Below are 72,089 nucleotides of genomic sequence, written 5' to 3'. Positions count from 1 at the left end.
ATGGCAGATTGGCTTAGTTCTCAAATGAAGACAATGTGTAGATCTCAGAACTTACTATGGAGGCTGGAAGACTCGGAGGAAGAATTGAGTCTGGTATTCAGCAATTGGGAGAAGAGATACATGGAACCTCAACTGTTGTTTCTTCAGGATAATGTCTCCTCTTCAGGCCATAGGGAGCTTAATTGGGCAACTTGAAAATACCTCCATTATTTCTAGAGCCTCTACCTTTGCCAGACCCCGCACAACCTAATCAGGCTTCCTCTTCATCTAGACCTTCTCATTTCTTTACCATTGCTGGACCTTCTACCAGAACTAGGAGTCACCGAGCAAGTGCATCTTCAAGCATGCCAACTCATCGTGATGTCTCTTCTATTTCATGATGAAGACTAGACATCATTTCATAGTTATCTTTAATCAATGTTTAACCCTTCTTATTATGTACTTTCTTGTTACGTCCCTACCTTGTCTTGTATTTAAATCTGTTACTTAATAAAAATTTACAGTTTAAGTTCAAGTGACATGTGTTTATTAGTGGCAATTTTCTTTAACGAATATCTACAACCTAAGTTTAAGTGATGTGTGCTTATCTATCTATTTTTATGATATGCTTCAATATCGCAATTCTGTTTAATGAATGGATATTTCAGTTTGGATGTTTAAGTGTTTCTCCTTATTTATCTTGTGAAATGTTTTTCTCTTAAGTACGCTCCTTATTGATAATGACAAAAAGGGAAGAGATGGTAAAAATTTAAACAAATAGAAGAGTAAAAAGGGGAAGAAAAGTTCAAGCAAAAGGAGAATAGATGAATACAAGAGTAAATAAATAACATCAATGGAAAACAAGAACAAAGTTATAAGAATAAGACATAGCATATGAAATTTCATGGGAAGTAAGAAAGCAAGCAAGTTTGTGAGTGATTGATGAAAACCCCGTTTGATTTTGATGAGCTCAAAGCATTGGAGTATATCTGTGATTACTAATGAATTCAATTGAGTGTTTCAGTGAAAATCCTGTCCAAGTGTCTCTAGACTTGGTTCATAGCATGTTGGATAAGTTAAGAAGTCTGCATGAACCAATGTCTGAGATACGAGTCGACTCCCGAGTTTCACGAGTCGACTCAAGCGTATCAAGGTCACTGGCACGAGCTCGAGTCGACTCCTGATCAGTACGAGTCGACTCCGACTGAAAACAGACAGAAGGACAGAAGAGCAGTTTTTCAGGTCTGAGATTCGAGTCGACTCCAGTGGAACGCGAGTCGACTCCCAGCGGTACACACAGAAAAGTCAGAGAGCGTTTTATGGACTCTGAGATTCGAGTCGACTCCAGTGGAACGCGAGTCGACTCCCAGCGGTACACAAAGAAAAAGTCAGAGAGCGTTTTTATGGACTCTGAGATTCGAGTCGACTCCCGCAGTACGCGAGTCGACTCCGAGACTGTGCGACCATCGACAGACAGAAGACCATGTTACTGCCTCTGAGATTCGAGTTCGACTCACAGACAGCTCGAGTCGACTCCAAGACAAGCTTCACGTCAAAAGGCAGAAGACCAACTTTCGGAAACTGAGAGCCGAGTCGACTCCAAGGAAGTTCGAGTCGACTCCAAGACTGGATGAGCCAAAAGACAGAGAATCGGGAGTTCGGGCTCTGAGATTCGAGTCGACTCCCAGGACAGTCGAGTCGACTCGAGTGGACAAAATTCAAATTTGGATCACGGACTACAGAGGATGAGCCGACTCCAAAATTGCCAGGTCAGCGCCAGAAGTGGCGAGTCGACTCCGGGTCAAGACGAGTCGACTCCCAGTCAAGACGGCTACTTAATTCAAACTGGGAACAGTTGCCGAGTCGACTCCGGAAAGCTCGAGTCGACTCCTGCTACAGCCGAGTCGACTCCTGATTGCGCGAGTCGACTCCAACCCACCAACGGTCACATTGTCAGCTGCGCAGAGTGTGCAGAACGGCCAGAAAAAGCAGAGTAACGGCTAGTTTCCGTGGGGGTTGGCTTAAATAGCCACAGAAGACTGTAGCAAGGCAGAGAACACACATTCCACTCCTAGCATTCAAGTCTTCAAAGCTCTCTAAGTGCTCTTCAACAGAGAAAAAGGAAAGATCTGCATTTACTGCTCCACCAACATCTTCCCAGCATTCAAAGCTTCCTCCTCCTGCTTTCAAGTCGATCACTCTTTCAAGGGAGACCGGAAGTTCCAGGAAAGCCACACCTCTTCACCATCTTAAAAGCGTTTGAGGGCTTCTAACTCCCTTTACGATTATATTGTGTTTAAATCTGTTTTTTGAGAAGCTATCTTCTGTTTTCTTCTATCTCGTGTATTTACTTGATTCAATCGGGGGATTGAATCAAGGGGATTAAGGTTGGTTGGTGAGCCGGTTTAAAACCAACGAGTGTAAGGGTTTGATTGTGAGCCCGGGAAAACAATCGGGGTTGGTTCTAGTCGGTGAGCCTGGGAAAACCGACCGAGTTCGTTGTGAGCTCGTAAAACAACAAGTTCGGTTGTGAGCTTGCAAAACAACCGGCTGTAATCCAAGGGGGTTATAGTGAAATTCCCAAGTGAGACTTGGGGAGTGGACGTAGGAGCAAGGGTTAGCTCCGAACCACTATAAAACTTTGTGTTTGTAGTGCATTGTCTCTCATCTTCTTCCCCACACATTACTCACAGCACTTAGCTTTAATTAAATAACTGGCTATAGTATTTAGTTAATCATCCACAAAGTTTTAATTAGCTAAGTTAATTTAAAAACCCAATTCACCCCCCCCCCTCTTGGGTTGTCTATCTGGGCAACAAGTGGTATCAGAGCCAAAAACTCTTCCACTCAAGAGTTAAAAGATCAAAATGACAACCCCATTTGGATCTTCTCACATTGAGGGTCAGTCCACCCAAAGACCCCCTTTCTTCAATGGATCTGACTACTCATACTGGAAGGCTAGGATGAGAATATTCATCCAAGCCCAAGACTATGAGATGTGGTCCATTGTAGTAAATGGGCCATACATCCCATCCATATACGTAGATGGTGTTAAGGTACCTAAACTTGAAATGGACTGGGATGAACATGACATGAGGAAGGCACAATTAAACTCTAAAGCAATGAATGTCTTCTATTGTGCCTTAGACCGTAATGAATTCAATAGGGTCTCTACTTGCAATTCTGCAAAAGAGATTTGGGACAGACTTGAAGTGACCCATGAGGGCACGAATCAAGTGAAAGAGTCCAAAATAAATATTTTGGTTCATAAATATGAACTATTTAAAATGGACTCTAACGAAACAATTACATGCATGTTCACTAGGTTTACTGATATTGTCAATGGCCTAAAAAGCCTTGGCAAGAACTATACTAACAGTGAACTTGTCAGGAAAATCCTTCGGTGTCTACCAAGGTCGTGGGAAGCTAAAGTGACGGCAATCCAAGAAGCTAAAGACTTGAACAAGCTTCCACTTGAAGAGCTCCTTGGATCCCTTATGACGCATGTGCTTACCATGAAACAACACAACGAGGAAGAGTCCTCCCATAAGAAAAAGGTAATAGCTTTAAAATCTACTTCTTCTAACAAGGACTTGTCTTGCAGCAGCAGCAGTGAAGAAGAAGAAGATGAGGAAGATGGTGGTGAGGCTCTTTTTGTGCGCAAGTTCAAGAAATTCATCAACCACAAGATGAAGAAGATGAGGAAGATGGTGGTGAGGCTCTTTTTAAGTTCAAGAAGTCCTATCATCAAAGGAGAGGCCCCTCAAATTCCTACCGCAAGGACAAAGGTAAGGAAAGGAAAAGTGAGGGGACCGGCTGCTATGAGTGCAAAAAGCCGGGACACATCCGAGCTGAGTGTCCCTTACTAAAGAAGAGCAGCAAGTACAAGAAGAAGAAGAAAGCCCTTGTCACCACCCTATCGGACTCCGACGCATCATCTTCATCATCGGATGAAGAACAAGAAGAGAAGGCCAATTTTTGTTTCATGGCCAACGAAAATGAGGTAACTTCCGATACGCACTATGATTTTTCATTTGATGAACTTTATGATGCATTTAATGAATTAATGGTAGAATATAAGGCTATAAATCTTAAGAATAAAGAACTGAAAATAACTAATCAATCATACCTACATAAATACGATAAATTAGTTAAGGATAAGGATTTAATCACCAAAGAAAATATAGAACTTAAAACAAGCAACCAACTTTTAACTCAAAAGACCAACACCTTAACTAAAGAAAATGAAAAACTAACTAAGGAATTTTCAGAACTTAAAAAATATAAACAAACCTTAGATAAGGATCTTACTAAAGAACTTAATGATCTAAAAGCCGAAAATCAGACACTAACTAAAGAACTTAACAAATACAAACCCTTAGTTGAAAGATTTACCTATAGTTCTGAAAAATTAAACATGATACTAAATAGTCAACGTGCAGTGTTTAATAAAGCCGGTTTAGGATATAAACCAAGGAATAAGCAAAAACTTCTTAGTAACTTCTTTGTTAAAGCTGGGGAAACAAAAACTAAGAAAATAACCTGCTTTTGTTGTGGTACAGTAGGCCATAAAGCAAATGTATGTAATTTTAGAAAAAGTAAAACTAAAAAAAAAATTAAAAGGGTATGGGTTCCAAAAGGAACAAACTTGACTAACCATGAAGGACCCAAGAAAACTTGGGTACCTAAGATGACATGATTTGCTTGTGTAGGAGTGTCTTGCAGCCAAGGTCAACAAAAATTGCTGGTATTTGGATAGTGGCTGCTCAAGGCACATGACGGGTGATAAAGACCAATTTTTCACCCTTGAAGCTAAGAAGGGAGGTGCTGTGACGTTTGGAGACAACAACCAAGGTCACATCATTGGTATTGGTAAAGTTCAAATCACCCCTTCTACTTTTATAGATAATGTTAGATATGTTGATGGTCTTAAGCATAACTTGTTAAGCATTAGTCAATTATGTGACAAAGGATATGATGTTATGTTTAAACCATCACTGTGCATTATAACAAATACTAATGATAATAGTTTAGTTTTAAAGGGATGAGACGTGGAAATGTATATGTGGTAGATCTAGAAGACCTTACAAAACATAACCAATGTCTAGTTGTTAATGAAACTAAAGAAAATGATGCTAGTTGGTTATGGCACCGTAAGTTAGGTCATGCAAGCATGGACACAATAACTAAACTAGTTAAAAGAGACTCCGTGATAGGTTTGCCAAAATTAAAATTTGAAAAAGAACAAAATATGTGAAGCATGTCAATTTGGCAAACAATCTAGAAACTCTTTTAAATCCATAAAATGTGTCTCTACTTCTAGGCCTCTAGAATTACTACACATGGACCTATTTGGTCCAACTAGAACAACAAGCCTAGGTGGAAATAATATGGTCTAGTTATAGTAGATGATTACTCTAGGTACACATGGGTCATGTTTCTAGCGCATAAGGATCAAGCATTTTCTATGTTTAAGAAGTTCCATAAGGAAGTAACAAATGCTAGAGAGTCCTCAGTTATAGCTATTAGAAGTGACCATGGTACCGAATTCGAAAATCAATTATTTGATGAATTTTGTAGTAAAAAGGGATAACCCATAATTTCTCAGCACCTAGGACACCACAACAAAATGGAGTTGTGGAAAGGAAAAATAGAACCCTAGAGAAAAATGGCTAGAACGATGTTATGTGAAAGTAACCTCCCTAAGTACTTTTGGGGAGAAGCCATAATACTTCTTGCCATGTATTAAATAGAGTTCTATTAAGACCCATCATAAAAAAAACACCATATGAACTGTGGAAAAACAGAAAACCAAAGGTTAACTATTTTCATGTTTTCGGATGTAGGTGTTTTGTACATAATAATGGAAAGATAATCTAGGAAAATTTGATCCAAAATCTGATGAAGGAATATTCCTAGGTTATTCTACAACTAGTAAAGCCTATAGAATCTTTAATAAAAGAACCCTAGTTATAGAAGAATCTATACATGTTGTTTTTGATGACTCTAGTGACAATCTCATCTAGTAAGAAGGTTAATTTTGATGATGATATTGAAATACTTGAAGAAAAGATAGATGAGATGGGATTACAAGATGATAATCAAAAGTTGATTGAAGGAGAATCATCAAACCAAGAGCCTATAGTGGATCATGGGCTAACTAAAGCTTGGAAGTATGCTCATGGGCATCCTAAGGAACTAATTCTAGATGATCCATCCCAACCCGTTAGGACTAGAGCATCCCTTAGAAATTTGAATAACCATCTAGCTTTTGTTTCACACTTTGAGCCCAAACATATAGAAGAAGCCGAAAATGATGTAAATTGGATAAATGCAATGCAAGAAGAACTAAACCAATTTACTAGAAATAAAGTGTGGGATCTAGTAGAGAGACCTTCTGAATATCCAATTATAGGTACAAAATGGATATATAAAAATAAGCTAGATGAAAATGGAATTGTTATAAGGAATAAGGCTAGACTAGTAGCAAAGGGTTATAATCAAGAAGAAGGTATAGACTTTGATGAAACCTTTGCTCCCGTAGCTAGACTTGAGGCTATTAGACTATTATTAGCATATGCATGCTCTAAGGACTTCAAGCTATATCAAATGGATGTAAAAAGTGCTTTTCTAAATGGGTTTATTAATGAGGAGGTATATGTGGAACAACCTCCTGGTTTTGAAAATCATCAATACCCCAATCATGTGTATAAACTGAACAGAGCACTTTATGGTCTAAAACAAGCACCTAGAGCATGGTATGAGAGACTTAGTAAATTTCTATTAGAATATGGATTCTCTAGGGGAAATGTAGATACAACATTATTTCTGAAAAAGAAAAATAAGGATATGTTATTAGTACAGATTTATGTTGATGATATCATTTTCGGTGCTACTAACAATCGCCTCTGCGAGGAATTTGCTGATTTGATGCAGAGTGAGTTTGAGATGAGCATGATGGGAGAGCTGAACTACTTCCTCGGGCTTCAAATCAAAACAATCTGAAGGAGGCATCTTCATCAATCAAGCCAAATATATCAAGGAGATGCTCAAGAAGTTCGATATGGAGGGAAACAAGTCAATCAGCACCCCCATGAGCTCATCATGTAAGTTAGACCAAGATGAATCAGGTAAATCTGTAGATCAAAAACTTTATAGAGGTATGATAGGTTCTTTACTGTATCTTACTGCAAGTAGGCCTGATATTATGTTTAGTGTGTGCATGTGTGCTAGATATCAGGCTAATCCTAAAGAATCACACCTAGCTGCAGTTAAGAGAATCTTTAAATACTTAATAGGAACTAAGAACATAGGGCTGTGGTACTCTAAAGAATCTAGCCTAAACTTAATAGGGTACACAGATTCAGACTTCGCTGGATGTAAGCTTGATAGAAAAAGTACCAGCGGGTCTTGTCAATTTCTAGGAGAAAATCTAATCTCATGATTTAGCAAGAAACAAAACTCGGTTGCATTATCCACTGCAGAAGCTGAATATGTTGCAGCCGGGAGTTGTTGTGCTCAAATCTTGTGGATTAAACAACAATTAGAAGATTATGGCATTAAACAAGATAAAATCCCCATTAATTGTGATAATACAAGTGCCATAAACCTAACTAAAAAATCCAATTCAACACTCAAGAACTAAACACATTGAGATAAGACATCACTTCATAAGAGATCATGTATTGAATGGTGATGTGACTCTCCAATTTGTTTGTACTGATGATCAATTAGCAGATATTTTCACAAAACCCCTAAGTGAAGAGAGGTTCAGTGTACTTAGGAGGGGATTAGGAGTGATTGACCCATCCTAGTGGGAGTTTCCACTAGATTAATTGATTTTGATGGTTAAAATGAGGTTAAAATAGAGTTTCTATTCAATGATCATCAAATCAGATCCCAACTAGGTGATTTTCCCTCATTTGGCACGGTTATAGCATGATTTTTAAGTGCGTGCCAAGGTTAGAGACGACTCGAGTAAGTTTCAGAGCCGGCTCCTAAGGGGAGTCGACTCGCGCATTTGGGGGAGTCGACTCGCAAAGTTGGCAGCTGAGGGGGAGTCGACTCGCACATTGTCGGGAGTCGACTCGAAGTCTACAGGCGCATAAGGAGAGTCGACTCGCGCATTTTCTGGAGTCGACTCGAGGTCGAGTCGACTCGCGACTCAGGGGAGTCGACTCGCAGTCGGGATCCGACTTTTTAACCCTAGGTTTGTCGTTTCGCAAACACTTTTTTCTCAAGCCGCCACTGTTCACAAAGCCCTAGAGCCGACTCCTAGGTCATCCTCGATCGTCTCCAAGCCCTTTTTCCCGTCGATTCTTCGCCGGACATTGAGTTTCCGTCCGTTCCTAGGTCTTTTCAGGTCAGTCCCGAGCTTCCTCTATCGATCCTTCTTCGTTCTCTAGGTTTTCATCTCGTTTAGGTCAAGATGCCTCGCAAGGGAGTTGTTAGAAAGAGGTCCCGTCCCGTGGCCGGTCCCGAGCGGCGCTCCAAGGCGCGGAACGATCCCGCGAGGCAACCTCCTCCGGATCGTTCCCCGCCTAGGGTGGTTCATGTTAGGCCGTTGGCCGGGAAGGCCGTCACCTCCGGGAGGTATGTCACTTTCGACTATCTCTCCCGGGAAGGATTCACCATAGGCGATAGGCTTAGAGCCCAGGGTCTAGAGTACTTCCTCACCTTGGACCTTCCCACCTATCCTGGCCTAGTTCAAGAGTTCTACAGTACCGTCCATCGGAGAGATGGAGGTATTGAGGGCACGGTATTAGGTGTCCCATTGCGTGTCACAGAGGACCTCATTGCCCATATCCTCCACCTTCCATTAGTAGGGGTGGCTCCTGCACATCCTGAGGATAGATTTTGAGGCCCTTACGATCGTCTTAGGGCATCCACCTCAGTCTCCCCTAGATGAGGTATCTGCTAGCTCACTTCCTATTGAAGTGAGAATCCTTTTTGAGCATTTTGTCCAGGTCCATCTTCCCTAAGACAGGGAGATTTGATTTTGTGAATGAGAGGGACCTAGCTATTATGTCTTACATTCTTCAGGACACCCCGGTCAACTTCCCCAAGCTCATTTATAGGTATATGTGTGAGCCCCTGGATAGACCTAGGCTCTCCCTCCCATACGGAATGATATTCACTCTTCTCTTTAGGCAGTACGAAATTTCCATTCCTGAGAAGGAACCCTCTCGTGCCTTGCGATGGACGGATCGCTTGGGTACGGGGACCATGCACAGGATGGAATTTCGGAAGAAAGAAGGGATCTGGGTTAGGAAGTCCACTCTCACCGCTCAGACCACCAGACCATCACCCAGTCCAGAGCCAGATTCTGACTACCCAGAGTCCCCAGACCATCCAGACCTTCCATCCACTCCTCCTGCTCCTACCACCTCTGCCGGACCTTCCTCCTCAGCTCCACCATCTATGGAGGTCCGTATTGATCCAGAGCAGCTCCAGGAGCTGCGGCAGGAGATCGTCCGAGATTTGAGAGACGAGCTGCTCCGGGAGCTCCGAGGTTCCGTGCCAGCTCCCACTCCTGCACCCACTCCATCCTCAGCATTGGTCCCATCTTTGACAGCCGTGACAGACATGACGGCTGAGGTGCGGCAGGAGATCTACAACATTAGGACCCTGGTGCAGGCCCAGTTCCACAGCATGAGCGAGGTCACGAGCACCACGAGGAGGATGCGGGATGACATCCGCCGTGACATGCACACCACCACCGAGGGGCCGAGCGCTTGTCGAATGTGCTCATCGACAAGCTGGACGCACTTCAGACCTCGGTGACTGGGCTTCAGACGTCGGTGACTGAGCTCTCCACTACACATAGCAGAGCCACCACGTCTATTATCACGCAGCTGGGCCATGTTACAGAGGCAGTCGCCCTCCTCATGGAGCAGAGCCGATTGAGAGGAGGAGTCACATCCTCGAGAGGAGGAGCTACATCCTCCAGAGGAGGAGATGTATCCTCGAGAGGGGGAGCTACATCCTCTAGAGGAGGAGATGTATCCTCGAGAGGGGGAGCTACATCCTCCAGAGGAGGAGATGTATCCTCGAGAGGGGGAGCCACATCCTCGAGGAGGTCATAGATGATTTTGAGTTGTGTTTTTTGTCTTCTTTTGTATTGTTCTTGCTTTACCTATTGTATGCTCAAATGTATTCACCTTCATATCAATACAATGAGTAGACATCTTATCTTCATTTCTGTGCCATTTGATGATTGACTGTGCCATTTGTGTCATTGATTGTGTGTGATTACCTCCTTTTTGGTATGATGACAAAAAGGGGGAGAAATGTGTAAGTATAAAATATGTAAAAGGGGAGAATATTAAAAATATGTAAAAGAAATCAATGGAAATAAATAAAACGATAAACTCTTAAAAACACACATAAATTTGTTCTAAGTGGATTTGGTACCTCGAGGCTCATTATCTCTCTTTTGGGGCTCCTAATGGAGTAATCTCCAGAATCTATTCAAGGGATATTCGGAGATTAGCTGAATCCTACTCAAGAACAAATTGACAGATTTTCCCTCTAAAAACAAAAATTTTAGTTCAAAAATTTCAAAGCATTAAAAGGAAATTCAGAAAATCAAAACATAGTTGAATGCATATGTTGAGGGGAAGAATCTGAATTTTAATCAAGCTAAAACATTAATATCATATAAGCCAAACAATTGATTGCAGAATATGAAGGCTTATATAATTCCAAATGAAAGGGGGAACTTTAACTCCCAAATTTAATGTTTCACTCCTTTCAAACTTGGAATAAATTAAATTATCAGACATTTGAATTCATTTATGGAGTTTATTTCATTATTTACTGAGCAACTCATTTTACATATACTCAAAGTTTTGTCATCATCAAAAAGGGGGGAGATTGTGGAGTGATTGATGAAAACCCCGTTTGATTTTGATGAGCTCAAAGCATTGGAGTATATCTTGTGATTACTAATGAATTCAATTGAGTGTTTCAGTGAAAATCCTGTCCAAGTGTCTCTAGACTTGGTTCATAGCATTTTGGATAAGTTAAGAAGTCTGCATGAACCAATGTCTGAGATACGAGTCGACTCCCGAGTTTCACGAGTCGACTCCAAGCATATCAAGGTCACTGGCACGAGCTCGAGTCGACTCCTGATCAGTACGAGTCGACTCCGACTGAAAACAGACAGAAGGACAGCAGAGCAGTTTTTCAGGTCTGAGATTCGAGTCGACTCCAGTGGAACGCGAGTCGACTCCCAGCGGTACACACAGAAAAAGTCAGAGAGCGTTTTATGGACTCTGAGATTCGAGTCGACTCCAGTGGAACGCGAGTCGACTCCCAGCGGTACACAAAGAAAAAGTCAGAGAGCGTTTTATGGACTCTGAGATTCGAGTCGACTCCCGCAGTACGCGAGTCGACTCCGAGACTGTGCGACCATCGACAGACAGAAGACCATGTTACTGCCTCTGAGATTCGAGTCGACTCACAGACAGCTCGAGTCGACTCCAAGACAAGCTTCACGTCAAAAGGCAGAAGACCAACTTTCGGAAACTGAGAGCCGAGTCGACTCCAAGGAAGTTCGAGTCGACTCCAAGACTGGATGAGCCAAAAGACAGAGAATCGGGGAGTTCGGGCTCTGAGATTCGAGTCGACTCCCAGGACAGTCGAGTCGACTCGAGTGGACAAAATTCAAATTTGGATCCACGGACTACAGAGGATGAGCCGACTCCAAAATTGCCAGGTCAGCGCCAGAAGTTGGCGAGTCGACTCCGGGTCAAGACGAGTCGACTCCCAGTCAAGACGGCTACTTTAATTCAAACTGGGAACAGTTGCCGAGTCGACTCCGGAAAAGCTCGAGTCGACTCCTGCTACAGCCGAGTCGACTCCTGATTGCGCGAGTCGACTCCAACCCACCAACGGTCACATTGTCAGGCTGCGCAGAGTGTGCAGAACGGCCAGAAAAAGCAGAGTAACGGCTAGTTTCCGTGGGGGTTGGCTTAAATAGCCACAGAAGACTGTAGCAAGGCAGAGAACACACATTCCACTCCTAGCATTCAAGTCTTCAAGCTCTCTAAGTGCTCTTCAACGAGAAAAAGGGAAGATCTGCATTTACTGCTCCACCAACATCTTCCCAGCATTCAAAGCTTCCTCCTCCTGCTTTCAAGTCGATCACTCTTTCAAGAGGAGACCGGAGTTCCAGAAGCCACACCTCTTCACCATCTTAAAAGCGTTTGAGGGCTTCTAACTCCTTTACGATTATATTGTTTTAAATCTGCTTTTTGAGAAGCTATCTTCTGTTTTCTTCTATCTCGTGTATTTACTTGATTCAATCGGGGGATTGAATCAAGGGGATTAAGGTTGGTTGGTGAGCCGGTTTAAAACCAACGAGTGTAAGGGTTTGATTGTGAGCCCGGGAAAACAATCGGGGTTGGTTCTAGTCGGTGAGCCTGGGAAAACCGACCGAGTTCGTTGTGAGCTCGTAAAACAACAAGTTCGGTTGTGAGCTTGCAAAACAACCGGCTGTAATCCAAGGGGGTTATAGTGAAATTCCCAAGTGAGACTTGGGGAGTGGACGTAGGAGCAAGGGTTAGCTCCGAACCACTATAAAACTTTGTGTTTGTAGTGCATTGTCTCTCATCTTCTTCCCCACACATTACTCACAGCACTTAGCTTTAATTAAATAACTGGCTATAGTATTTAGTTAATCATCCACAAAGTTTTAATTAGCTAAGTTAATTTAAAAACCCAATTCACCCCCCCTCTTGGGTTGTCTATCTGGGCAACAAAGTTAATATAAAATCACTAAAAATGATAATATTTGAAATCCTTTTTAAAAAGTTCTATTTGTTCATCAAAAAGGGGGAGAATTACTTATAAAGACAATCTTGTGATAAAAGTAAATTCAGTCAATCAAGTAATAATATCAAGTAAATATAAACTCAGATTAAAAAGATATCATCGCTCTCTGAATTTTACAAATATAAACTCAGATGCTCTCTTTCCTATACTACTATCCGAATTTTGCAAATTTACACTCAGTTCTAAAAGATGTTTTCACTAATTTATATTACTCCTTTTAGAACTCAAATATTTTATTATCATCAAAAAGAGAGAGAATGTTGACCCTAAAGGGTTGATTTTGATGATACAAAATAATTGAGTAAAAAATGACTAATCTATTGCTTTAAATTTTGATTGATTGATTTCAGAAAGCCTTCAGTAACTTTCTAATGAAGATCATCTATATAAAGCTCTAAATCAAGAAGCATAACTCTAAAAAAGCCTTGAAGCAATTCTTAGAAGCTCACATGCAAGCATAGAGAATTTTATTATGAGTTACCTCAAAAGTGGACCCTAAGTTTACAATGAGTTGATCTCGGCACACTGTCACTATCTAATACGCTTTTGTGGAGTGATTGATTAAAACCCCATTTGATTTTGATGAGCTCAAAGCATTTGAGTATATCTTGTGATTACTAATGAATTCAATTGAGTGTTTCAGTGAAAATCCTGTCCAAGTGTCTCTAGACTTGGTTCATAGTATTTTGGATAAGTTAAGAAGTCTGCTGAACCAAAGTCTGAGACTCGAGTCGACTCCCGAGTATCACGAGTCGACTCCAAGCGTATCAAGTTCACTGGCACGAGCTCGAGTCGACTCCAGACTAGTACGAGTCGACTCCGACTGAGAACAGAAAGAAGAACAGAAAGCCTCATCTCAGAACCTGTCAACGAGTCGACTCCTGAAGTGCGCGAGTCGACTCCAATGTTCAACGAGTCGACTCCAGGGTAGTAAGAGTCGACTCCAAGAGGTACACAAAGAAAAGTCAGAGAGCAGTTTTTCGGGTCTGAGATTCGAGTCGACTCCAGTGGAACGCGAGTCGACTCCAGTGGTTGGCAGGTCGACTCCAAAGGAAGCATGAGTCGACTCTCAGCGGAACACAAGGAAAAAGTCAGAGAGCATTTTTGGGACTCTGAGATTCGAGTCGCCTCCCGCATTGCACGAGTCGACTCCGAGACTCCGCGACCATCGACAGACAGAAAACCATGTTACTGCCTCTGAGATTCGAGTCGACTCCCAGACAGCTCGAGTCGACTCCAAGACAAGCTTCACGTCAAAAGGCAGAAGACCAACTTTCGGAAACTGAGAGCCGAGTCGACTCCAAGGAAGTTCGAGTCGACTCTAAGACTGGATGAGCCAAAAGACAGAGGATCGGAAGTTCGGGCTCTGAGATTCGAGTCGACTCCAAGGACAGTCGAGTCGACTCGAGTGGACAAAATTCAAAATTGGATCCACGGACTTCTGTGGATGAGCCGACTCCAAAATTGCCAGGTCAGCTCCAGAAGTTGGCGAGTCGACTCCGGGTCAAGACGAGTCGACTCCCAGTCGTGACGGCAACTTTAATTCAAATTTGGAACAGTTGCCGAGTCGACTCCGGAAAAGCTTGAGTCGACTTCCGCTACAGCCGAGTCGACTCCTGATCGCGCGAGTCGACTCCAACCCACCAACGGTCATATTGTCAGGCTGCGCAGAGTGTGAAGAACGGACAGAAAAAGCAGTGTAACGGCTAGTTTCCGTGGGGGTTGGCTTAAATAGCCACAGAAGACTGTAGCAAGGCAGAGAACAACCATTCCACTCCAAGCATTCAAGCTTTCAAGCTCTGCAACGTGCTCTTCAACGAAAAAGGGGAAGATCAGCATTTACTGCAACCAACTACATCTTCCCAGCAATTAAAGCCTCCTCCTCCTGCATTCAAGTCGACTACTCATTCGAGAGGAGATCGGAGTTCAAGAAGCCATTCCTCTACTTCAGCTTAAAAGCGTTTGAGGGCTTCTAAACTCCTCTTTTGATTATATTGTTTTACATCTGCTTTTGAGAAGCTTATTTTCCTTTCTTTCTATAACTTGTATTTACTTGGTTCAATCGGGGGATTGAATCAAGGGGACTAAGGTTGGTTGGTGAGCCAAGTTAAAAACCAACGTGTGTAAGGGTTTGATTATGAGCCCGAGAAAACAATCGGGGTTGGTTCTAGTCGGTGAGCCTGGAAAAACCGACCGAGTTCGTTGTGAGCTCGTAAAACAACAAGTTTGGTTGTGAGCTTGCAAAACAACCGGCTGTAATCCAAGGGGGTTATAGTGAAATTTCCAAGTGAGACTTGGGGAGTGGACGTAAGAGCAAGGGTTAGCTCCGAACCACTATAAAACCTTGTGTTTGTGATTGATTGGCTCTTTTCTTCTTACTCTCACATCACTCACAGCACTTAGGATTAATTAAATAACTTGCAATAGTTTTTAATTAATCATCCATAACGTTTTAAATATCTAAATTAATTTTAAAACCCAATTCACCCCCCCTCTTGGGTTGTCTATCTGGGCAACAAGTGGTATCAGAGCCAAAAACTCTTCCACTCAAGAGTTAAAAGATCAAAATGACAATCCTATTTGGATCTTCTCACATTGAGGGTCAGTCCACCCAAAGACCCCCTTTCTTCAATGGATCCGACTACTCATACTGGAAGGCTAGGATGAGAATATTCATCCAAGCCCAAGACTATGAGATGTGGACCATTGTAGTGAATGGCCCATACATCCCATCCACATATGTAGAGGGTGTTAAGGTACCCAAATTAGAAAAGGATTGGGATGAACATGACATGAGGAAGGCACAATTAAACTCTAAAGCTATGAATGTATTTTATTGTGCCTTAGACCGTAATGAATTCAATAGGGTTTCAACTTGTAATTCTGCAAAAGAAATTTGGGACAGACTTGAAGTGACCCATGAGGGCACGAATCAAGTCAAGGAATCCAAAATAAACATCTTGGTTCATAAATATGAACTATTTAAAATGGATTCAAATGAAACAATCACATGCATGTTCACTAGGTTTACTGATATTGTCAATGGCCTAAAAAGCCTTGGCAAGAACTATACTAACAGTGAGCTTGTCAGGAAAATCCTTCGGTGTCTACCAAGGTCGTGGGAAGCTAAAGTGACGGCAATCCAAGAAGCCAAGGACTTGAACAAGCTACCACTTGAGGAGCTTCTTGGATCCCTTATGACGCACGAGCTCACCATGAAACAACACAACGAGGAAGAGTCCTCCCATAAGAAAAAGGTAATAGCTTTAAAATCTACTTCATCTAACAAAGACTTATCTTGCAGTAGCAGTAGTGAAGAAGAAGAAGATGAGGAAGATGGTGGTGAGGCACTTCTTGTGCGCAAGTTCAAGAAATTCATCAACCACAAGAAGTCCTATCATCAAAGGAGAGGCCCCTCAAATTCCTACCGCAAGGACAAAGGTAAGGAAAGAGAAAATGAGGGGATTGGGTGCTATGAGTGCAAAAAGCCGGGACACATCAGAGCTGAGTGTCCCTTACTAAAGAAGGGTAGCAAGTACAAGAAGAAGAAGAAAGCCCTTGTCACCACCCTATCGGACTCCGACGCATCATCTTCATCATCGGATGAAGAACAAGAAGAGAAGGCCAATTTCTGCTTCATGGCCAACGAAAACGAGGTAACTTCCGATACGCATTTTGATTTTACATTTGATGAACTTTATGATGCGTTTAATGAATTAATGATTGAATATAAGAATATAAATGTTAAAAACAGAGAACTAAAAGTAACTAACCAAACTTACATTCATAAGCATGATTCATTAATTAAGGATAAAGATAATCTTACCAAAGAAAATCTAGAACTTAAGACAAGCAACCAACTCTTAATTAAGAAGACTAACAACTTAACGAAAGATAATGAAAAACTAACTAAGGAACTTTCAGAACTTAAAAACCATAAACAAATCTTAAACAAGGATCTCACAAAAGAACTAAATGATTTAAAAGCAGAAAATCAAACATTAACTAAAGAACTTGGAAAATACAAACCTTTAGTTGAAAGGTTTACGTATAGTTCTGAAAAGTTAAATATGATACTTAATAATCAACGAGCCGTATTTAATAAAGCGGGTTTAGGATATAAACCAAGAAATAAACAAAACTTCTCAGTAACTTCTTTGTTAAAGCTGGGGAAACTAAAATTAAGAAAATAACTTGCTTTTGTTGTGGTACAGTAGGTCATAAAGCAAATGTGTGTAATTTTAGAAAAAGTAAAACTAAAAGAAAAATTAAAAAGGTATGGGTTCCAAAAGGAACCAACTTGACTAACCATGAAGGACCCAAGAAAACTTGGATACCTAAGATGACATGATTTGCTTGTGTAGGAGTGTCTTGCAGCCAAAGTCAACAAAAACTGCTGGTATTTGGATAGTGGCTGCTCAAGGCACATGACGGGTGATAAAGATCAATTTTTCACCCTTGAAGCTAAGAAGGGAGGTGCTGTGATGTTTGGAGACAACAACCAAGGTCACATCATTGGTATTGGTAAAGTTCAAATCACCCCTTCTACTTTTATAGATAATGTTAGATATGTTGATGGTCTTAAGCATAACTTGTTAAGCATTAGTCAATTATGTGATAAAGGATATGATGTTATGTTTAAACCATCACTATGCATTATAACAAATCCTAATGATAATAGTTTAGTTTTTAAAGGAATTAGACGTGGAAATGTATATGTTGTAGACCTAGAAGATCTTGCAAAACATAACCAATGTCTAGTTGTAAATGAAACTAAAGATAATGATGCTAGTTGGTTATGGCACCGTAAGTTAGGTCATGCAAGCATGGACATAATAACTAAACTAGTTAAAAGAGACTCCGTGATAGGTTTGCCAAAATTAAAATTTGAAAAGAACAAAATATGTGAAGCATGTCAATTTGGCAAACAATCTAGGAACTCTTTTAAATCCATAAAATGTGTCTCTACTTCTAGGCCTCTAGAATTACTACACATGGACCTATTTGGTCCAACTAGAACAACAAGCCTAGGTGGAAATAAATATGGTCTAGTTATAGTAGATGATTACTCTAGGTACACATGGGTCATGTTTCTAGCATATAAGGATCAAGCATTTTCTATGTTTAAGAAGTTCCATAAGGAAGTAACAAATGCTAGAGAGTCTTCAGTCATAGCCATTAGAAGTGACCATGGTACCGAATTCGAAAATCAATTATTTGACGAATTTTGTAGTAAAAAGGGGATAACCCATAATTTTTCTGCATCGAGGACACCACAATAAAATGGAGTTGTGGAAAGGAAGAATAGAACACTAGAGGAAATGGCTAGGACTATGTTATGTGAAAGTAACCTCCCTAAGTACTTTTGGGGAGAAGCCATTAATACCTCTTGTCACATATTAAATAGAGTTTTATTAAGACCCATTATAAAGAAAACACCTTATGAACTTTGGAAAAACAGAAAACCAAAAGTTAATTACTTTCATGCCTTTGGATGTAGGTGTTTTGTACATAATAATGGGAAAGATAATCTAGGGAAATTTGATCCTAAATCTGATGAAGGAATTTTCTTAGGTTATTCTACAACTAGTAAAGCCTATAGAGTCTTTAATAAAAGAACCCTAGTTATAGAAGAATCTATACATGTTGTTTTTGATGACTCTAGTGACATCTCATCTAGTAAGAAGGTTAATTTTGATGATGATGTTGAAATACTTGAAGAAAAGATAGATGAGATGGGATTACAAGATGATAATCAAAAATTGATTGAAGAAGCATCATCAAGCCAAGAGCCCATTGTGGATCATGGGCTAACAAAAGCTTGGAGGTATGCTCACGGGCATCCTAAGGAACTCATTCTAGATGATCCATCTCAACCGGTTAGGACTAGAGCTTCACTTAGAAATTTGAATAACCATCTAGCTTTTGTTTCACACTTTGAGCCCAAACATATAGAAGAAGCCGAAAATGATGTAAATTGGATAAATGCAATGCAAGAAGAACTAAACCAATTTACTAGAAACAAAGTGTGGGATCTAGTAGAGAGGCCTTCTGAATATCCAATTATAGGTACAAAATGGATATATAAAAATAAGCTAGATGAAAATGGAATTGTTATAAGGAATAAGGCTAGACTAGTGGCAAAGGGTTATAATCAAGAAGAAGGCATAGATTTTGATGAAACCTTTGCTCCGGTAGCTAGACTTGAGGCTATTAGACTATTATTAGCATATGCATGCTCTAAGGATTTCAAACTATTTCAAATGGATGTAAAAAGTGCATTTTTAAATGGGTATATTAATGAGGAAGTGTATGTAGAACAACCTCCTGGTTTTGAAAATCATCAATACCCTAATCATGTGTATAAACTGAACAAAGCACTTTATGGATTAAAACAAGCACCTAGAGCATGGTATGAGAGACTTAGTAAATTCCTATTAGAACATGAATTCTCTAGGAGAAATGTAGACACAACATTATTTCTGAAAAAGCAAAACAAAGATATGTTATTAGTACAGATTTATGTTGATGATATCATTTTCGGTGCTACTAACAATCGCCTCTGCGAAGAGTTTGCTGATTTGATGCAGAGTGAGTTTGAGATGAGCATGATGGGAGAGCTGAACTACTTCCTAGGGCTTCAAATCAAACAATCTGAAGGAGGAATCTTCATCAATCAAGCAAAATATATCAAGAAGATGCTCAAGAAGTTTGATATGGAGGGAAACAAGTCAATCAGCACCCCCATGAGCTCATCATGCAAATTAGATCAAGATGAATCAGGTAAATCTGTAGATCAAAAACTTTATAGAGGTATGATAGGATCTTTACTGTATCTTACTGCAAGTAGACCTGATATTATGTTTAGTGTGTGCATGTGTGCTAGATATCAGGCTAATCCTAAAGAATCACACCTAGCTGCAGTTAAGAGAATTTTTAAATACTTAATAGGAACTAAGAACATAGGGCTATGGTACTCTAAAGAATCTAGCCTAAACTTAATAGGATACACAGATTCAGACTTCGCTGGATGTAAGCTTGATAGAAAAAGTACCAGCGGGTCTTGTCAATTTCTAGGAGAAAACCTTATCTCATGGTTTAGCAAGAAACAAAACTCGGTTGCATTATCCACTGCTGAAGCTGAATATGTGGCAGCCGGGAGTTGTTGTGCTCAAATCTTGTGGATTAAACAACAATTAGAAGATTATGGCATTAAACAAGATAAAATTTCCATTAATTGTGATAATACAAGTGCCATAAATCTAACTAAAAATCCAATCCAACATTCAAGAACTAAACACATTGAGATAAGACATCACTTCATAAGAGATCATGTATTGAATGGTGATGTGACACTCCAATTTATTTGTACTGATAATCAATTAGCAGATATTTTTACAAAACCCCTAAGTGAAGAGAGGTTTAGTGTGCTTAGGAGGGGATTAGGAGTGATTGATCCATCCTAGTGGTGGTTTTCACTAGAATAATTGATTTTGATGATTACAATGTGGTTAAAATAGAGTTTCTTTTCAATGATCATCAAATCAGATCATAATTAGGTGATTTTTTCTCATTTGGCACGATTATAGCATGAGTTTTAGGTGCGTGCCAAAGTTAGAGACGACTCGAGTAAGTTTCAGAGCCGGCTCCTAAGGGGGAGTCGACTCGCGCATTTGCGGGAGTCGACTCGCAAAGATGGCAGCTGAGGGGGAGTCGACTCGCACATTGTCGGGAGTCGACTCGAAGTCTACAGGCGCATAAGGAGAGTCGACTCGCGCATATTCTGGAGTCGACTCGAGGTCGAGTCGACTCGCGACTCAGGGGAGTCGACTCGCAGTCGGGATCCGACTTTTTAACCCTAGGTTTGTCGTTTCGCAAACACTTTTCTTTCAAGCCGCCACTGTTCAAAAAGCCCTAGAGCCGACTCCTAGGTCGTCCCCGATCGTCTCCAACCTCTGTTCGGTCGATTTTTCACCGGTTCTTAGGGTTTTCGTCCGTTCCTAGGTCGTCTCCTGTCCGTCCCGAGTCTCCTCCGTCGACCTTTCTCCGTCCTTTAGGTGTTTCTTCCCGTTTAGGTCAAGATGCCTCGTAAGACCGTGGTTAGGAAGAGGTCCCGTCCCGAGGCCGGTCCCGAGCGGCGCTCCAAGGCGCGGCACGATCCCGCGAGGGAACCACCTCCGGCTCGTTCCCCGCCTAGGGCGGTTCCCGCAAGGCCGTTGGCCGGGAAGGCCGTCACCACCGGGAGGTATGTCGACTTTGACTATCTCTCCCGGGAAGGGTTCACCATAGGTGATAGGCTTAGAGCCCAGGGCCTAGAGTACTTCCTCACTTTGGACCTTCCCACTTACCCTGGCCTTGTTCAAGAGTTTTATAGTACCGTCCATCGGGGAGATGGAGGTATCGAGGGCACAGTAGTAGGTGTCCCTGTGCGTGTCACGGAGGATCTCATTGCCCACATCCTCCACCTTCCATTAGTAGGGGTGGCTCCCGCACACCCTGAGGATAGAGTTGAGGCCCTTACGGTCGTCTTAGGGCATCCACCTCAGTCCCCCCTAGACGAGGTATCTGCTAGCTCACTTCCTATTGAAGTGAGAATCCTTTTGAGTATTCTGTCCAGGTCCATCTTCCCTAAGACAGGAAGATTTGATTTTGTAAATGAGAGGGACCTAGCTATTATGTCTTACATTCTTCAGGACACCCCGGTCAACTTCCCCAAACTCATCTATAGGTATATGTGTGAGCCCCTAGATAGACCTAGGCTCAACCTCCCATACGGCATGATTTTTACTCTTCTCTTTAGGGAGTATGAGATTCCCATTCCTGAGAGGGAACCCTCTCGTGCATTGCGATGGACAGATCGCTTGTGTACGGGGACCATGCACAGGATGGGGTTTCGGAAGAGAGAGGGGGTATGGGTTAGGAAGTCTACCCTCACCGCTCAGACCACCAGACCTTCACCCAGTCCTGAGCCCGATTCAGACTACCCAGACCTTCCAGACCATCCAGACCTTCCATCCACTCCTCCTGCTCCTACCACCTCCGCCGGACCTTCCTCCTCGGCACCACCCTCTATGGCGGTCCGGATTGATCCTGAGCAGCTCCGGGAGCTGCGACAGGAGATAGTCAGAGAGGTGAGGGATGAGCTGCTTCGGGAGCTCCGAGGTGCGGTGTCTGCTCCCACTCCTGCACCCGTATCTTCTCAGTTGGTTCCTTCCTTGACAGCCGTGACTGACATGACGGCTCATGTACGGGAAGAGATCTACAGTGTCCGGAGTTTGGTCCAGGCCCAGTTCCACAGCATGAGTGAGGTCACGAGCTCCACTCGACAGATGCGAGAGGAGATAGGTCGTGACATGCACACCACCACCGAGGGGGCCGAGCGCTTGTCGAATGTACTCATCGACAAGCTGGACGCACTTCAGACATGGGTGACCGGGCTTCAGGCGTCGGTGACAGAGCTCTCCACTACACATAGCAGAGCCACCACGTCTATCATCACACAGCTTGGCCATGTCACAGATGCAGTCACCCTCCTCATGGAGCAGAGCCGATTGAGAGGAGGAGCACCATCCTCGAGAGGAGGAGCCACATCCTCCAGAGGAGGAGATGCATCCTCGAGAGGGGAGCTTCATCCTCGAGGAGGACATAGATGTGTTTGAGTTTTGTTTTGTATTGTTTTACTTTACTTATTGTATGCTCAAATCTACTTCAATTCATATCAATACAATGAGTAGACATCTTATCTTCAATTATGTGCCATTTGATGATTGGTTGTGCCATTGATTGTGGTTGATTACCTTCTTTTTGGTATGATGACAAAAAGGGGGAGAAATATGTATAAAATGTGTAAAAGGGGAGAAATATGAAAAAATATGTAAAAGAAATCAATGAAAATAAATAAAAAGATAAACTCTTAAAAATACACACAAATTTGTTCTAAGTGGATTCGGTACCTCGAGGCTCATTATCTCTCTTTTGGGGCTCCTAATGGAGTAATCTCCAGAATCTATTCAAGGGATATTCGGAGATTAGCTGAATCCTACTCAAGAACAAATTGACAGATTTTCCCTCTAAAAACAAAAAATTCAGTTCAAAAACTTCAAAGCATTAAAAGGAAATTCAGAGAATCAAAACATAGTTGAATGCATATGTTGAGGGGGAGAATCTAAATTTTAATCAAGCTAAATCATTAATGACATATAAGCCAAACAATTGATTGCATAATATGAAGGCTTATATAATTCCAAATGAAAGGGGGAGCTTTAACTCCGAAATTTGTTGTTTCACTCCTTTCAAACTTGGATAAATTAAATTATCAGACATTTGAATTCATTTATGGATTTTATTTCATTATTTATTGAGCAAGTCATTTTACAGATACTCAAAGTTTTGTCATCATCAAAAAGGGGGAGATTGTGGAGTGATTGATTAAAACCCCATTTGATTTTGATGAGCTCAAAGCATTTGAGTATATCTTGTGATTACTAATAAATTCAATTGAGTGTTTCAGTGAAAATCCTGTCCAAGTGTCTCTAGACTTGGTTCATAGTATTTTGGATAAGTTAAGAAGTCTGCTGAACCAAAGTCTGAGACTCGAGTCGACTCCCGAGTATCACGAGTCGACTCCAAGCGTATCAAGTTCACTGGCACGAGCTCGAGTCGACTCCAGACTAGTACGAGTCGACTCCGACTGAGAACAGAAAGAAGAACAGAAAGCCTCATCTCAGAACCTGTCAACGAGTCGACTCCTGAAGTGCGCGAGTCGACTCCAATGTTCAACGAGTCGACTCCAGGGTAGTAAGAGTCGACTCCAAGAGGTACACAAAGAAAAGTCAGAGAGCAGTTTTTCGGGTCTGAGATTCGAGTCGACTCCAGTGGAACGCGAGTCGACTCCAGTGGAACGCGAGTCGACTCCGATGGTTGGCAGGTCGACTCCAAAGAAAGCATGAGTCGACTCTTAGCGGAACACAAGGAAAAAGTCAGAGAGCATTTTTGGGACTCTGAGATTCGAGTCGCCTCCCGCATTGCACGAGTCGACTCCGAGACTCCGCGACCATCGACAGACAGAAAACCATGTTATTGCCTCTGAGATTCGAGTCGACTCCCAGACAGCTCGAGTCGACTCCAAGACAAGCTTCACGTCAAAAGGCAGAAGACCAACTTTCGAAAACTGAGAGCCGAGTCGACTCCAAGGAAGTTCGAGTCGACTCTAAGACTGGATGAGCCAAAAGACAGAGGATCGAGAGTTCGGGCTCTGAGATTCGAGTCGACTCCAAGGACAGTCGAGTCGACTCGAGTGGACAAAATTCAAAATTGGATCCACGGAATTCTGTGGATGAGCCGACTCCAAAATTGCCAGGTCAGCTCCAGAAGTTGGCGAGTCGACTCCGGGTCAAGACGAGTCGACTCCCAGTCGTGACGGCAACTTTAATTCAAATTTGGAACAGTTGCCGAGTCGACTCCGGAAAAGCTTGAGTCGACTCCCGCTACAGCCGAGTCGACTCCTGATCGCGCGAGTCGACTCCAACCCACCAACGGTCATATTGTCAGGCTGCGCAGAGTGTGCAGAACGGACAGAAAAAAGCAGTGTAACGGCTAGTTTCCGTGGGGGTTGGCTTAAATAGCCACAGAAGACTGTAGCAAGGCAGAGAACAACCATTCCACTCCAAGCATTCAAGCTTTCAAGCTCTGCAACGTGCTCTTCAACGAAAAAGGGGAAGATCAGCATTTACTGCAACCAACTACATCTTCCCAGCAATTAAAGCCTCCTCCTCCTGCATTCAAGTCGACTACTCATTCGAGAGGAGATCGGAGTTCAAGAAGCCATTCCTCTACTTCAGCTTAAAAGCGTTTGAGGGCTTCTAAACTCCTCTTTTGATTATATTGTTTTACATCTGCTTTTGAGAAGCTTATTTTCCTTTCTTTCTATAACTTGTATTTACTTGGTTCAATCGGGGGATTGAATCAAGGGGACTAAGGTTGGTTGGTGAGCCAAGTTAAAAACCAACGTGTGTAAGGGTTTGATTGTGAGCCCGGGAAAACAATCGGGGTTGGTTCTAGTCGGTGAGCCTGGAAAAACCGACCGAGTTCGTTGTGAGCTCGTAAAACAACAAGTTTGGTTGTGAGCTTGCAAAACAACCGGCTGTAATCCAAGGGGGTTATAGTGAAATTCCCAAGTGAGACTTGGGGAGTGGACGTAAGAGCAAGGGTTAGCTCCGAACCACTATAAAACCTTGTGTTTGTGATTGATTGGCTCTTTTCTTCTTACTCTCACATCACTCACAGCACTTAGGATTAATTAAATAACTTGCAATAGTTTTTAATTAATCATCCATAACGTTTTAAATATCTAAATTAATTTTAAAACCTAATTCACCCCCCCCCCCTCTTGGGTTGTCTATCTGGGCAACAGCTTTCATGAGCCAACTTCAGAAGATTGTGAGTCGACCCCAAATCAATCTCAGAAGATAGACAGAAAGTTGTAGACTTTTTTTCTTTGGCAAGATGACACAAAAAGAGCACGAGCCGATTCTAGTTTAACTAGAGTCGACTTCACAAACAAGCGAGTCGACCCCTGAAAGGCCATAGAGAAAAGATAGAGAGCTGACAATCATATCACATTAGCGAGTCGACTAATAAAAAACACAAGTTGACCCATTGAAAACACGACCCAACTCTAGTCAAATAAGAATCGACCTTAGAAACAAGTGAGTTGACCCTTAAATAGCCGTAGTGGAACGATAAAGAGTAGTAAAACTAAGTCTATTGAAGAGTCGACCCCTGAACTAAGATAGCCGACTCCACAATATTCATAGATGAAAGACATTGCGCAATAAAAGCAACAACAAGCTCGAGTCGAACCCTGAAGATTATGAGTTGACTCTTGAAGATCACAAGTCAATCCTAAAAATATTGAGTCGGTCTCTCTGAGCCTGACAACGATAATGACTAGTTTTTTTATAAGTCAAAATGACTATTTTTATCTCACAACGGCTCTTTTAACCTATCTAACGGCTAGGAGTATGTTCCAACCTTTTCCAAATGGTATACATTTATAAGAACACCAAAAGATAAAGAGAACTTAAGCAGTTCAAAGAGAAATCCACAAGTGCAAGAATAAGAAAGCAAAAAGAAGAGAGCCTCAAAGAGAAAATCATTCAAGAGCATTTACTGTGAGTTGCTCTATAGCTAGGAGTTGGTGAAGTGCATAGAAGATCAATCAAAGCCAACCAACAGAGTCAAGCTCCATTTATTACTTTGTATTTATTGTTTAGAAGTTATACTTAATTGTGCTGGCACTTAATTCTTTATATACTTTATTATAACAAGTTTCAAGGACTGAAACTTGGAGAAAGGTCAATTTAAATCTTAAATTGGAATGTGTTGAGATTGGGGTAGGCTCGGTGTAGGTTTTGATTGATTACATATAAAAATCAACTGGGTTGATTGTGAGCATGAGTAAAACAATCGATATAGATTTTGGTTGATTGCCTGTGAAAATCAATTAAGTTGATTGTAAGCCCGTGTAAAACAATCGGATTATAATTTTTGAAAGATTATAGTAGAAATTCTCAAGAGGGATATCTTGGAGAGTAAATGTAGGTGCAGGTTGGCACCAAACTACTTTAAATTTTGTGTATTTGTGTTGCTTAATTTGTTTGCATTAATTTGCTGCATATTTACTTACTAGTTTTGTTGAAATTATTATTCTTCCATCAAGCATTTATTTTGCTGCATTATCACCTAAAGTTTTTGAAAAGTCTAATTCACCCTCCTCTTGGGCTACATAGCTGGGCAACCCCACATAGATCAGATTTGATGAAACTATAGCAGATAAGAATTGCATCACCCTTTCAGACTTAGGAGGGTTCTACCATAATAAATTTTGCTAAGTGTAGGGGAATAGACCGAAAAAAGAGAGTTCGATCAAGAGAGGGACAAAAGCCTAGAACTTAGCTATGATCTATAGTAATACATGAAAATAGACTGAGGCGACTAAAGCAGTCTTAGGGATAGTCTCAATTATAGAACTATATCTTAGACTGAAAAAAATATGATTATCGGCCTGACAATTGTAGAGCAACCATGTTGATAAATGTGCATAGCTGACGATAACTAGCATTAGTTATCAGAACTGCTAGAGGTGAAAGCCAGATGTGGGAGCAACTATTAGAGTATTTAATTATTATTTATTAGTATAAATGAGTGAAAATTGTACTTTGTAAGTGATCCTTTGACAGTCAATCCAATGCATCTAACTAGCATTAGTTATCAAAACCACTAGAAGTGAAGGCCAGGCATGGGGGCAACTGTCAAAGTGGATAGTTATTATTTATTAGCATAAATAAGTTAAAATTGTATTCTGTAAGTGACCTTTCGACAATCAATCTAGTACATTTTTATCTTATCTTAGTTTCATTTTATCTTTTACTCTATGAGTAGACATAATTTAGATTTCTATCATAGTCCAGTACTACACATGTCTACTGTAGCCCAACTATATCTCTTATCCTTTGAATGGTGGTATGACAGTGGCAAAAATTCTTGAAAGTCAATGCACCTAGACCCACGCTACTCTTTATTCTCCCTTCAATTACTTTCTAGCTGATTCGACATTAGTGGCACGACTGTGTATATCAATCTACACCATTGGGCTGGTCACCACTCTTCCTTGCGACACTCGGATAGGACTTTGCTAGTGGGCCACGTGACACACACGTTCAGATGGGATGATAAGAAGCCAACAAGCCTTTTGGCATGCCTGATGGGACATCATGTAATCATCGTCATACTGATTTCAGGGGGACAACTGCATAGCTATCATTATGCCACTACCAAAGAAAGTCAAGGAAGCAACTATAGAAAAAGCGGCCACCATACTAAGGCCATTGTTAGAGCGCTATGCAGCATCTTCGACTTTGATAGTGGAATGGTTTGAAAAACTTATTTTCATAGTTGAAAGCTGCTACACAAAGCCACAGTACATTCCGGTGAGTCCAACAATGAAGACAATTGAACCCATCTTTGTGATGGATAAATCAACTTATGAGTCAGCATATGAAAGTACTAAGCTACAATATATTACGGCAAGTTCTGTGGTGAAGATGGTTGAGCCTACTCTTGTGACGGACAAATCGGCTTATCAATCAGCTTATGAAAATACCACTGTGTATGAAAGATCGGAGTTGGAGACTTTGGATCATCAAGAGATAATAGTCGAAGATGATGCAATTGAGCCATCAAACCTATTGATCAAGGTATTGTAGCAGTCACGCTAACAAAGCTATACAAGACTGAACTATCAAGAAATACTTCGGCCAATGCTTGGCCGAAATTTGAGATTGACGGTCATGGTAAGTTACAGAAGATAGTTGCCAAATTTGGCAAATGTTTCTTGATGTTAGTTCCTGATCATTTTCTCGAGAGTGAAAGGCAAAATTTTAGCAACCTCAAAATACCGACTGTATGCATCACAAGGGCTGGGAGACAACCTTATCAAAGAAAACTTCTAGAGGTTTTCTTTGTATGTAATTTGTGTTCCATATGCCAAGAAGCAATATGACAATGCGAGGATCGATTCAGTCTAGTAACTAGCATTACAAATGATCAAAAACTTTTACATAGATTATGGATAGTACAGACCTCGATGTTACACAAAAAAAGCCACTAGAAGATTGGAAAAAGTGAATTCAGTTTGAAAGCTAAATAAATAATAGTATTATATTATCTAATTAGGAATTCCACAAAACGTTTTGGCCAATAAGTTGATACAAATAATAACGCTTTACTATGATGGATTATGTTCTACGGGACTTTTCACAATTCTTTAATTTCTTCTACTCTTCTTGGGGCACTTTAGATGGTAGTTTGTGGGCTTCTCTAGGAATTGTACTTCTACAAGGATCAGTTTTACTTCAAAGGACTCGATTTAGGTCTTTTGATCAACGTTGAAAATCATCGGCCTGGTTTGCTAAGGGATAAGCTGAATTATGAAGAATGTTGACGTTCAAGCTATTAATAAGAAGCTTATATTGAAAGAGACAAGCAAGAAAACACAAAATCAAAAGGCCGTACTATTTTATTACCAGGAACTAATACAATTACACAAGCTTGAGTGCAAGGCTGATAGGATGGATCCTTTTCATGTGTTTGTTTATCTATTGACTAAGGCTAATAGGTCATTCGCCATTATCTCACCAAAGCTTCAGAACAATCCAATGGTCTACTTACTGCATGTTGTCATCAATTACAAGAGAGGCAGACCGAGTGCAGCGAGCTTTGGTCTTAGGAGGCGGACATAGTTGATGGAAGTAGAAATGTAAAAGCTCCACTGTAACCAACCCAAAGAAAGTGAAGATGCAGATTTAGTTGAGGGTCGATAAAAAAAGATGTTGACTTGTTGATTGGAAGCCCTCAACTAAACAACAAGCCTTTGGTAACAATATTCCAATTTAGCAATGCAGTCCATTTGCAATGATACCCGATTTATGATAGTATTCCAATTCAGTAAACCAGTCAAAAATTGGTGGATCAAAATAAATAGATTGTCATAGCCAATACTCAGTCTCACTCACCATGATGAGAGAGAAGATCAAGAGATATGAGGTTAGTTAGGGGGAAGGAGAGAAATAAACACTAGAGATAGGGATGCAAGGTTTATTTATAAAGAAAATGCGTGCCATACCAAAAGATGAAGCTAAATCTCATTAATCTGGAAGATGACACTAGAACTTTATGGATTTGGGTGATTTCTCAAGCAATGTGCGGGCTATTCTGGTACCTAAATGCATTCCATGGCAAGAGCAAAAGACTAGGAGGAATTGGAAGGGATATGAGCAGATTACCGAAGAGGAAAATAATGCTTCAATAAAAGGGTGGCATTCAATCAGCAAATTGAAACCATGACTATGAGATTTTTTACTCTACAGGTATTGAGGAGGTGATGATAGACATCTCATCAATCTTTTGACCATCGGCCAATAAGATGTGAAAGGCATTATTTCCACTCCATCTCAACAATCTAGTTACAACCAAGAACAAGCACTATGTGAATCAGGTTTGATAAAACCAAACCATATGAGAATCATGTAATTGCCAGAATAGAGAATCAAAGGAGAGATTGGTCAAAAGCCTAGAACTTGGCCAAAATCAACTGCAATACATGGAAATAGATCGAGATAATTGAAATGGTTTCAAGGATAGTCTCAAAAATTGAATTGTATCTTATGCCAAAAAGATACGATTATCAGCTTGATGGTTGCAAAGCAATTGTGTTGACGAACGTGCATAGTGGTGGATAACTGGCATTAGTTACCAGAACCGCTAGAGTAAAAATCAGACATAGAAGCAACCATTAGAGTATACAGTTTTTATCTATTAGTATAAATGAGTGAAAATTATACTTTGTGACTCTTCAAAATAACCATTGGAAGAGCAATGATGAATTCGATCTGAAAGTAGAATAAATAATAATATTATTTTTTATCAGAATTCCACAAGAGTTTCAACCAAGTCGATATAGATCATAATATTAAGAATCCCACAAAAACTTTAGCTAGTAGGCTAATACAGATGGTATTGTGAATTCTATTTTTCATGCCTGTCACAACTTCTCAAATTTATTTTTCTTGAAGAATTCTAGACGTTAGTTCATTGTACTTCTCAATGGACAGCTTTACATCAAGGGATCTAGTTCTATTCAACACTGAAGATCGTTGCCTTGGTTGCCAAGGATAATGAAAGATGATGATGCTCAAGCCATTAATGAAAAGATTATATTAAGAAAGGCACGCAAGAAGAGATAATTAAAAGACTATGTTACTCTATTATCTTTGACTAATTACATGAGTACAAGACCGAATGAGTAATAGCTCTCAAAGTGCTCACTTCTGTCATCTTTGTTGGCCCACCAGAGCTTCAAAAAGATCTAGTACTCTGCCTATCGCACTTCTTCATCGATTGCAATAGAGGTAAGAGTAAGTGCAGCAAGCTTCAGACTAAGGTATGGATATAACTGATAGGACTGGAAACATGATAAAAGCCGTCCAAACCAATCCAAAGAAGATGAGAGTGCAAAATTAGCCAAAGGCTGGTTAGCAAGATATCAGCCTGTCGATTTGGAAGCACTGGACCAAGCAGTAAGCTGCTGGTGACGGCATTCCAATTCAGCAATGTCACCTATTCATGGTGACATTTCAATTTTTGACAGTGTTTCAGTTTGCCTAACCAATCAGAAGTTAGTTTGTCAAAGTGAATAGATTGCGCCTGCCAATACTCAGTCTCACTCACCACGGTAAGGAAAAGAAGAATAGAAAAAGATATAAGGATAGTTAAGAGATTTATGGGCATGGGAGAGAGGAATCCAGTACTATTTATAGAAGAGAAGCATACCTTATCTAAAGATAAATCAAAATCTTCATTAAAAGGAAGATAGCACCAAATCTTGATGGGTTTGTAGGATTCTTCGAGAAGTATGCATGCTATTTGGTACCTAGAAGCATTATACATAAGGAGATGTGGCAGAAGAAGATGACTTAGTACAATTCGAAGAGATCCAAGCGAGTTGCTGAAGGCTAATACTTCGGTAAAAAAGCAACTCTCAATTAGCAGATGAAAGCTATAATTGCAAAAACTTTTATTCTGTAGGTATCGAGGAGGCAGTAATCGATATCTCGTCAACCTTATGATCCTCAATAATGGGATGTGGATAGCTTTATCTACAATACATCTCAACCATTTAGCTAGCGGCTAGAAGCAAGTGCCATGTGGACTATATTGCTCGAATCAGAGTAAATAAGATTCACATGATTCTTGCTAAGATTAGATAGTGTTTGGCTGCAAAATCACACATAGGTGAGGACCCAAGCCTAAGAGAACCCTAAGGTAGATAAAATAGGCCGAACAATTAAATCTTAAGTTAGTCTGATAGAAGATTGAGACAAATATATCGATTTCATATTCCCAAGAACAGATGACTACTATGTAGACCAAACAAAAGAAGATGGTCAATGCAAGCTACGCCGAAATTTAAAGGTTGATGAGACATAACTATTAGCCTAATAGTTATAGAATGATCATGCTTGTGTATTGTGAGAAGAAGGTTAACGGCAGTTATCGAAACCACCAGGGATGGAGACGAAATGTGAGGAGCAACCATCAGAGTGGACAATTATATATTAATATAAACAAAATAAAAATATACTCTATACAAAATCCTTTGACAATCAATCTAATCATTTATTGTATTTTTATCTCTATTTTTTTATTATAAAAGTAAACATAACTTAACTTTCTACCGTAGCCCAGCGCTACATCGCTACCGTAGCACAACATTGTACCTTTTCCTTTGTAGGCTATCGCTACATCTCCAACAATTTTTATTTTCTTCAAATGGTGGTGCAATGATGGTAAAAGTTCTTGAAAGTTAAGATACCTAAATACAAGTTACTTTCTATCCTCTATTTGACCCATATTTTTTCAACTAGCCCGACATTGGTAGCATAACTATGCATGCATCCAAACACCTTCCAACCATCCTTGGTGGACAACCCTCTACTTCAATAATAAGATCTTCATGAATCCTAAGTTTTTTAGCTTGCTTGAAATGAGACAGAGAAAAAAAACGGCAACAACATGTAACAAAAGTTTGGCTATTAATTTTTTTTATTTATTATAATTTATTATAATTTATTATATTATTATATTATATTTTAAGAGTAGTTAAAAAATTAGAAAATCGCATTATCATGTGGGATCAATGATACCAGTATTAATGATAAAAATAATAATACCAATATTAATAATACTAATATTAATAATATCAATTTTTTATTGTATTTGATAAACAATTGGAAAAAATAAAAAAAATAAAAAAAGCATACTCTGTGAAGGGCACGTTGATATAAGAATGCCAATATTAAAAAACATTATAATTAAAATCAATTATTTAATATATAATAGAAATTTTATTAAAGTTTTCTATGTATTTTGTAATAATATATTAGTGTATCAGAACTGCTGGACTAGCAAAGTCGAACTGTCGAAGCATCCGATGAAGCGAGCGCGGAGCCGCGGGGATGGCCCCTGGGCTGCCCCGGCTTGGAAACATGATTCGAATCCCTCCAAGAGCCCCTCTCCTCCTTGTCAGGGAGATCAAACCCTCGTTGCCCAGAAGAAACCCTTCTCTCGATCCCCCTCTTCAATCCCGTCTCCTCCTCTTTTTCTATACCTCGGAGCCCCTCCAAGATGCCGCCGCCCCTGCCGGCGACGATCTCGCTCGGGAGATCTCCGATATCCTCCGCCACACCACCAACTGGAAGCCCGCCATGGCTGCCTCTGGCATCCCCAGCAAGCTGACCCCGGCGGCCGTCTCCGCCGTCCCCACCGCAAGCAGGTGCTCGAACCCAAATGCCTCGGATTTCTTCTAGTGGTCCGGATCCCAAATGGCTTCTCCCCAGATTTTGGATTCTTTCTCGATTCTTGCCGTCACTCTCTGTAATTCCGGTCATTTCCCCTCGCCAGTGCTCTTCTGGGGCGGATGATGAAGACCAATTCCCCGGCTTCCTCCATTTTAGATTCTATAGTCGATAGCTTTACCCGCATTGAAGGATCCAATTCGGCAGTCTTCGACGTGCTGGTTGATACTTGTAACAAGATGGGCATGCTGAAGGAGGCTGCCGTAGTGGTTTTATTGATGAAAGGCAGTTGCTTTGCACCTAGTTTGAGGTGTTGCAATGCACTGCTGAAGCATTTTTTTAAGAGGTAATTTGATGGATTTGTTCTGGAAGGTGTATGATTTTATGTCGTGAACACAATTGGGGTCTGATGTTTATACTTATACCATTTTGATCAGTGCATATTTTAAGGTTGGTGATATTGATTCAGCGAAGAGGGCCTTCTTTGAGATGAAGGAGAAGGGTTGCAGACCGAGTGCTGTGACATATAATGCATTGATAACTGGGTTTTGTAGAGTTGGAGCTCTCGGCGATGCTTTTGAGTTTGGAGGAGCAGATGGTGAGGAAAGGACCAGTTGCCGATGGTTTTACATATGGTGCGCGCTTATCAATTGCTTGTGCAAGAATTGCAAGTCCAAGGAAGTAAGGCAATTGTTGGATGAAATGTCTCGGTTGGGTCTAAAGCCTGATATCATCTCTTAAATTTTTCGGGTGACGGCTTTACGAGAGAAGGCAACATTGGTGAGGCCTTTGGAGTAAGGGATGAGATGATGGCAAATGGCATGCAACCAAACTTGTTCACCTAGAATAATCTCATTCGCGGAGTGTGTAAAATGGCTAAGATGGATAAGGTGCATGAGCTCTTGAGGGCATTTCTGAGAACAGGATATGCAGAGGTGTTTCAATTGCTTGATGAGACGAAGAGGCAGAACATGTCACCTAATCTGTACGCTTACAGCATGCTGATTAATTGGTTGTGCTGTTGTGGAGAGTTGAGGCAGGCTATTGGTTTGTTGGAGGAAATGGTTGCAAGGGGTTTCGAGCCTAATGTAGTCATTTACGCTGCTCTAATTGTAGAAGCATGTGAGACTTTAGATAAAATGACCAGAAGAAATATTTCCTCTGATGCATTTTGTTACAATTCTCTTATAATGGGTCCATGTAAAACAGGAAAAATTGAAGAGGTAATGAGGTGTTTTGCTCAAATGCTTGAGAGAGGATTGTTGCCTAATACATTCACGTATGGGGCCCTCATTCATGGGTATTGTATTTCTGGGGATATGCATGAGGCAGACAAGTATTTCCAAGAGATGCTTAGTCGAGATGTAAAGCCTAATTATGCCATTTATACAAACCCTAATGATGTTGCAAAGGTCTTCTCCACACTTCACTCCATGTTAGGAAGTGGCGTGCTACCAGATGTGCAAACATATAGTGTTGCTATTGACAGCCTTTCAAAGAGAAGGAAGATGCAAGAGGCTTTCCAAATCTTTTCGGTGCTTCAAGGGAAAGGATTGGTTCCTGATGTGTACACTTATAGTTCACCTGTCTTTGGCCTCTGTAAAATAGGTGACTTAGAACAGGCTTTACGTCTCCATGATGAAATGTGTGGCCAAGGTGTGGAGCCAAATATTGTTACCTATAATGCTTTGATTGATGGGCTTTGCAGGTCAGGTGATTTGGAGAGTGCCAGAAAGCTTTTCAGTATCATCTTGGAGAAGGGTTTGGTGCCAACTGGTGTGACATATACTATAATGATCAATGGCAACTGCAATGCAGGAAAAATCTCTGAAGCATTTACATTATATAATGAAATGCTGTCGAGGGGAATCTTGCCAGATAATTTTGTCTGCAATGCTCTTATTGGTGGATTCTGCAAAGTTGGGAACTTGGAGAGAGCTCTTGAATTGTTTAATGAAATGTTGTTGAAAGTCTTTGCAACTGTGCTTGCTTTTAACACTTCGATTGATGGCTTTTGCAAGCTTGGGAAACTGCAAGGAGCAACTCAATTGCTGCAAGTGATGTTGGACAAAGATATTATGCCCAACAACATAACCTATGCAACCTTGATTGATGGGAACAGCAAGGCAGGAAAGATAAAGGAGGCATGCCGACTATTCTCAAAGATGCAGGAAAGGAATCTCATGCCCAATGCAGTCACTTATACGTCACTTACTGATGGGCACAACAGAGCAGGAAACATTTCCGAAGCATCAGCATTGTTCAGAGAGATGATGGATAAGGGTTTAGAGCCTGACAAGGTAACTTGCCACGTAATGATTAATACATTGTGTAAAGAAGGAAACTTTGATGAGGCCTTCAAGTTGCAGGATGCCATTCCTGCAAAAAGCATGCTGCTGAGCAGTGCCATGAACATTGCACTGGTAATGGCCGTTGCAGATGGGGAAATTTTCTGAAGCATTGAAGTTAATGAATGAAATGGAAGAGCAAGGAATTAAACCTGATAATGTTCAATCCATGACACTTATTCATGGCTTTCGCACAACAGGATTCATCAATGACAATCAGCTTTTGAAGATTATGTTAGGTAACAGTTGGCTGCCTGAAGGTGCTATTTTGAGCAGTTCAGTTGAAGGGTGTAAAAAAATGGTGAATGCTGAGGAAGCTAGGTAGTCTTGAAGCATAAATAGCCAAGAGCATTCTGTTTGTGCATAGTAATTTACATTGGAACAATATATAGTCCATCTTCTTCATAATTTTGTTCACACAAGATAGATATCCCAGGTTGAGATGCAAAATTAGAAGCATAAATGCTTTGGGGGCTATTTAATCAGCAGATACATTTGTTTAGGTGCCTTTTGGTGCCCTGCACTTTTGCTTATTTTGCAGCAGTATGGCTCTCTCAGCTCTCTCATCATGCATGAATTGCTGTTTTTTATGCTTCATGATGGACTGTACTACCACTGAAGATGTTAAATGAGGCAGTTTGCATCTGGTTTTTGCTGTTCTTCGAAGCACAGCTTTGTGCTATGAGAATGATGATTCTGATTGTCCAAAGAGCTTAAAATTTTCTGGAAAATGCTGCTTCATTGAGTGCATGTTACAAAGTTGGATGCATCAAATGTCTACAATATCACACTAGCAGCATCAGCTTGTGTAGGATTAACTAAAATTCCATGTTATGCTACTGGCCTTTCTTTTTATTTGTTGCACCTCCTACATGTTTGATAACCTTAATTTTACTGCTAGGTTCCGAAACTGCGGGACCAAATTCCAAAACAACGGATCGACAAACAGTATGGAGAACAGTCACTCATGTGCTGCAGTACCTGTTGTTTCTGGAAAAATAACCTGACGTAAGTGTCTAGAATTTGTTATATTCATATCATGCATATTTTTGTTGCATATCATGAGTTACTGATATAGCTGTTGCATTTTGATTCTTCTCTTATCTTATCCAGCTATTGTCCACTGGCATATTGATCCCATTGTTTTGAAATAGTGTGGCTAGTTGGCCTTGTTTAGCCTTTAATTTAATTGTATTCAACCATGTTTCCAAGAGTAATATTGAGTAGCACATTCTCACTCTCAAACTTCCTAGTTAAATTTATGAACTACTAGAGATTGCGGCTGAATGAATAGCAAAGGTTCTGCTGCTACTTAATTAGTTCTCTGACTATATAATAAGGCTATAAATGTATTCTGCTTGTATTGTTTGTTAACTACATGATATCATGTTTGAAAGTAGTAAAGAAATTTACGGATTAATGCAGCATTTCGCCCATAGGAAATTTTTTCCTGTCTACATGGAAATAAAGTGTTATTTTCTGTTCTTCATATGAATGGTAGATTATCTACTATTGTCACATATGCAAAATACAGTGAAAATAGACACTAATTCATCTCAACACCTTTCTTGTTAGGGCATGTGTGATCCTGATTGCTGAGTGGAAGCAAAAGTTGAGCATTCTTGAAGAAACTATGTTCTGCATATCATGCATTCATCTATCTTGTTCTATGATCTTTCCTTAAATGATCTTTTGAGATTTACTGAATCAACTTCCATAATTAGTAGAGCACGCTGAAGGATAGTCATATTTAAATATGTGTAGAATCTGGGTTGCATTCTAACAGCATAACAGACTAAATTTTCATTTTCCTGAACAACTCCTTTCTTGAAGACTTATCTATCAACCTGGCCTAAAATTGTTCGGGCTGCAAGCAACCTCCAAAACTAATCTAAATCCATTTTGTTGTTCTGACTCACCCCTATCAAATGCTGAGGCGGTTTTTTGATCTATCCTGATGACACCTCCTTATAGAACAACCATGTATAATTATCTTTATCATCTCTCTTGCATGGCATCTCTCACTAACTTCTGAATTAAGGATTGCCAAACCATCCGATTTAGCCTGTACCGAGCCGACCCGATGGAAAATCGGGTTGGTTCCGACCACTAGTTCCAAATCAACTGGAAAAGGTCTAAACCGGACCATAGCGTCCGGAATCTATCTGGAGCTAGCCGGAACCTTAATTATGAACCGGTTGGTTCCGTCCGGTTCGCACTAAATCGACCTAGTTATGAACCGGGCCTTCTCCCTAATCCTTTCTATGCTCATAAAATGATGTTAGGGCCTTCCCAACATCATTTGCAAGCAGCGGAGAGCTTTCCACATTTTTTTCCGACGTATCATGGCAAAAATCACCCCGATTCGGCACTTTAGAAGGAAGAACCAAGCCTAAATAAGGTGTGCTTTCTCTCTCCAAGTTCATTTTCTCATTTTGGAAGGGGGCTTGAAAAAATAGCTTGAAGATTGCAAAATAAGAAAAGATCATGCCAAAATTTTTGATTTGGGCTTGATTTTATTATATGTTGTAGATCTATAGATGATCTACATAATGATATAAAAAAATTTATTTTTTGGATTGTATATAATTTTAAAATATTAAAACTACATTTCTCGATTAAAAAATAATATATATATAATAATATTTTGATATAAAATGTAAAATTAGAAGCGTATTTAGGGCAAACAAGATACTCTCCAGAAAAATTTGGTATGCATTTATTCAAGTCTTGATGCAATCATACACACAGTAGCCTTGGCCTAAATTTGAAAAAAATTGAGAAATAAGTAGCCTTTGATGCATGCCCACAAACCTAGAAAGATATTTGTGGCATCTATTGTTGGGTTCTACATGGATTTGAGCTGAAACTAATTTTTAAAATATTAATATTTAAAAATTATTTTTAAATTTAAAAATAATTAAATATATATAATACCAAAAATTATAAAAAATTAGTAGTACGTATTACATAATTCAGAAGTAATTTCTGAAGTAGAAAACATATTTTTTTGAATTTACGATATTTAAACATATTTTTAAATTTAAAAATTATTAAAAATAAAAATATAAAAAAATATAAAAAATTAGGATTATGTATTAGATAAATCAGATTTATTTTCTGACGTAAAAAAATTATCTTCATCTTAACGAAATTTTTCTACTTTTAAATAATTGATAAACTAACGTAGTTAATAAATTTGCAAGAATGGAGCCATCAAGAAAAAAAGGAGAAACCAGAGTATAACATTGGTTGGGATCATGGGCAAATGCTCTCGGGTCGGCACTATTGAAAGTACAACTAGTGCAATACAGAGTTTAAAGAAAGGTAACTAGGTTGAAGTAGCACTTAACTGGTGGTTATCCCGATGTATCTATATGCTAGAAATGCCCACAAGAGGTTCAGCAGCTGATAAAGAAGCACTTTGCTAATTTTGGAGCAGCAAAGGAGAGGGTTTTCAAGAAGAAGGTGGAGGTGGACCGCCAAGCGGCAGAGCTATCTTTCTTCACTCCAGAAAGTCAGAGGAGATGAGGATGATAGTGTTATTTTGATGATTAACAAGCAATTATCTAGAGTATGCTATAAGTTAAATTGATACTTCATTTATAAGTTCATTACTCTCAGTATATTTGTTTAATTGAAAATGGATAAATGGCCTTGTTCATTTGGATGAATCTAACCTTGAGAATGCAGCAAAGTGTGGTTTGAGTCGACCCATAGGTTGATTGGGTCGACCCCGGCACATCAAGAAGTCATCTGGCACACTCCTGCAAAAATGGCACAAATGAACAGTGAGTTGGGTCGACCCAAGGTAAGCATGAGTCGACCCAACCTCCAAAGAACCTCAAAACACAACAGAAGAATGCTCTCTGGATTTACTGAGAGGGTCGACCCACACAGTGGTTGAGTCGACCCAATCTTGAGTCGACCCAAACCCTGAGAGGGTCGACCCAAAGGCAAGACAGAAAGACAGACAGAAAATGGTTCTCTGGAATTACTGAGAGGGTCGACCCAAGAAGAAGTTGAGTCGACCCAAGTGAACTTTGAGTCGACCCAAAGAATGGTTGGGTCGACCCATGGGAAGGAAGGCTAAAATTGAGGTTTCTGTGGTTTCTGAGAGGGTCGACCCAAGGAATGTTTGAGTCGACCCAAGTGAAGGTTGGGTCGACCCAAGGACAGGTTGAGCCGACCCAAACACGGGCTGAACATTACGGCTAGTTGTGCAGAAATGCTTTTTGGACTCCCAACGGCTATAAACGGCTAGTTTCTTCAATCCAACGGTCAGAAAGGACTATTTGGAGGTTGGAGAAGTATTTAAGAGGGAGTATTCATCAGAGAAAGCAAGCTTTTGGGAAAATACATCAAGTGCATTCAAGAGAGAACCCTAGCAAGGCAAGCTTCATCCAAGTGCTTCATTCAAGAGTCAAAAGAAAGGGGTTGAGCAGATTCAAAGAGTCATCAAGAGCTCCATCCTCCCTTGAAGAGTGAAGCATCCTTGACAAAGAAGAGCAAAGCGACTTCAAAGCGATAAATACTTTCTAACTCTTCCTTGTAGCTTATATTGTTTCATATGCTCATTTAGGAGTTTGAATCTTTCCTTTTGTTAATTAAACACTTTGTAAAGGTTCGTTGGTGAGCCCGCAAAACCAACAAAGATTTTTGGTGAACCCGGAAAACCAAAGTGTAAAGGTTAGTTGGTGAGCCCGCAAAACCAACAAAGGTTTTTGGTGAACCCGGAAAACCAAGTGTATAGGTTCGTTGGTGAGCCCGCAAAACCAACAAAGGTTTTTGGTGAACCCGGAAAACCAAGTGTATAGGTTCGTTGGTGAGCCCGTAAAACCAACAAAGGTTTTTGGATTGTGAGCCCGGAAAACAATCCAACTGTAATCCGCGGGATTATAGTGAATTCCCAAGGGGACGCTTGGGGTGTGGACGTAGGTGCTAAGGAGAGCACCGAACCACTATATATTGTTGTGTTTGTGTTGTGCTTGTGCTTACGTTTATTCTTGCATCATCTTCTATCTTTGCACTAGTTTAAATCATTCAAATAGTTTAAGGAAGCATCCACCGCACTTAATTAAGAAAACATTTAAAGCACCAAAATTTAGAAGAAACCAATTCACCCCCCCCCCCCCTCTTGGCTTGTCACCTTGGGCAACAGGAGACATCTGCTCCAAATGATAAGGAGGCATAGATCTAGGCTGCCATTCAGGCGAGTATGGATGATCAGTGGTAGCAGAATGAGGTGATCAGGCATAGGGCTTGATTTTGGGTCCTCATACTACTAGTCGGGCTCCGGTTCTACGAGCAACAGGGCAAATTTAGAGTTCAGGATAGCCTCCTCAGTAAAAGAGGTCGTCAACAAAGGCAGTGGTCGTATTGCATCTATGCTGGGAGCTTTTAGTAGCAAAAAAAAGTTATCTAGAGAGATTCACCTTCAGTGGCAATCCACAATTTAGATCCACAATGTACCAAAAAAATAATTTAGATCCACATGCCTTTTCCAGCAGAGATTCAAAGTAACAGAGGGTTGACGCAATGCTGGAGAAGCATAAGAAGAAGGATATATGGCGAGCTATTGGATCCTGGTTCCACTTCAGCCACATCCTAGTGAATGTGGCAGATAATATGTACTATATAGGTTTACCATTTTCGCTATACAGGCTGTCGGCCTTGGTGTAGATCCTCTAGGCTCAAAGGACATTTATGGTAAGCTTTTTGACAGTAATAAGGAGGAGCTAGAGAAATGGATTACCTCATACTAGAGCAAGTGGCCCACATATGGACTGACGGTAAGTGTGATTGTTGGATCGGTCCTATCAGGCAGAGCATTATCAACTTTCTAACATATTGTGATATGAAGACTTTTTTTCTCAAATCAGTTGATGCTTCTAATCAGGTGCACGATGCTACGTATATCCTCAAATTGATGGAGAAGATGATTGATCAAGTAGGAAAGAAAAATATCATGCAGGTCATTACTGATAATGGGCCACAATATAAGGCCGCTGGAGAGATCTTGATGAAGCGACGGTCACATATTTTTTGGACCCCATATTGCCTCTTTGGGCAGCCCTGAGGTTGTTCTTCCCTCTGTCGCGGCCTCTTCCTCTTTTGTAGTAGATGCCGAACCTGCTGCTCAGTGGGCGGGCGCAGCAGCTACATGGACCCCTTTCTTTATGTTGTTGGCAGCACTTTTTCTGTTGCACATTGTATCGACCTCATGTTGATGGACATTGCGAAGATTCGTAAGTGCAACAGACAGTGGAGACAGCCTAAACCATCACCAGATATATTTATAACTATATATGGGTCTTTTCATAGATGAGAAAGTATGCAGGAGGAGAGATCTTGAGACTAGGAGTCACGCATGTTGCTACTATCTTATATATAATTTTTTTAAATATATTTGCAGCTAAATGGTGGATTCATTTTGCTTTGTCCGCAAAAGATCTTCAGCGGCTAGCTATCCAAATCCACTTCCGGACGGCCTCTTCGAGTGGCTGTGAGCACAATTGGCCCACCTTCGCCTTTATCTACAGTAAGCAGAGGAACCGTCTGACATAGAAGCGTCTCAACAATCTTATATATGTTCAAATCTGAGATTGAGGCTAAAGTGGATTTAGGAGAAAGTAGAGCTAAAGTACACAAATCCGACCCATAGTGCTTTCGTTGATGATGAGGATGATCTTATGATTGGATAGCTTGTGGATCATCAGTAGGAGCAGAAGCTTGATGAGCGAGGATTGCCTCCACGATCGGCCAGTTTCGTAACCAGTAAGGCTAGGATCAATGCAGGGCAATGGACAAAGAACAATATTCCACGCATTCTTCTAGCTAATTAGCCACAGTCATAGGGGAGCCGGTCACTACATGACTTCTTGTTCGAGACATCATCTTAGTGATATGATCGAGAGATGCTCGACTCGGTCAGGAGGGCGACATACATTCTCCCAACATAGCTAGACAAAGAGGGGCACGAAGGGTAAGCAGGCAGTGAGTGGCATAAAGGGTAAGAAAGTAGTTGCCCAACACACTAAAAAAGAAAAATAAAAGGCACTTGCAACCCCAATGGAGAATATCGAGAAGGAGTCAATTCACTTAGATTTAGAGACCAAAAGCAGTAGTTCTAATGGTTATGGATCTGGTGGCCAAGAAGAGAGTGAAGGATATGAGACCACTATTTATGAGACACAACGGCAAGGTGATCTTCGATTCACCGATGAGTCCTAGTTTACGTATGCTACACAGGATAGAGATCACGGTGCACGATCTACTGGAGCTCGCTAGGATCCGATTACATATAGAAAACAGGCTCCTCGAGGTCATTCAAGAGGATACGATGCAGCTGCAGATGACTTCACACATGGAGTAGGATCCATAGACGTATTAGGTTCCGAGTCGTATACTAGATCTTATTATCCGCAACCAAAAGCTTATAACCCATATGGATATGGATATAAATACGGTGCGTCTAAGGCATCTTCCGATGGCTATTATTCTATGTAGCTCGGAGCATTTTACGGATCGAATTTTGCTACTGGCTTATTTAGATGGGCCTTTTTACGGTCATTTTATCTGTCATTTTATCATCCAGAGGACACCTCTTAGAGCTAGAGCTTCAGCGAGAGATCCGAGAGTATTTATAATCCAAAGTGTGTTCCTTATGGGATGAACATTTGCAGATATCTACAACACTGCTTGGTTAGAGGGGTGGGCTGATGTGCCTTCTGACTATGCTGATGATGTAGATATCTACGAGAGGCATCGCCACTCGACAAGATTTTAGATATCGGTATGTATATTATACTTTAAATATATGTAATTGATTGTATTATTTTATATTTTTCACCTCACTAGACGATTTAAGGATATTTTATTTTACTTCTTATAGCATGCAATATCTCACAAATCATTTTATGATTTGTATCATTTTAAAACCTCAAGTCTACTTCCCATGCCCGATCTCGATAGGTTCAGGCTTCAAGATATGTCTCGGACTGGACCAAGTGGGAGTGAGAAAAGGTGAGAGAGCGCATTAGAATGGACCAAGTGGGATTGGGAAAAGGCCGTGAGTGCACCAAAACTTGGGGAGACGGTGGACGAAGGGGCGAAACTTGTCAGTGGAGTGAGTTGGGAGGGAGGGGCTGGATACATCAACGAGTTCTAAATCTCGGGGTCGACCTTGGGGGGAGAGGATAGCATGGAAGCTTATCGCTACCACACCTAAACTTCTCTTTCAATTCTAGTTGAGCTCCTGGATCTCGGTGCTAAGAGCTCTTCTGACACGATGACATGGAGCCTGTTCGCCCCGGCCTTCCTATGGGCCAACTAGCCATTCCTCTCGATTGTGACAGATGGAGGGTGCGTCACTAAGATCACTTTCGGATGATGAAGCTCCGAAGGGGCACCACCCAAGGGCGGTTATTTTTCTCCAAGAGGCTCCGCCAGTAGAAGGAAGGCCCTTGGAGCCTCCTCGAGAGGAGGTGAGAGGGTTGACTCTTTTTACCGGACTGGTGGGGAGATGAGAGAAGGTGAGGAGCCGAGGAGGAGGCTGGCAAGGACTCAGTTTTTCTCCTTGAAGGCACAAGCTAGTGATGGCCTCACTAGCCTGGTGCAAGGTTAAGGTGAGGAGGCGAGGGTGGTGATAACCTTAGGCAATAGGCCATGTAACTATGTATTATGTAAAGAATATAATATATATTAACGGGCTTGAGTTGGGCTTAGGTTGGGTCAATTTTAACCTGAGCTAAACCCATTTAAAGGGCAGGCTCAAATTTCAGGCCTAGCTCAACCTGTTGGGCCCAAAAATCAAGCCACAGGCATATCCAAAATGTTTTAGGCTCGGGCAGACCATCCGGTATTTGAACAAGTCACGTGGACTATGGGCCTCCAACCACCGCCATCATCCAACCACCAAACCACCACCCTTTACCCCTATTTTGACATGGTCACGAAGGGTTCTTCTCCTTCTCTATCTCTATCTCTCTCTCTCTTTCTTACCTCTCTTTTCCTCTCTCTACATGCCTAAATGGATCTAGTTGAGGGTCCTAGACTTTTCTATGGATCTTAGGTTGACCTTAGTGGAGGATCCTGAACTGGCATTGGTGTTGTTAACCCAAAAAAGTTTGATTTTCATGATACACAAAAATGAGTAAAAAGGCTACTAATTGTATTTTTGGAGTGTTTAAGATTGCATATAGTAAGCAAAGATAATCTCAAAGTGCCCCAAATATATGAAGAAGGCTTCAACCTAAATGCTCGAGATGCAAAGGATGTAACAAGTTTTTATGAAGTTTTGTACAAGAGGAGTCAACCCAAGTCACAAGGAGCCAACCCCTGAATGCTCACAGGTTTAGACAAAAGACTTTATTTTTGAAGAGATTCAAGAGTCAGCCCTAAAGGTACACGACTCGACCCCAGCACAATGGAGCAAACTGGCAAGCTTTCACAAGTCAACCCCTAAACCAGCAGAGTCGACTCCAGAACAGTCTTAGGCTAAAGATAGAAAGGAGTGAAAAACAGCCCCTCTACGAGTCAGCCCAAGCAGATTAAGAGTCAACCCCTGCCAAGCATGAGTCGACCCCAGAACAAGTCGAGTCAACCCATGAATGGTTCAGACAAAAGATAGAAAGCAGTGAAGAATAACCCTTCTGTAAGTTGACCTAAGCAGATCAAGATTCGACTCCTACCAAGCACAAGTGGACCCTAGAACAGGTAGAGTCGATCCTAGAACAAGCAGAGTCGATCCTAGAATGGCCATAGATAAAAAAAACAAAATGTAATGAAATTTAGCACCTTTTCGAGTCGACTCAAGAAGAAGAGTCGATCCCTGATGAAGTCGAGTCGACCTCTTTACTTTTGACAATAGTAATGACTAGTTTTTCTGCAAACTCAATATGTCTCTATCCATTTTCAATGGCTATTTTAGCCTCCCCAGCAGTTATAGACGGTCTTCCAACAACTTTTGAAGATATATGTGCATTGGAACATTCAAGGAATTCAACAAGAATTAAAAGAGTAAAAGAAGAAAGAGAAAAGCTATAAGAAAAAGGGGCATTAAGTGAGAGCATTTAAGATTACTTCCTCCACATTACAAGAGCATTAAGTGCAGAGCTTCCAAGCATACATCAAGGTTAACCACTACTTTCCCACGTGCTTCAGCGAGTTACAATCAGCTCATTAAGAAGCTTTGGTTTTCTTTTATTGTATTCTTTAAATTTTTGCTGTAACAAGTTTAAAGAGTTGAAACTTAGAAAAATGTCCATCCAAACCTTAAATTGGATTGTATATTGTTATCAAGCCCAAGAATGGCTTTGATAGGGGTGCCTTATGGTTGGTTTCTAGAGAAAATCAACTGGGTGATTGTGAGATCGAGCAAAATAATTAGGTTGTAATCTTTAGAAAGATTATAGTAAAATTTTCAAAAATGGTATCTTGAAGAGTGGACGTAGGTGCTGAGTTTGGAACCGAACCACTATAAAATATTTTATTTGTGTGTCGTATTTTTATTCTTCATTTTGAATTTACTTTATATCTGCTCTTATACATCTTCATTCACTTCACAAGCATCTTTAAATTGCACATATTTGTAAAATTGTTAGAAACCCAATTCATCCCCCCTACCTCGGGTCGCATAGTTGGGCAACAGGTGCGACTGCCTATTGTGTCAATATCAACCTAAGCCTTTGTTAGGCATCCCTGAAACGCATCATTGGTGACTCGAGTCATACTATCTTTGCCCTGATCAGATTCTGCTTCATGATCCATCGATTGAGTCACCCAAATATGACCCACCCATGTTGTCGGACATCGTCAACAAAAAGATGCTAAGCAAGGGGTTTTGCATTGTTGTCCCTATATCGAGGTAAAACCCTAATTTCTTCTTATTTAGTTCTGAATTAAGGTAGGATACAGAAATTAGGACTAAGAGTAATTCAGATAATGAAACTCTGAAGTTAGGAAATTAGCAATAATTAGTTGATTGATATTACTGATAGTTGATTAAGAAGAAGTTGTTCCTATATTAATTTTAGTTTAATTGGACATGTTAGGAGTATGCCTACACTTGTAAGCACCATATCTAGATTTTGCCGCCAATACAAGTACATGATCACCTACATAATTTTAGATATTTTATTCATACATGTACCATATGCTGATGATTAAGATAAATAATTTGTAAGAATCTCCAAGCATGAGTCGACCCCAGAACAAGTCGAGTCAACCCATGAATGGTTCAGACAAAAGATAGAAAGCAGTGAAGAATAACCCTTCTGTAAGTTGACCTAAGCAGATCAAGAGTCGACTCCTACCAAGCACAAGTGGACCCTAGAACAGGTAGAGTCGATCCTAGAATAAGCAGAGTCGATCCTAGAATGGCCATAGATAAAAAAACAAAATGTAATGAAATTTAGCACCTTTTCGAGTCGACTCAAGAAGAAGAGTCGATCCCTGATGAAGTCGAGTCGACCTCTTTACTTTTGACAATAGTAATGACTAGTTTTTCTGCAAACTCAATATGTCTCTATCCATTTTCAATGGCTATTTTAGCCTCCCCAGCAGTTATAGATGGTCTTCCAACAACTTTTGAAGATATATATGCATTGGAACATTCAAGGAATTCAACAAGAATTAAAAGAGTAAAAGAAGAAAGAGAAAAGCTATAAGAAAAAGGGGCATTAAGTGAGAGCATTTAAGATTACTTCCTCCACATTACAAGAGCATTAAGTGCAGAGCTTCCAAGCATACATCAAGGTTAACCACTACTTTCCCACGCGCTTCAGCGAGTTACAATCAGCTCATTAAGAAGCTTTGGTTTTCTTTTATTGTATTCTTTAAATTTTTGCTGTAACAAGTTTAAAGAGTTGAAACTTAGAAAAATGTCCATCAAAACCTTAAATTGGATTGTATATTGTTATCAAGCCCAAGAATGGCTTTGATAGGGGTGCCTTATGGTTGGTTTCTAGAGAAAATCAACTGGGTGATTGTGAGATCGAGCAAAATAATTAGGTTGTAATCTTTAGAAAGATTATAGTAAAATTTTCTAAAATAGTATCTTGAAGAGTGGACGTAGGTGCTGAGTTTGGAACCGAACCACTATAAAATATTTTATTTGTGTGTCGTATTTTTATTCTTCATTTTGAATTTACTTTATATCTGCTCTTATACATCTTCATTCGCTTCACAAGCATCTTTAAATTGCACATATTTGTAAAATTGTTAGAAACCCAATTCATCCCCCCTACCTCGGGTCGCATAGTTGGGCAACAGGTGCGACTGCCTATTGTGTCAATATCAACCTAAGCCTTTGTTAGGCATCCCTGAAACGCATCATTGGTGACTCGAGTCATACTATCTTTGCCCTGATCAGATTCTGCTTCATGATCCATCGATTGAGTCACCCAAATATGACCCACCCATGTTATCGGACATCGTTAACAAAAAGATGCTAAGCAAGGGGTTTTACATTGTTGTCCCTATATCGAGGTAAAACCCTAATTTCTTCTTATTTAGTTCTGAATTGAGGTAGGATACAGAAATTAGGACTAAGAGTAATTCAGATAATGAAACTCTAAAGTTAGGAAATTAGCAATAATTAGTTAATTGATATTACTGATAGTTGATTAAGAAGAAGTTGTTCCTATATTAATTTTAGTTTAATTGGACATGTTAGGAGTATACCTACACTTGTAAGCACCATATCTAGATTTTGCCGCCAATACAAGTACATGATCACCTACATAATTTTAGATATTTTATTCATACATGTACCATATGCTGATGATTAAGATAAATAATTTGTAAGAATCTCCAAGCATGATCACCTATATGGATATGTGTGTGTGTGCATGTTTATTTGCATGCATCAATGATTTCGGTTTTGCATAGAATATGATAGCCACTTGTTGCATGATTACCTGTTGAGGATGTATGTTCATTTCTATATATATGTGTGTGTGTGTGTGTGTGTGTTTATGTACAGATGTATGTATGTGTGCATCTTATATTGTTGAATTTGATTTGCTTGGAATTTGCTACTCATGCACATCGAATTTTTGCAAGGATTAGGCATTGAATACATTTACTTAGAAAGAATGAAAATAATTGTATAATTCAACAATTAGGTATCATGCTCTAGACTAGACATATTGTTGATACCCTGTCACAAGCCGGAAATATGATATTATTGATGTCCTGTCATATCCCGAAAATATTATATTATTGATACCTCACCACAGATCAAAAATGTGGTATTGGTGATACCCTGCCAGAGGCCAAAAAAGTAGTACCATTGATGCCTCATTATAGGCTGGAAATGTGATATTGTTGGTACCGCACCATAGACGGGAAATATGGTTGATATTATCTACTTCTTTGATTTGGGCCTTTAACTTCAACGAAACACCTAGCTTAAAGGCCAAACTGCACATCCAAGGTAATCCCCAATGAATTTTCTTATATATTTTAAATTAAAATTCTTAGTCTAGCTTTTGGAACTGGGGATAGATAGGTCCCCGGATGCTAAACTAGGCCAGGAGTGCCTAAATCCTAGCTCCAAAGTCATAGATGTGCTCCAAAGTCATAGATGTGTAGATCTGGAGCTAACACTCCTGATAAGGGAGGGATCTTACATCGTTTAGCCCTGAGAGGGTGTTGCAACCCCGGTGGAAATTTTGAATTGTAATGGTTGATTTAGGGTTGCAAAGGAAAGTCTAACAATTTCGATATATTTATTTTGGGCCATGTATGCAAGTATTGAGAGCGGCTCCCAGTTTTGCTGACTTAAATTAGTAAGTACCTCTACGCCTAATGATTTTATCATGCATGTGATATATCTGATTTAAGATTTATATTGCTTAGTTTTATATCTGCACTTGGAAACAACCTAAATATATGAAATTAAATTATAAAAATTATTAATATGTTATATTTAAAGTAAATATTACATGTGCTCTACATAAAAAACATAAATCTCAAACTCTCAGATCAACAATGAAATTCTTTACTTTTGCATAAAATTGAATTATGATGCATCAAAGTACGCATTGATTTGATTGAACATGATTAGCGGTATGAAATGAGTTGCCAAAGCATGTTTGTAATATTCATAATTTTTTTATATCACTGAGAAATTGGTATGGAATGGATGTTATTTTTACTCTTTTGTCTGACGACGATTCAAGTCTAATCAATGAGACTGTGACATGATTATTGACCATATATGTTTACAAAGTAGTTCCTTTTGAGCCTAGCTAGTTGGAATGATCGCTTGATCATCGGAATGTTTCCGTGTGTCTCAGAGTTAGTTTATATTTAGGCCTAGCCAGCCAGAGTTTAGTTGCTAGCACATAGCGATAATGGTATATTTTGTATTTAAGAACTAATCTCTTTTGGATCTTGTCATGGAACTAGTTATGATCGTTGTTGTAAAGACTAAGAGAGGACGGATTTTCAAATGCGTTCAATTGAAAATTGATTGGATGCATTACATTTTTTTATATTAAAGATGTCACATTGATAAACATGCTTTTTGTGGAATTTCGGCTTAATTTGGTAAATTTACTTTAATCTAAAATTTATAATCATATTTTATGTAAATTAGCATTTCTTATATTTTATATGTTTGACCCAACTATAGATAAAAGTAGCTCATTAGATTGTGTTGATTCACTCTTCCTTTTTCTTGTCCTTTTTCTTATGAGTTTAATATCTGATACTTGGGTCATCAACTCACCATGATATTAAATTAATTTTTTTAGGGGGAGGGTCCACCTACAATGGCTTGCCATTGGGGCCCTCAAGCGTCGCCCATGCATTGCACTACTGCATGGGCCTGGCGCACCCCTAAAAAAATTTAGCCTAAGGAAGGTGGGGGATCTCGTGTGCATGCCTAGCCTATCATATTTGGTTAGACAGGAATGCCCGTCTTTTCGAGGGCAGGAGGTCGACTCCGAGTGCGGTGGTGGAGAGAGCCTTTCTTCATGTTGCAGAGATTACCTCGGCTACTACTATAATCTCATCTGGGATGGCTAGGAACATCTAGGACCCCCGCTCTGCTGGTTCAGCATCCAGATTTGTCCTTGTTTCTTGGGAGCCCTCACCCCCTGACCATCTTAAGGTGAACTTCAACAGTGGTGCCTCGGTTGATGGAGCTTATAGAGGTGTAGGTTTTGTGATTAGGGATCGCGCTCCAGGCTAATCGCTACAGGGGGCGACGCACTTCTGGTTTGACTGCCATTAGGGCAGAGCTTATGGCGGCCTGAGAGGGTATCACATTTGCGAGACGCATACTCGGTGCAGACAATGTATGTCTTGAGGGAGACTCTGCCACAGTTATTGACTGGATATGGGGCAAGGACCGGTATGGAGATGGTCATCCACTAGTTTGTGAGATCCGCAGATTGGAGAGGGATATGGGCTCCGTTTAGGCTGTTCACGTGTATCGGAAGGCGAACAGAGCCGCTGACTAGGTCGCCTCCTTTGTTGCCCGACACTCTGAAGAGGTCCTTTGGACGAGTCCGGATTTGGCCTCTCTTCCTATGTGCTACTTTCTTTTTCTTGATTTGGTTGGTTGTACTTACACTAGAACCGTATAAGCAGCCATTGTACCCAAAAAAAATATAGCAAGAACCGGATCCAAGATGTTTACTAGAGGATTAAGACTGAGTTTGGTTCCTATGTTAGATCTAAGTATTTATTTTAGAAAAGCTATGGTGTATGAACCTTAGAATATTTCAATAAGAGTGCCTTAGTTTCTTTAAATTAATATTATGGGATTTCATGCTGAAATTCTTTTGTTAAAAGTATTGATGCTCCAAATGGTACAGTTGCTTGTTCGTGATTATATGATGGATCAATTCTTGAATTTTGAAATTCCGAGATAGGCTTTGCAAACTTTCAGGGTTTTTACATCAGGGAGGGTGCAGCCATGTCATAATCCCAACCCTAAGTGATGGATTTGTGACGTGATATAGATTGTCTCCATAAATCTTACCTTTTAGAATTTGGAGAACTAAGACCGCACATAGTCTCAAAGGCCAACCCAATTCTAGATATGGTTAACCTTTGTTGGATTTCAAACTAATATGCAGCTTGTTCACATTTCAAGAGCAGTTAAATCATCCATGCATGTGATAAATTAGAGGCATAAATCTAATACAACTTTGTATTGATTATTGGACAAATTTCATGACTATCGCTATGCCATAGCTCTTTGTATATCTCAAAATCTCTGAACACTCATGCTTGTTCCCTTTATGATTTCCTGAACTGTGTATATGTTTATTTATAAAAATATTAAAGGGAATATAGCATTTCTAATTACTAGATTTTAGAAGTATTAGATGAAGGGAAGAAGATTGACGGACGAAGCCGAGGAGCTGTAGTCAAGAATGGAGGTTTCAGGATAAGCTGAAACCATGTCCTGGGGGGCAAAGGACTGTTCTGCAAGGCTTGGATAATCTCCCTGAAACCAAGCTTTTGGAGGACTCTTGAGATGGATCTCTTGCTATTTATAACTTTTGATGGGATTTGTATAAGGAACTCATTACTCACCATAGGATGGCAAGATAGATTTTTTCTTTTGTACAAGGAACCATTTGTATAAGAAGGTGGTTCGATTTTCTTTTTGATATTTTCCCTTTTTCTTATCAATTTTTTTAGCTGTAGACCTAATCAGCTTGTAAGATTTCTTTCTTCTATATATATATATATATATATATATATATATATATATATATATATATATATATATATATATATATATATATATATATATATATATTCTAATTTCAGTGATACGCTGGTTTTTATTCAATTTATCTGAATCTAAAAGTCTAGTGGTTTTGAGAGGACAAAAAAAGAGGCATGTGCAATTGCTGATTTAAGAAAAAAAATATAAGGAAAGTATAGAATTTATTGCATGAACAATTTAACTAAGTTTTGGAGTTGAAGATTGCAGAAAGACGAGAGGCGAGTGAGAGAGAGAGTGTGTGTATGTGTGGGAGAGAGAGAGAGAGAGAGATAGAGAAAGAGAAAGAGAGCAGAAAGCTAATCAAGCATCCAAAGGATTATCATTTTACTGCAATTTTCCCCCAAAGCTATCGATTCTCAAAGTTTTGATTTAAGAAATTTTTATGAGAATTAATTAATTGTTTATCTAAGGAGAAATTGAAGACCTCAAAACGTTCTTTCTGACAAAGCATGGAGTAAATTTTTCATCTTGTGGTAAAAGATAATATTCTTACCACTAATAATTTCTCTGATAGGTCGTGGCCAACTTCAACAATTGTCCACTCTATAATAGACAGAATAAATCTAATGATGTTTTTTTACAAAAATTAATTATTTAATTATCTAGGGAGAAATTTAAGACTTCAACTCATTCTTTGTATCGCATAAATTCAATTTTTCACCTTGTGGCAAGAGAAAAGAATTTTACTGCTAATATTTCTCTGAGAGGTCCTAGCCGACTCCAACTATGGTCCACTCCATGATATACGGAAGAATCGTCTCTCGCTTATTAATGAGATGTCCCCCTTGTCTGACATTCGAAGGCCGTGAAATAATTGACTTGGTTTGTATCCAAAACTATAAGGATGTACAATTTTCATATTATTCAAATCAATTACATGCGAGGCGCATGTTTTAACCATACTTGCAATCGCAAGCTACCTCCTGATTAGGGGAGAAAACAAGCCAAATACAGGCCGAGGCAGGCTTCCCACTTGTTAGGCTCATTTTATAATCAAGTTGAGTTCAATTTAGCTCGTCTAAGTTCGAGCCGAACTCAAGCTGCTCATAAAATACTCGTTTAAAAATCTAATACGAGTTTAGAGACTTCCATTTACATAATTTGAAATAATACTCTTATTTATATTTTAATTTGTATACATGATAATAACTAAAAATATATAATATATAAAATTTATTTTATATTAATATTTTAACCTAATTCGACTTGAGCTAGAGCAAGCAAAGCCAAACCTAGCCAAACTATCAAGCCGAAAGAATGAGCCAAACTCGGGCTATCTTGCGAAATGAAGAGATGCCATGCCTTTCCAGTTGGATGGTTCAAACATCAGGTGCTGGATTCTTTAGGTTATAGAACACAACATTCGAAAGAGCCAAATAAATTTAATGGCTAGAGGGAGCAGATTTGTGGTCATAATAAATTTGACACCAAGTCACTTTTCTTCTGCCATCCCTTCTTTCCAGTACCAACTTTTTTTTTTTAATTTTCTCTTTTAATCCATCCTCTTTATTTTTCTTTCTGCAGTTTGCAGCCCACCCCTTTGAGCGACAAAAGCCCACGGCTTTTCACCCCACCCACATGCATGCCTGCACCACCCCCATGCTCTCCTTACGGCCTTTCCGTGCCTCCAAAGCATGCATGCCCCCAACCCCACCGAAATCCATTGTTTTGAGACCAGAAAGGCTTCAGGTAAAAGTGAAAACATCATGCTTATAAGCTACATTGGACCACAACCACTCTCTACCAACTTAAGCAATATGAGCATCTGCTGCTGAAATGGTCCCTCTGAAACAAGGACAACGTAAACGAATCCACCCACAATAATTGCTGGGGTTCCCCACAAAAGGATCCCCGTAACTTTTTAACGGTCTTTGGTTGAGGACTTCCAGCTAGGAAACAATTTTTATCCTCTCTTGCAAACAGTACACTCTAGTTTGAATACACCAGAAAAACAAAAGGAACCCTTGAGAGTGTCATGAATAGTGAATAGACTCGAATCAAAGCACAAATTTACATTGTTTAGAGCTCAAAAGCCAAAAGAAAAAGGTTGCACAAAGCTTAAGCCATCATAATCTACATGCATGAGAGTGGAGTTGGGTGAGGATGGCATCAAAAGCGAATCATGAAAGCATGTTTAGGACCTTCACCATTCACTGGAGACTACATTCAAGGGAGTGGAGGGCGGCCTCGAATGAGATATGGGAAACAGTTTAGGCCTCAATAACCAACACCGAGACGGCGTTAAATCGGTATCGTCAGAATCTAGATATACAAGGAGAGACGGGAGGGCGACGTCAGAAGCTATGGAGTTGGGTGAGCATGGCCACGAGCTCGTCGCTCGACGGTCGGTCGGCCGGCAAGTCCGATAAGCATACGAGAGCAATTCTAAGGGCCATCAGCATCTCCTCCTCCTCTACTTCCTCCCCTAACATGGCCTTATCCAATGCCTCTTGAGCCTCTCCAGCTTGCTGCAAGTGCCTGAGCCATCGGCCAAAGCTGCCCCTCCCTGCCTCCCCAGTGAAGAATGAATCCGACGGGTCTTTCCCCGTGAGCAGCACGCCGAGGATCATTCCAAAACTATAGATGTCGCTCTTATCTGTGTACCTGTGCAACATCCATGCATGCTCCATCAGTAAAGTTTCAATTTGTAGAGACATAAGAGGTTGCCCTTGACAAGATTCGTCAAGAAAATGGCACTCTTTGGAGTTAGGATGGCAGGTTAAATAAAACCAAGGTTATATGAGTTCAAGGCATCATTTTTCGAAAGCTCGGCTGCAAGGAAGTCAGTGCAATGATGGAATCGATAGATTACAACCAATGCATTAAATAAAAGCTTAACTCTACAAATATAAAGAGAATTTAGACTGTAATCAACTGCAATTAACCAGATAAGAGAAAAACCAATTCAAGGCATGCTTAGACAAAACAAGACACTAAAATACTACCATAAGGGATAAGAAGGCATGCAAAAGAGCAAGCACAAACCAGGCCCACCAGATTTGAATCGCTATCAATGCCTCAAAATCGAAAAACAAATCGAAGCAAACACTAGCAAGTCCATAACAATTCATACTTGTAAGGATCACTAAGTTCCCTTGGTAATGGAATTTTTTTACCTGCAGCTCTGATAGCATTCGGGAGCAGCGTAGTATGCACAGCCCGGCACATCCAAGCTTGCTGCGACCAGCCTCGCCAATCCACAATCGCCTAACCTTGGCTCAAACCCTTCATCCAACATCACATTGGAGGGCTTGAGGTTGTGATGCAGGATCCTTGGGCTGCATTCGAAGTGCAGGTACTTCAGTCCCCTCGCCATGCCGACCGCAATCCGATGCCTCAGATCCCATCCAAGTGCGGTTTGCTGCGACCTCACCCTCTTCATGGCGTCCTCGAGGCTTCCACCGGGAACGTAGTCATATGCCAAGGAGAATCGATCATGGTCGCGAATGTAGGCCCTCAGGCTCATCACATTGCGGTGCTTCACCCGGGCCAGCATCTCGAGCTCCTGCTGCACTCTTCTCTTCTGAGAGTTGGGATTTGGCAGCGGAGAGGCGTTGGAGCAGATGGGTTCGAGCCTCTTCACCGCCACGATCAGCTCGTCATCGAGGACCACTCGGTAGTATTTGCCATTGATGCTTGACCCGAGCAGCTGGGTTGATTCAGCTTGGTTCGAGAGGGCGAATTGGAGGGTTTTGGGGGAGATTTGGGGAGTGAAAATGACGGGGCCTTTGAGAATTGGGGTGCGGTTGGCAAACAGGATGAAGAGGCGAATCAAGAAGAGGAAGACCGCCGAGGCGGCGATGCCGGTGAACAAGCCGAAGACGATGCCGAGGATTAGTCGGCGAATGTGGGCGGTGGTGGAGGTTTTCGGAATCTTCGACGGGGGAGAGGGTGTTGGGGACTGGGAGAAGATGGGCTCTGAGTGGAGGGGTTGGGAGAGGGTAGTCTCTGGGGTCTGGAAGAGGAAGAAAGCAAGGAGGAGGAGGAGGGTTTGGAGAGCTAGGGTTTTTCTAGGGTTTTTGTTTTCCATGAAAGGAGCACAGATTGGGGAGCAGGGGAGACCCCAAAAGCTAGAAGTAGCAGCCCCAAGATTGGATATTTCTGAGGATTTCAGATAGATTACAGCGCAACAAACATCAGAAGACATCAAAAAGAGAAAAAACAATTAAGGGGACAAAACAAAGATGGGGTTTATGAGACGCTCTTACATGGAAAATGGAGGAACAAATCTTCAATAGACCTCAAAAAAATTCCCCTTTTTTTCAACTTCTCACTGAAATATATCTTTCCCCAAAGGAACCAAAAAAAAAATCCTTTTTCTACAGAACTAGGAGGGAGTTGAGCCAAGATGGGATTTTTCTGTGGATATTAGATGGAAAACATTACAGCAAACCTCAAAACACCTTTAAAAAAAATTGAAACTGCAACAGAACTAAAAAGGAGGGAAACCAAGATAGAACTTCTTTTTTCTTTTTCCTTTTGGAGGATTTTGGAAGGAAACAGTGGCAAGCTCCAAAACACCTCTATAAGTTCTTCCTAATCCAAGCCGAGAGCTCCCAGAGTTTTTGAGCTGAGGATCAAGACACAAGCCTCCAAGTACCTGAAAAAAAATCTCGCCAGAGCTAAACCTTAGTTAGCCAGGCAAAGATGGAGATTTTCCAAGGATTTGAGATGAAAAGAGGGCAATAATCTGCAAATCACATCAAGAAATCCTGAAGACTAAAAAGAGGCAAGCCAACAATGAGGTTCTCATGAGGCTTTTAGGTGGAAAACAGTATAAGAGCCCTCAAGCGCATCAAAAGTAACACCTTTTAAAAATAATAATAATAATAATAAAATGACTATTTTTAAAAAATCATTTCCTTTCACTTGTTGGTTCTAATTACAAACCCAGACAAAGAAACAAATGCCACATTTATCTACCCTTGCGATGGATTTCCCAGCAGCCAGATAAAAGTAAAGAAAAGAAAAATGGGCCGAAAACGTAGAAGCAGGAGCTCAGAATAAAGCTAAAAAGCAAGGCATTCCCCAGCATTCTGGCCTCTGAAACTAATAAATGAAAAGGGAAACAAAAACTCATTTCTAAATCATTTCTCGTTTTTCTGAAGAAAAAAAAGGTGGGCCATTTAGATGTCTCTCAATTTTTTTTAATATACAAATCAAAGACTTTATAACCAGCAGCACCAATCTCAAAGCCCCAGCCTTTCTATTTCCCCCGACATTCTCGAGATGTTCCTCTCCAAGCTCTCCCCTTAACAAGCATAATAATCCTAAGAAAATTCCTATGAAAAGATACACTCCCGTTTTACCCCTCGGTTTCACTCACCAGATTTTTCGAAGTGGGTGAAAAGAAACAAGAGGCGTGAATATATCAGCTACAGAAAACATGAGGGGGAGGAGAGAGAAAAGCTCTCTCGATCTGCGTGCAAATCCGTGTGACACTGCATGTCTCTCTGTCCCTTGTCACCGCTGTTTTTTTTAATTTTGAAATTATTTTGGAGATTGATGATATCTTTGCTCCACTTTTAATAACGCACGCGCTCCAGTCGCACGGAGGAGATGAGGGGAGTGCATACGATACAAAAGGAGGCGTGGATGTATAGAGATCCCAGGTTTTGGCTCGTTCCCGCCTGTTTTATTTATTTATTTTTTTGTATGGTGGGCCCAAGGAGGGAAAGGTCGGCCCAGGACGATGCGGCTGTGGCGCGGTCACGAGGCGGAAAGCGACGGCATAGGAACGAGTGTGAGGAGGGGAGGAGAGAGAACGGATCCCGGGCTTTCTTTTTTCAATTCAGTAGATTTTGCAATGCTCGGCGGTACTGTATAATCCCGGATGGGCTTTGGATGGATGCTCCGCTAAAATAGCGGTGAGTCTTCCGCATCGCGGTAGGCTCACGATAGACATGCTGCGCTCCACAGCCTCGATGAGGCCAGCTAATGTCTCCCATTGTCATGCCACTTGTGCACCCACAGCCTCTCGCGGCAGAAGCGGCCTAATGCATTTGGAAGCCTAAAATCAATTTTTTAGAAGAAAAAAAAAATTATTATTTTATTTTTGAAGCGTTTTTCTGTAGTAGGCCGGCTTAAGATGAATTCATAGAGGAAGGCTTTTTTCCTTTCTATTTTCTCTTTGAGGCCTATCCTGTGGTGGGCCCTTTTTGGACCAGAGATCCAGACGACCACCTTAGTCGCCTAAGAGGTGAGCCGGCTCTGCATGGCGGTCATGCATTGAGCATCAATGGCCTCAGCCCTTCCGCATGGGATGCACAATCGAGCAAACCAGGTTTCAAGTTCGGGATGGCGATCCGTGCATATGAGTTAGTTAGACTAACAAGCTCAATTCCTACAGGATTTTCAGCCGGGTCATGGAGAAATATCCAAACACACCCTAAGGTTGCTTTGTTCGAGTGGATTTCTATCTCTCTCTCTCTCTCTCTCTTTCTTTCTCTCCTTTAGTTAAAAAAATTAAAAAAATCTTTATCATCCAAGTTCAGAATAAATTTTCTGTATAAAAATTTTAAAATATGGCTTTTATGCAAAGATTTCTCAAAAACTAAAATATTTGTATTTCCTACTTAAGGGTAAAAAAAAGATTCAGGCACACTTATAGGCCAGAGAGATGTGGTTGCATGTAGAGATGGGTAACTTATGACCCATCCCATCAAACATGTCCGAAATCAATCTTCTTTAGGTAATTTTGGATTTGGCATAAATAAGTTGAAGTTATAACTAAGTTTAACCCATCTATAGTTATTTATTAAATAGATCAATTTAGATTTAGACCCTAGACATATTTAACCCATTTGGCCTATTTAATAATTGGTTCAACCTGTTCCTTAAATAAGGTATACAAGCCAAATCAAATTACTTGTTTAATAAAAATATTGGATTTAGATCTGAATTTTTGACTTCTTTAATAAATTGACCAAGTTTATGTTGACAAATTTTTAGTTTGTCTCGTATCCAATCAGATCCGACTCAATTGGTACACTCAGTTGCACGCAATCTATTTCTTCTTCTTTTTTTCAATTCTCTCCTAGATGCACGGATAGTGAGACCATGCGTCATTTGTATGCTAAACTATCTTCGGATAATATATCAACAATCTCCTTTGTATGGATCATCAAACCATGTAAAGTTGTTGTACATGATTTTTGCATGATTTGCTAACTAATGTTTCAAAGTTGGATTCCTAAAAAGAATATGGAAATTTTATTTCCTCCAACGTTTTGGAGGGAATAGAGCAGTTTTCAACCAAAGCCTTGTCATTGATTGAGTTACCTTCCATTGAGGATCATGTCAAGGCTGAAGTAGTCACTCATGGTTAATGGTCTTCTAATCCTAATCTCTGAAGCCCATGAGACGGTCTTTTTCACAGCCTTACCGATCTATTTAGAAGGAAGAAGGATTTTTTTAATCCTGGTTAGCTTGAATGTCCCTGTATGATAAATAAATACATAAAATATTTTTGAAAGCAGAGCTGTGAGCCTTTAACTTTCTTTAAAGAAAGATCATAAAACCGGTTTTCAAAGCCTATAATAGTGATGTTTGCACTTTTGAGTCTAGGTTAGATTTATGCTCGAGCTAAAAAGGAATTGGCTAGAAAGCAGGGTAAAATCTTTTTTTACTTTCATCCTTCTTAATATATAAAAAATATAATGCAAGATCTCTATTTATATCAGTAAAGGCTGCCCTTATCTAAGTCAGATATTCTTCTAGTCACAATTAAATTTTCTAAATAAAAAAATATATTTATAAAAAAAATTTCAAATTTGGAGAGAAGCTAGATTTTGGCACATTAGTGTTAATAATCTTTATCCTTTGATGTACTTGTTGCCCAAAAAGACAACCCAAGAGGGGGGGTGAATTGGATTTTAGGTAATTATTGCAAATAAAAACTTAATAAGTAACTAATTAAACCTTATTGCAAGTGGATTAATTAGTTTACTATATGCAGTGAATGAAGGGAATGGAAGAGACAATGAAACAATCACAAACACAAGAGATTTTATAGTGGTTCGGAGCTAACCCTTGCTCCTACGTCCACTCCCCAAGCTTCACTTGGGAGTTCACTATAATCCCACGGATTACAGCCGGTTGTTTTACAAGCTCACAACCCAACTTGTTGTTTTACGAGATCACAACGAACTCGGTCGGTTTTCACAGGCTCACCGACTAGAACCACCCGATTGTTTTTCCGGGATCACAATCGAACCCTTACACGTTGGTTTTACCCTCGGCTCACCAACCAACCTTAACACCCTTGATTCAATCCCCTGATTGAATCAAGTAAGAAAAGTAGTTTGAGAAGAGTACAAGGATAGCTTCTTGAAAAGCAAATATAAACAATATAAATAAAGAAGAGTTAGAAGCCCTCAAACAGATTTTTGGATGTGAAGTAAGGGGCTTCTCGAACTCTGCAACTCCTCTTGAGTGTGCTGAAGATTTGCTGTCAGAAGGAGAGCCTTGAATGCGAGGAAGACGTTTGGAGGATGGATTTCAATGCACTTCTTCCTTCTTTCTCTTGTGTTTACTCTTGAGTGGCTTTGGTAGGTGGAAATGCCTTTTTCTTTGAGTGGAGTCTCTCACTTTCTGTCTATAGTGTTCACTCTGGCTATTTAAACAATCCCCATCGAAAACTAGCCGTTAGACACACTTTTAGAGCCGTTCTGCACAATCTGCAACTCCTGACACAGTGTCCGTTGGGATCGAAGTCGACTCGCTCGATCTGGAGTCGACTCGCCTATTGCTGGAGTCGACTCATGCTTTGCTGGAGACGACTCGCCCACTGTTCAAAATTTGAAATAAAGTGCTGTCCCGTTCTGGAGTCGACTCGGCCAAACTTGGAGTCGACTCGCCAATATCCGGAAATGACTCTCCCTTCTAGAGACGACTCGTTTTCAGGAATCCAAAGGTCTTTCTTTTGGGTTTACTTCCTCGAGTCGACTCGGATTCTCTTGGAGTCGACTCGGCTCTCAGAGCCTGAAAAACTGGTCTTCTGTCTTTGGAGTTGAACTGCCTCGGAGTCGACTCGGAAATTGCTGGAGTCGACTCGGACTTTGCTGGAGTCGACTCGGCTCTCAGAGACCAAAGTTGGCTCTCTGACTTTTAGTCTTGCACTCCTCTGAGAGTCGACTCTTGCTTTTATTGGAGTCGACTCGCCAACCATTGGAGTCGACTCGAGTTCTTCTGGAGTCGACTCGACTCTCAGAGTCCAAAAAACAACTTCTCTGTCTTTCTGTCTGTTACTCCTTGGAGTCGACTCGGAACCATCGGGGGTCGACTCGGCAAGCATCTGAGTCGACTCAAATTCTTCAGGAGTCGACTCGGTGACTGGGTCTGAAATTCATCTTTCTGTCCTGCTGTCTGTTCTCAGTCGGAGTCGACTCGCAGTGTGCCGGAGTCGACTCGAGCCTGTGCCAAAACATCTGAAACACTTGGAGTCGACTCGAAATCCTCCGAAGTCGACTCGAGTTTCAGCCTTTGACTTAAGTTGTTTTCCACATGCACTCAAAAGAGGATTCTTACAAATTTTGCCTGATATACTGGATTGAATTCATTAGTATAACATAAAATATACTCAATGGCTTTGTGCTCATCAAAATCAAATAGGGTTATAATCAATCACTCCACAATCTCCCCCTTTTTGATGATGACAAAACATTGAATATTTTTGAAGTGAATTGCTCAATCATTCAGTAAAAGTTTTGAAATGAATTCAAATGTCTGATTATTTTAATCTATCCAGAATTGAAAGGTATGGATCAGTAAATCCTGAAATTAAAGCTCCCCCTTTCATTTGGAATTATATAAGCCTTCATATCATGCAATCAATTGTTTGGCTTATATGTAGTTAATGATTTCGCTTTCTTAAGATTTCAGATTCTCCCCCTCAACATATACATTCAATTTTGTTTAAATTTTTGAATTTTCTTTTAATGTCTTGAATCTTTTTTTTGCTTAAATTCTTACTTTCAGAGGGAAAATCTGACAATTTGTTCTTGAGATTGATTCAACTAATCTCCGAATATCCTTTGAATAGATTCTGGAGATTACTACTTGAGGAGCCCCAACAGAGAGATAATGAGCCTCGAGGTATCGAATCCACTTAGAACAAATTACATTTTGCAATTACATTTTGCTTTAAGAATTTTCCTTTTTTTTTGTGATTCCCTTTATATTCAATTCATCATATTTTCTCCTCCTTTTTGTCATCATAGCAAAAAGAAGCGCAGAACATAGAAAAGTATTGCACAGTTTTGTAAGAAAGTGTCTACTCATTGTATTGATGCTAATTTGAGTACAATTGTAAAATAAGATACAAGTATAGAAACAAATACATCATAAGATAGAAAACAAAGCTACACTAGGGTTTCTTTGAGGATGAGGCTCCTGAACCTAGTCTCGTGTGTTGCAAGACCAAGCTGAGCGCCTCTTGAACGTTCCCTAGCTGAACTATGATCTCCGAGGTGGCCCTAGACTGGATCGTGGTATGCTCGGTCACACTCTTCTGAAGGGTGTCCAACTGGGAGATCAATGCATGTGCTAGTAGCTCCGCACCCTGGCTCTAGCTGCCTAGCTCCTGTCGGATGCCATCTCGCATCTTCTTCGTGTCGTCCTTGACGTCACTCATGTTCCGATATTGAGCTTGGACCAGGCTGCACACATTGGATATCTCTTCCCTCAGGTGCGCAGTCATCTCGACCACTGCTGCCAAGGAGGGAACTAGCTCGGTGGAGGGAGCAGTCTGAGGACCTCGGAGCTCCCTCAGCATGTCATCCCTCAGCTCCCTCACTATCTCCTGCCGCAACTTCCGAAGCTGCTCAGAAGATATTCTAACTTCCATGGGCTGCTGCTGAGAAGGTGGGGCAGTGGAGGTGGAGGGCTCAGTATGTGTAGGACCAGAGGTAGAAGGATAGGTGGGAAGATCTGTATAGTGCTCCTGGTCATGGTCAGGGCTAGGGGAGTGATGAGTGGTAGGGTCAGATGGTGTGGAAGTGGATGGTTTCCGAACCCAGACTCCCCCGACCTTGTGGAATCCCATCCGATGAAAGGTCCCCTCACCCATGCGATCTGTAAAACGCAGTGAGCGAGAGGGTTCCCCCTCAGGGATAGGGATCTCTAACTCCCTAAAAATGAGAGTGAATAACATTCCGTAAGGGAGACTCAACCTAGGTTTGTCTAGGGGTTCACAAAGGTATTTGTAGATGAGTTTAGGAAAGTTAATGGGAGTGTCTTGGAGGAGGTAGAACATCAAGGCTAGGTCTCTCTCTGAAATGAAGTCAAACCTACCAGTCTTTGGGAAGAGAGTCCTAGAGATGACACTAAGGAGAAGCCGCATTTCAGCCGAAAGCTGATTTGCGAACACCTCCTCTATGAGGGACAGAGGTGGACTCCCTAAGATGGTCGTAAGGGCCTCTGTCCTATCGGAGGGTTGTGTGGAAGCAATCCCCTTACTCGAGAGATAGAGGACTCGAGCAATGAAGTCCTCCGAGATGAAAATAGGGACACCCATAACAGTTCCCTGGATACCCCCGCTAACCCATGCGACAGTACCATAGAATTTCCTAACTAACCCTGGATAGGTAGGGAGGTCAAGTGTGCAGAAAAACTCTAAACCCTGGGCCCTAAGGTGATGCCCTAGGTTGAACCCTTCCCGGGAGAGGAAGTCAAAGTTGACTTGCCTTCCAATAGAGACAACCTTTCCGGCGCATGAGCGCGAGGGAACCGGCCTAGGCGGGGAAGGAACCGGAGGTGGTGGCCTCGCCGGTTCGTTCCGAGCCTTGGACCGTCGCTCGGCCCACTCGCGGAGATGGGTCTCTTTCGGCTCGGGACAATGACCTTCCTAGGCATTTTTGACCTAAAAACGGGGAAGAACATGGAAAATAGCGAGAAACCTCGACGGAGATGACCTAAAGTGGGTCGGAGACGAGGTCGGAGACGGCTCTAGGGTTTTTGAACAGTGGCAGCTGAAAATAGAAGTAAAAAGAAAAACATTCCGCTTAGGGTTAAAAGTCAGATTTCCGACCTCGAGTCGACTCCGGTAAGTCGCGTGTCGACTCGACCCCGAGTCGACTCCCAAATATGCGCGAGTCGACTCCCCTATGAGCCGACTCTAAAATGTATCCGAGTCAACTCGAACTCTGGCACACAACCAAAAATCTTGTTATTTTCGTGCCAAACGAGAGAGTTATGAACTTATCTAGGATTTAAGAAATGATTTGATGATCATAGATAAGAAATCCTATGTCCAACATAAACTAATTCTCAAAATCAATTAACTAGAGGAGAGTATCACTAGAATGGATCAATCACTCCTAACCCTCTTCTAAGTATGCAAAATCGATCTTCACTCAAAGGTTTTGTGAAGATATCAGCAAGTTGATCATCAGTACAAACAAATTGAAGTATCACATCACCATTCAGTACATGATCTCTTATGAAGTGATGTCTTATCTCAATGTGTTTAGTTCTTGAATGCTGAATTGAATTTTTAGTTAGATTAATGGCACTTGTATTATCACAGTTAATGGAAATTTTATCTTGTTTAATGCCATAATCTTCAAGTTGTTTAATCCACAAGATTTGAGCACAACAACTTCCGGCAGCAACATATTCGGCTTCAGCCGTAGATAGTGCAACCGAGTTTTGTTTCTTGCTAAACCAGGAGATTAAGTTTTCTCCTAAGAATTGACATGACCCGCTGGTGCTTTTTCTATCAAGTTTGCAACCAGCGAAGTCTGAATCAATGTACCTTATTAAGTTTATGCTCGAATCTTTAGAGTACCATAAACCTATGGTTTTTGTTCCTATTAGGTATTTAAAGATTCTCTTAACAGCAATTAAGTGTGATTCCTTAGGATTAGATTGATATCTAGCACACATGCATACACTAAACATGATATCAGGTCTACTTGCAGTAAGATATAATAAAGATCCTATCATACCTCTATACATCTTTTGATCTACTGATTTACCTGATTCATCTTTGTCTAGTTTGCATGATGAACTCATGGGTGTGCTGATTGACTTGTTTCCTTCCATGTCAAACTTCTTAAGCATCTCCTTAATGTATTTTTCTTGACAGATGTATTTTGCTTGACAGATGAAGATGCCTTCTTTAGATTGTTTGATTTGGAGGCCAAGAAAATAGTTCAGCTCTCCCATCATGCTTATTTCAAATTCACTCTGAATTAGATCAGCAAATTCTTCGCAGAGGCGATTGTTAGTAGCACCGAAAATAATATCATCTACATAAATCTGAACTACTAACATATCTTTGTTTTTCTTTTTAAAAACAGTGTTGTATCAATATTCCCTCTAGAGAATTCATGGTCTAACAAAAATTTGCTAAGTCTTTCATACCATGCTCTAGGAGCTTGTTTCAAACCATAAAGTGCTTTGTTTAGTTTATACACATGATTGGGGTATTGATGATTTTCAAAACCAGGAGGTTGTTCTACATACACCTCCTCATTAATATACCCATCCAAAAGGCATTTTTTACATCCATTTGAAATAATTTGAAATCTTTAGAGCATGCAAATGCTAGTAACAATCTAATTGCTTCAAGTCTAGCTACAGGAGCAAAAGTTTCATCAAAGTCTATACCTTCTTCTTGATTATAGCCCTTTGCTACTAGTCTAGCCTTGTTCCTAATCACGATTCCATTTTCATCAAGTTTATTTTTATATATCCATTTAGTTCCTATTATTGAGTATTCAGTGGGTCGTTCAACTAGGTTCCATACCTTGTTTCTAGTGAATTGGTTTAGCTCTTCTTGCATTGCATTTATCCAATTTACATCATTTTCAGCTTCTTCTATGTTTTTAGGTTCAAAGTGTGAGACAAATGCTAGATGATTATTTAAGTTCCTAAGAGATGCTCTAGTTTTAACAGGTTGAGAGGGATCATCTAAAATTAATTCCTTCGGATGACCATGAGCATACCTCCAAGCCTTAGTCAGCCCATGATCCACAATTACCTCTTGGCTTGTTGATGCTTCTCCAATTACTTTGGTTCATCTTCTTGTAATGTCATCTCATCAATCTTTTCTTCAAGAATTTCTACATCATCATCAAGAGCTACTTTCTTGCTAAAAGAGATATCATTAGTATCATCAAAAACAACATGTATAGACTCTTCAATAACAAGGGTTCTTTTGTTAAAGACTCTATAAGCTTTAGTTGATGTAGAATATCCCAAAAAGATACCTTCATCAGATTTAGAGTCAAATTTACCTAAGTTATCTTTGCCATTATTATGAATGAAACACCTACATCCAAAAGCATGAAAATAGTTTACTTTGGGCTTTCTATTTCTCCAAAGTTCATAAGGTGTTTTCTTTATAATGGGTCTCAATAAAACTCTATTTAATATATGACATGATGTATTAATGGCTTCTCCCCAAAAGTACTTAGGGAGGTTACTTTCACACAATATGGTTCTAGCCATTTCCTCTAGAGTTCTATTCTTTCTTTCTACAACTCCATTTTATTGTGGTGTCCTAGGTGCAAAGAAATTATGAGCTATCCCCTTTTTACTACAAAATTCGTCAAATAGATGATTTTTAAATTCCGTTCCATGATCACTCCTAATAGCTATAACTGAAGCATTTCTTGAATTAGTAACTTCCTTATGAAATTTCTTAAATACTGAAAATGCTTCATCTTTATGAGCTAAGAACATGACCCATGTGTATCTAGAAAAATCATCTACAATGACAAGGCCATACTTGTTTCCACCAAGACTTGTGGTTCTAGTTGGTCCAAATAGATCCATGTGTAGTAGTTCAAGGGGTCTAGTAGTAGTGACACAGTTTATGGATTTAAAAGAGCTCCTAGATTGTTTGCCATATTGACATGCTTCACAAATTTTATTTTTCTCAAATTTTAGTTTTGGCAAACCTATTACAGAATCTCTTTTAACTAGTTTTGATATTGTATCCATACTTGCATGACCTAACTTACGGTGCCATAACCAACTTGTATCATTAACCTTAGTATCACTAGCTACTAAGCAAGGGTTATTTTTGGCAAGATCTTCAAGATCTACCACGTCTTATTCCTTTGAATACTAAGCTATTGTCAATTGAGTTGGTTATGATGCATAGGGTTGGCTTAAACAGAACATCAAAACCCCTATCACATAATTGACTTATGCTAAGTAAGTTATGCTTAAGACCATCTACAAATCGTACATTATCAACAAAGGTTGAGGAGGTGATTTGTATTTTACCTATACCAATGATGTGACCTTGGTTATTGTCTCCAAATGTCACTGCACCTCCCTTTTTAGGCTCTAGAGTGAAGAATTGCTCCTTGTCACCCGTCATGTATCTTGAGCAGCCACTATCCAAGTACCAACAGTTTTTGTCGACTTTGGCTGCAAGACACTCCTACACAAGGAAATCATACAATTTTAGGTACTCAAGTTTTCTTGGGTCCTTCAAGGTTAGTAAAATTGGTTTCTTTTGGAACCCAAACCTTTTTAATTTTTCTTTTAGCTCCTACTTTCCTATGGTCACACACATTAGCTTTATGTCCTACTTTTCCACAGCAAAAACAGGTTATATTCTTAATTTTACTTTCTCCTGCTTTCACAAAAAAGTTACTAAGGAGCTTTTGCTTATTCTTAGGTTTATACCCTAAACCAGCTCTATTAAACACAGCTCGTTGATTATTAAGTATCATTTCCAATTTTTCAGAACTATATGTAAACTTTTCAACAAAAGGTTTGTATTTGTCAAGTTCTTTTGTTAGCTTTTGTTTTTCTGTTTTTAGTATGTTTAAGTCTTTTGTGAGATTATCTCTTATAGTTTGTTTATCGTTTTTAAGTTCTGAAATTTCCTTGGTTAGTTTTTCGTTATCTTTAAATAAGGTATTAGTTTTTTGAATTAACATTTGCTTGCTTGTTTTAAGTTCTAAATTTTCTTTAATGATAAAATTCTTATCCTTAATTAATTTATCGTATTTATGGAAGTGAGATTGATTGGTTAGTTTTAGCTCTTTATTCTTAAGATTTATTGTCTTATATTCATCCATTAATTCATTAAACGCATCATACAATTCATCAAAGGTAAAATCTAAATGCGTTTCAGATGTTACCTCATTTTCATTCGCCATGAAGCAGAAGTTGGCCTTTTCCTCTTGTTCCTCATCCGATGATGATGATGATGAATCGGAGTCCGACAAAGTGGAGACGAGGACTTTCTTTTTTTTATATTTGCTGCCCTTCTTAAGCAAGGGACAGTCAACTCTGAAATGTCCCGGCTTCTTGCATTCATAGCATCCGATTCCTTCATTTTCCCTTTCCTTACCTTTATCCTTGTTGTAGGAACTTGAGGAACCTCTCCTTTAATGAAAGGACTTCTTCTGGTTGATGAATTTTCTGAACTTTCGCACGAGAAGAGCCTCATCATCATCTCCCTCATTATCTTCTTCTTCGCTGCTGCTACTGCAAGATAAATCCTTGTTAGAAGAAGTAGATTTGAGGGCTATTACATTTTTCTTATGAGAGGATTCTTCTTCGCTGTGTTGTTCATTGTGAGCTCGTGCGTCATCAGGGATCCAAGAAGCTCCTCAAGTGGAAGCTTGTTCAAGTCCTTGGCTTCTTGGATTGCCGTTACCTTGGCCTCCCATGACCTTGGCAAACATCGAAGAATTTTTCTGACAAGGTCACTGTTAGTATAATTTTTGCCAAGGCTTTTTAGGCCATTGACAATATCAGTAAATCTAGTAAACATGCAAGTAATAGTTTCATTAGATTCCATCATAAATAGTTCATATTTATGAACTAGTATGTTTATTTTAGATTCTTTTACTTGATTCGTGCCCTCGTGGGTCACTTCAAGTCTATCCCATATCTCTTTTGCAGAATTGCAAGTAGAGACTCTATTGAATTCATTACGGTCTAAGGCACAATAGAGCACATTCATTGCTTTGGCATTTAGTTGTGCCTTCCTAATATCATTGTCATCCCAATCTTTTTCAAGTTTGGGTATAGTAACACCCTCTACAAAAATTGATGGGATGTATGGTCCATTAAGTATGGTGGTCCAAATCTCATAGTCTTGAGCTTGGATAAATATCCTCATCCTAGCCTTCCAATAGGAGTAGTCGGTTCCATTGAAGAATGGAGGTCTATGGGTGGACTGCCCCTCAATATGAGAAGATCCAAATGGGGTTGTCATTTTGATCTTTTACTCTTTTGGTAGAAGAGTTCCGACTCTGATACCACTTGTTGCCCAAAAAGACAACCCAAGAGGGGGGGTGAATTGGGTTTTAAGTAATAGTTGCAAATTAAAAACTTAATGAGTAACTAATTAAACTTTATTGCAAGTGGATTAATTAGTTTACTATATGCAGTGGATGAAGGGAATGGGAGAGACAATAAAACAATCACAAACACAAGTGATTTTATAGTGGTTCGGAGCTAACCCTTGCTCCTACGTCCACTCCCCAAGCTTCACTTGGGAGTTCACTATAATCCCTCGGATTACAGCCGGTTGTTTTACAAGCTCACAACCCAACTTGTTGTTTTACGAGATCACAACGAACTCGGTCGGTTCTCACAGGCTCACCGACTAGAACCACCCGATTGTTTTTCCGGAATTACAATCGAACCCTTACACGTTGGTTTTACCCTCGGCTCACCAACCAACCTTAACACCCTTGATTCAATCCCCTGATTGAATCAAGTAAGAAAAGTAGTTTGAGAAGAGTACAAGGATAGCTTCTTGAAAAGCAAATATAAACAATAAGAATAAAGAAGAGTTAGAAGCCCTCAAACAGATTTTTGGATGTGAAGTAAGGGGCTTCTCGAACTCTGCAACTCCTCTTGAGTGTGCTGAAGATTTGCTGTCAGAAGGGGAGCCTTGAATGCGAGGAAGACGTTTGAAGGATGGACTTCAATGCACTTCTTCCTTCTTTCTCTTGTATTTACTCTTGAGTGGCTTTGGTAGGTGGAAATGCCTTTTTCTTTGAGTGGAGTCTCTCACTTTCTGTCTATACTGTTCACTCTGGCTATTTAAGCAATTCCCATCGAAAACTAGCCGTTAGACACACTTTTAGAGCCGTTCTGCACAATCTGCAACTCCTGACACAGTGTCCGTTGGGATCGGAGTCGACTCGCTCGATCTGGAGTCGACTCGCCTGTTGCTGGAGTCGACTCATGCTTTGCTGGAGACGACTCGCCCACTGTTCAAAATTTAAAATAAAGTGCCGTCCCGTTCTGGAGTCGACTCGGCCAAACTTGGAGTCGACTCGCCAATATCCGAAAATGACTCTTCCTTCTGGAGACGACTCGTTTTCAGGAATCCAAAGGTCTTTCTTTTGGGTTTACTTCCTCGAGTCGACTCGGATTCTCTTGGAGTCGACTCGGCTCTCAGAGCCTGAAAAACTGGTCTTCTGTCTTTGGAGTTGAACTGCCTCGGAGTCGACTCGGACTTTACTGAAGTCGACTCAGCTCTCAGAGACCAAAGTTGGCTCTCTAACTTTTAGTCTTGCACTCCTCTGAGAGTCGACTCTTGCTTTTATTGGAGTCGACTCGCCAACCGTTGGAGTCGACTCGAGTTCTTCTGGAGTCAACTCGGCTCTCAGAGTCCAAAAAACAACTTCTCTGTCTTTCTATCTGTTACTCCTTGGAGTCGACTCGGAACCATCGGGGGTCGACTCGGCAAGCATCGGAGTCGACTCGAATTCTTCAGGAGTCGACTCGGTGACTGGGTCTGAGATTCATCTTTCTGTCCTGCTGTCTGTTCTCAGTCGGAGTCGACTCGCAGTGTGCCGGAGTCGACTCGAGCCTGTGCGAGAACATCTGAAACACTTGGAGTCGACTCGAAATCCTCCGGAGTCGACTCGAGTTTCAGCCTTTGACTTAAGTTGTTTTCCACATGCACTCAAAAGAGGATTCTTACAAATTTTGTCTGATATACTGGATTGAATTCATTAGTATAACATAAAATATACTCAATGGCTTTGTGCTCATCAAAATCAAATAGGGTTATAATCAATCACTCCACAGTACTTCAAGCACCAAAATCTTTTTCCCCATCTACTTATACTTCATTTGTATTTAGGCCATATACATTAGTTTTATATGGTTTCTAGGCTCAATACAAACTTAATCCATTCAAAAAAAGAAAAGAGAGAGAAAAGAATTTTCTTCAACCCACTCAACTCAAATATTTTAAAATAATAAATAAATAAAATAACTCTTAAAAAGAGTGTTATTTTCTTTCATCCAAGAAACATCATCAAAATTGGTACACATGATATTTTTTTATACTATTAAGGTTCGTCCTTTTGAACCTAGGGTGGAATCCTTTTCTAATTGAGAAGAGTAAATGGGAGGAAAATAGTATAGGAGCCCCTTTACTTTTATCTTCTCATAATATGCACGAGATTATGGTACAAACCCTCTGTCTACGGTAGTGAAGTCTGCCCTTTTCAAAGTTGTATTTTTCTCTTAGTTAGGACTAATTTTTTATGCAAAAAATATCATAAAAAAATTTATATTTCATAAAAAAATATCATAAGAGTCTAGATCTTGACTCTTATATTAATAGTCTCTTGTTGTATTGCGATTTTTCTCCCTCATTTGAAGTTATGACTTGTCAAAACTTTGGTTTGCGATTGAATTCTGGATATAGTGGGATCTTGCTTCCAAATCCCATTCTAATCTATCCAAAGTGGCTAGATTGGTCGACGGTAGGTTAAATGATCCTTCTTGATCACATGCCCTTGTAACTAAAGA

General features: G+C 40.3%; 2 protein-coding genes and 1 pseudogene across 2 annotated transcripts; 2 read left to right on the top strand and 1 right to left on the bottom strand.

Moving 5' to 3' along the window:
• The first annotated feature begins 32,856 nt into the window (after positions 1 to 32,856).
• Positions 32,857 to 52,231, top strand: LOC103723880 (pentatricopeptide repeat-containing protein At5g61990, mitochondrial-like). The gene is made up of 5 exons (XM_039130557.1): positions 32,857 to 33,576; positions 33,668 to 33,968; positions 34,076 to 36,386; positions 36,480 to 36,586; positions 51,916 to 52,231. The coding sequence occupies exons 1-3, from the start codon at positions 33,353 to 33,355 to the stop codon at positions 35,684 to 35,686; spliced, it is 2,136 nt and encodes a 711-aa protein (XP_038986485.1). The 5' UTR covers positions 32,857 to 33,352; the 3' UTR covers positions 35,687 to 36,386; positions 36,480 to 36,586; positions 51,916 to 52,231.
• LOC113461060 lies at positions 50,248 to 50,428 on the top strand (annotated as a pseudogene).
• Positions 52,232 to 54,305: 2,074 nt separating the features above from the next.
• On the bottom strand, positions 54,306 to 57,350 carry LOC108511901 (inactive leucine-rich repeat receptor-like protein kinase CORYNE). The gene is made up of 2 exons (XM_017846815.3): positions 55,451 to 57,350; positions 54,306 to 54,938 (listed from the first exon to the last, which is right to left on the bottom strand). The coding sequence occupies exons 1-2, from the start codon at positions 56,479 to 56,481 to the stop codon at positions 54,629 to 54,631; spliced, it is 1,341 nt and encodes a 446-aa protein (XP_017702304.1). The 5' UTR covers positions 56,482 to 57,350; the 3' UTR covers positions 54,306 to 54,628.
• Positions 57,351 to 72,089: the final 14,739 nt, after the last annotated feature.

This window comes from Phoenix dactylifera, chromosome 9 (genome assembly GCF_009389715.1).
Source record: "Phoenix dactylifera cultivar Barhee BC4 chromosome 9, palm_55x_up_171113_PBpolish2nd_filt_p, whole genome shotgun sequence".
Classification (NCBI taxonomy): domain Eukaryota; kingdom Viridiplantae; phylum Streptophyta; class Magnoliopsida; order Arecales; family Arecaceae; genus Phoenix; species Phoenix dactylifera.
Note: the sequence above shows the minus strand (reverse complement) of the source record. Positions and strands in the feature narration are given on the sequence as shown.

Excerpts from the sequence above, each read along its gene's own strand:
- LOC103723880 (XM_039130557.1), top strand. The coding sequence starts at position 33,353 with ATGATGAAGACCAATTCCCCGGCTTCCTCCATTTTAGATTCTATAGTC. Across the intron at positions 33,577-33,667 it reads CTGAAGCATTTTTTTAAGAG|TGCATATTTTAAGGTTGGTG; the intron begins GTAATTTGATGG and ends CATTTTGATCAG. Across the intron at positions 33,969-34,075 it reads TAAAGCCTGATATCATCTCT|AATAATCTCATTCGCGGAGT; the intron begins TAAATTTTTCGG and ends TTGTTCACCTAG.
- LOC108511901 (XM_017846815.3), bottom strand. The coding sequence starts at position 56,481 with ATGTCTTCTGATGTTTGTTGCGCTGTAATCTATCTGAAATCCTCAGAA. Across the intron at positions 54,939-55,450 it reads GAATGCTATCAGAGCTGCAG|GTACACAGATAAGAGCGACA; the intron begins GTAAAAAAATTC and ends GATGTTGCACAG.